Below are 60,948 nucleotides of genomic sequence, written 5' to 3' on the forward strand. Positions count from 1 at the left end.
TTTGTATGTTTGGGCCCTGGTTCTAAAGACTGAAATTTAGTATTATGTCTGTATTAGGGGACTTAATTCAGGATTTATTTCGTTGGAGATCATTAGCTTGGATTAATATCTGAATTTGACTTCGAGGTAAGTAATCTTACTACTGGAACTGCCCACGGGCCAGACACTAGATATATGCTAGAATAATAGATGAATATCAGAACAGAACGATAGCATGATAAACGGATAGTATAGTATGACCGATATATGTTCTTGTATGAGAATCTGCAAGATTTATTTGTGCATGTAGATATTTGCATGCTAGTAAGAGATGATACTTGATTCACTGAGGTTGTATTTGATATAAGGATATTGAGGTGTATATGCATGTTGTATAGCCATGATGTTGAGGTGTATATGTATATTATGAAACCATATTGTGATAATTGTGATATAAGGTTGTGATATTATCTTTATTGATTAGTTAGATGTCCATTAGGTATTGTGTTTCCTTCGGGGTTCACCAGATTGTGTTTCCTTCGGGATTCACCAGATTTTGTTTCCTTCGGGATTCACTAGATATTGTGTTTCCTTCAGGATTCACCAGATTGTGTTTCCTTTGGGATTCACCAGATATTGTGTTTCCTTCGGGATTCACCAGATCGTGTTTCCTTCGGGATTCACCAGATATTGTGTTTCCTTCAGGATTCACCAGGGGTTGTGTTTCCTTCGGGATTCACCAGGGGTTGGGTTTCCTTCGGGATTCACCAGGGGTTGTGTTTCCTTTGGGATTCACCAGAGGTAGTGGGCATACTTAACTACAGCAAGATAGAAACCAGTTTTGCATGTATGTATGTGTCGCATGACGACTATAGCAGTTTTTATGTTCCATCAGAGGTAGGCATCTAGAGGACATAGATGCCTAGCCTGACCCCAGTAGTGGGGTTACTTACTGAGTATTTTATACTCATCCTTTCTCATGTTGTTGTTTTAGGTAAAGGTAGAGATGCACCGACGATTGACAAGCGAAATTCATGACCGAGCCACTGGGACCAGTTTTATGCTTCCGCTCATGAGATTTAGATTTTTTTTCATGTTTTGTTTAACTTTTAGTTTTCATATTTGAAACTTACTATTAAGAATTGTTTTTACACTTATTTATTAACATTTATGATTTATGGGTACCCTATTGTTGTTTTTAATATTTGAATTTAATGAAGGCCTTTTGAACTTACCTTATTTATTTAGCATTTATTTCATCATAAAAAGGTGTCGTTTTAAGTTCCATGCATACATGTATTTATTAACGGCCTAGCTTGAGTCCTAGGGGGTCGGGTCGTTACAACTATCCTCCTTGGGAGACTCCTAGCCAAATGTCGTTGTCGATGTCATATCAGTCTGCCTACACAGGTATTTCTTTAGAGGATATAGTTAGGGAACTTTCTAATCGCTCTAGTGAGTTTGTGCAAAAGTGCCCCTACGATTATCAAGAACCCATTAGTTTTTAGTAGGATGACCTCTATTTCGAACATGAGGTTAGAGTTGAGCTTCAGAGTCTGAGTGACCACATCGCTTCGATCATTGAGTCAGTTAGAAAACTGGAGCAATCTTGGGAATCATCATCTTCTAAGGATGTTGAGCTGAGTATAGATACTTGCATCGAAGATTCCGTAGAGCAGCTGATTCCTCGAATTTCCGACAAAGGTAAGATGTTGGATTTCTTAATGTATGAATGTGCTAATGATTTTTCTGAGTGTGCAATAAATCATTTAGAGCCAGCTGGCGTCTGTGGCACTAAGGCCGACCTTGTTAGGGAATACGCGTGGACCGATTCAGATGACGATATATATCCACTGTAATACCAAAAACAAGTTTATGAGGTTAAGTATGAGTATGGGTTTTATTTGGAAGAATTTCAGGTAAAAGAGTCAGAGGCTCTCAAGCCTCATCCTATTCTTTGTACTGGTATTCCTCTTTTTTTTTTTTTTTTTTCTCACCTTCACCTCACGAGTCGAGTCAGTTGAGTCAGAGTCTTTATTTTCAGTTGAGTCAGTTCCAGAGTTGTTTATTTTATTTCCTTTTACAAAAATTAAAAATTAAAAATTTTTCTGGTTTTTTTCAAAACATGAGAACCCTTATGGCTTTACCTGGCCATATCGACTCATCCAAGAAAGGACCAGAGAAATATGAGAATTTTTTTGTGCCTTGATAGGGCAGGTCGCGTCACGCAACCGACGTTAAAAATTTGCGCTTCCTGGAGGCAGTCAGGTTTTAAAATTTTTTGCTTCTTTTCTTTCTTATTTTTACTCTTTCTTTTATTTTATTTTATTTAGGTTAATTTTTTTGTTTTAAAATTTTTTGCTTCTTTTCTTTCTAATTTTTATTCTTTCTTTTCTTTTATTTTATTTAGGTTATTTTTTTTTTCTTTCCTTTTCTATTATATAGGTTAGATTTTATTTTTGTAATTTTTCTTTTATTTTTATTTTTTTGTAGGCCTTTCCAGAGCCTAATCGAGCGGGAGGAGATGCCCAACCACACCATCCCATGCACAACATTGTTATCAGGGAGGTTTTCTGTTCCCTTGCTTTTATTCTTTTTTAGCTTACTTGAAATACATTGGGGACAATGTATTACTTTAAGTTGGGGGTGGAGTATCCGTTGGGTAGTTTTTTAGCTTGGGATCTTTGAGCGCTGTGCTGGACAATGCTTGTGTGCTTTGATTGTCTTTCTTGTTTTTTGCTCTGTTGTTATTATGATAGTTTATGACGCACTCTTCCTGTAATAAAATTTGCATGAAAGAATGTTAGGACAACATGATCTTGATTTTTAGCTCATTTTTTTTAGAAAAAAAAATTCTTGTCTTTCATGCATCTTTAAGTCATTGTTTTGCGAAATTAAAGCCTTGCATGCTTAGAATTGGGTTATCTGGTTTGTATTTCTGTTGTCATCCCGAAAGGTGTACCTTTGACTTAGGAGTAACTATGCTTGTTTTAGAGCAAAACTAGACAAAGTGGATAAAAAAGCACCTATGTAAACAAAAAAGAGAGAGAGAGAGAGAGAAAATAGAGAAAAAAAAAAAGGGAAAGAAAGAAAAGCAAATTAGTTGCAATTCTGAAAAAAAAAATAGAAAAAAATACATAAAAAATTAGGCATATGCTAGCATGTCTATAAAAAAAAATAGTGTGCGTGTATGCATGGATAAAGGTGAAAAGAGCTACCTCCGTCGTATCTAGTCAAGACTCATGAGAAAAGAGTGATAGGTTCCCGATGGTGGGGTGTGAAAGCTAGCCCTCTAGGTAAAATAAATGCCCTTTATTTTTTGTGTGAATGTGTTAGGCACCCTTATCTTAGTGTTGCCCTCTTTTTTTTTTTTTTTTTGCAAGTGTGGTATGTCCGAGGTTGATAACCGAACCAGAGTAGGGAAAAAACAGGATGAGGACCTTTTAAAACTCTTCCGGGCCATGCAAGTTTAACTAGCAAAACTCTAGGCTCACTCATGCATGAATAGATTAAGAACCATTCTTAAACTTGTGCTTCATTGATTGATCATAATTGAATTTTGTTCTTCATTACAAATTTAATTCAAATTGACTGTTGAGACTGGAGTAACAACCTTGCAAATTAAGCTAGCATATCATTAATTATTTGTATTCTATTTGATTGTGTGCTTCTATCTTGCTCGGGACGAGCAAGAATTAAGTTGAGGGTATTTGATAGCTCTCAAAAAGAGCTATTATTTTTAGCTTAATTCGGGCTTGTTAGTGGATATTATGTGTTTGTTTCCCCTATTTTGTAGGTATTGAGCAACCAAGAGGTAGAATTGGGGATTTGAAGCTGATCGGGGTTAATTTGAAGCAATTTGAAGTTGATTTAAGCATTCGGACTTCAAAGAAGTTGAAAAGACTAAAATACCCCTGCCAGAGCATCACAACACTCTTGATTTGCCTAAGTTTGATGCTCACCTAACGCTTGGAGGAAGTAGCTTGGAGTGCAAGGGAGTGTTGCAATGCTGCCCCTAGCATTGAAATGCTCCGAAGATTTATCAGCGCCACTACCACAATGCCACGCAACGCTCCAACCCTAACGCTTGTGGACAGAATGGGTAGCGTTGCAACGCTCCCCATCAACGTTGCAATGCTACAATCTTTGACGGATGGAGAACGAAGGTCGCGAGCGAGAGACCGTGAGGCCTAGCATTGGACTTTCAGCTTGACGCTCCCATTCAGCCGCATCAATGTTGCAACGTTATTTCTAGTGTTGCGATGTTGTCCTGATTTTTTCTATAAAAAATCCTTTTCGGTTTTAGGTCAAGATATGCTGAAAATTGTATTGTTCTTTAATGGAGGCCAAGGAGAGGCCTTGACTTCTTCCTTTTCCTTTATGTTTTCAATATCATTAGGTTAGTTCTTGTTTTATTTTCAGATTATGGATATGCATTGGAACCTATCTTGTTGGTTTGTCTATGAATCGATGAGGTAAATATTTTGTTTAGTTCTTGGATCGAGCATTCTTGTGATTTGATGAGTTTTCTGTCCAATCTTGTGCTTTAATTAGAATTATGTTTTTCTTTGAATCTCGCATGATTTAGATTTGCTTTTATGTGTTGGATTGACACCCATATCATGATCGCATATCTTAGCTAGTTAAATTCAGGCTCGCACGTTTCTTTGTAATCGTCCATGCTTTGAATTTACCCTTGTAGCACTGATTAGATGAGCATGCTTAAGTGTATAGGCTCACCTTAAATCTTTGCATCGCACGTTTAATCCAGATTTAAAGAATAATTTGATTATTTGAACATGACTTTCTTGACACTTAATCAACATAGTTGAATCCTTGTTCTTAATGCATGTGTTTCAAGTTACTTATGGCCGCTAAGGACCCAATTGCATCTAGGAGTATGTACGTTAGTTAGGGCATGGTCTTTCCAGCCTTAATTACAAATTAGGATGCTCGACTGGTTTTGAATTAATTGATTGTCGACCTTTGTAAAGATCAGTTAATTCAAATCAATTGGGTAGCTATGCATGCATAATTCGATAACATGATACTTTGACGAAAAAAATGATTTAAATTACATTGAATGGCTACTTGATCCGAGAATTAGATGAATCCATTATCATTTCATATATCCCTTGCAATTTCCTTTTTTTTTTTTTTTGCATGCTTTCAATTTTAAAACAAAAACCAAAACCCGTTTTTACTATTTTTCCATGGTAAAATCTAACCCAAAAAGAAATTAATTCTTCTCTTATCTGTGGTTCGACCCCGCACTTACCACTGTTACTACGTTTTTTTAGTAATAGGAGTAGTTCGAATTTTATATATTTTCTTTTGTTTCGGTTTGGAGTCAAACAACGACATCGATTCTAATTGAACATAGAGGAATTTCAGAACCAAGCATATGAGAATGCTAAGCTCTATAAGGAACAAACAACAAGATGGCATGATAACAAGATTTTGCCTACGACTTTTCTTCCTAGTCAACGGGTTTTGCTATTTAATTCTCATCTCCAGTTGTTTCCAGGAAAGCTTAGGTCTCAATGGTCTGGGCCATTCATAATCAAGGATGTGTCCCCATATGGTGCAGTGGAGTTGCAAGTCAAAGATGGAATGACATTCAAGGTCAATGCCCATTGAAACATTACTGTGGAGATGAGGAGCGACGTATGGAGGACTTGTACTTCAAGAGGTGATCAGTTGGTCCTGTCTAGCTAAAGACGTTAAATGGAGCACTTCTTGGGAGGCAACCCAAGTGTTTCTCATTTATTTTATTTATTTGTTTGTTTAAGATAGAGAGCTATCTTATGTTGTTTTTCTTATGATCCCTAGGATTGTGATGATACTCAAGTTTTATCAAGTACTAGTCCGCCATCCAGATTCGTGGATCCCTACTCATGCCCATGCTTGTATCACTCATCTATTGTATGGTTTGCTTTATTTCTTTCATGCATTGTGAACAATGCATCATTTTAAGTTTGGGGTGGGGGACATACTATGTACTTGGTACTTATGCTATTTGTTTAACGTATATGCATGTTAACTTGAGTTGAATGATTTATGCGTGTTAAGTTGTTGATTTTGAAGTTGATGAAAAATTTGGAATTTTTCTTGAAAACGAGTTGATTTTGATTAGGAAAAATATCTAGAGTAATTCAATTGGGATCTTTGATTTCTTGTTCTAATGATGATGGTTGATGAGTCGTTGTTGATGTAGGTCATGCTTTGAAATGGAATTTGGATAACATATTCCTATCTTGAGTTTTTTTTGTTCTAAATCCCTCTTTGTATCCTTTGTTTATTCTGAGCACAACCACTTTAATTTAGAACCGTTAACTGAACAAGAAATTAATTTAAGTCAATTTGGTTGTCACCTCGAAAGGCCCCACTAGTTAGAGAGTGTCTGGCATGATAGTTCGTAATATTATATTGAGGAAGGTAACAAAGAGAGATTGTTTTTCCTAAAAAAGAAAAAAAAAAGGAGAAAATGAGCTTAAAAGAACATTATTCTGGGAAAAAAATGGGTAATGTGTATGCATGGATGAGGGTAAAACGAGTTGTCATTCATGTGATTAGTTAGGACACCTAGGAATTGACTACGCATGAATCCCTACAGTGTTTGTGTGAAAGCTAGACCCCTAGGTAAAATGATGCAAGCACCTTAGTTGATATATTACTATCTTGAGTGTGTTGGTGCTTGAGCTAGAGTAAGGAAAAATTGATGAAACTTAATTAAATCTTAAGTCAGTTAATGAGTTTTGAATTAAAGGAAGGGTCACATACACACACAGGAAATAAAAAGTTTTGGCCTTAGAAACTCTCAATGATTAGGATGTGTATGAATTTTTATATGGATAGGTGTTGTATGTATTGAGAAGCTGATGAAATTTGAGTGAGAGCATGCATACCTAGGACCTTGGTTATTCAATATTTGTTATTCTTCTTATTTTTCATTCCTTCCTTCTTTTCTTTGCTTAAGGCTAGCAAAATTTTAAGATTGGGGTGATGAAAAGCACCTGAATAGTGCTTTAATTACTTTCAATTCTAGAATTATTATTGCTAGTTTTGTATGGTTTGATGTGGTTTGTTGAGTGATTTTAGGAAACTGAACATTAGGAGCAACTTGGGCAAAAATGATAAAAACCTAGGGAAAATTTCAAATACAAGTATCTAAGGGTCAACTATGGAATTAGGAAGGAAGTTAGAGGCCAAAATTGAAGAAAAAATAGGAAGAATTTCGATGGAAAAATCAAGGGGTCAGCGTTGAGCTTGCATTACAACGCTGCCCAATGACGCTAAAGACCCAAGAGTTGAGAACAGGGCAGTGTTGTGATGCTTCAAATGGCAGGAACTCGCGACGTCCGCTTCTAGCGTCAGCATTGCAATGCGGCGACAATTTCTTATAAAAAGAAGTAGCATCGTCAGATGAGAAAAGAACAATTTGGCGGGGAGATTTCAACCTAAGGTAGAATGGAAGTATCTAGAAAAGGACATCTCAGTTGGAAATCATATAAGAATTCATTTGCGAAGGTCGAGAAGACTAGGATTCTGATCCAGTGACGAGGAAGGAAGATTGATTTTTGCTTCCCTAACTCTTTCCTTGTCTAAGATGCCTTTTTTCTACTTAGGGTTTATGGATATTGAAAATATGCATAGCTAAACTCTAGATTCTAGGTTGTTGTCAGAGTTTTGAATTTCTTGAATGAATTGTTGATATTGCGATTGTTTAATTGTTGATGAGGTTTATAGATTATCTCTTCTTATTTCTTTGATTAACTGGTCATTAATCAATTTTTTTAGGTAAATTCTATTGCTTGAAGAAGAGTTTAATTTGTTGGAATTGATAATTTAGATTATTACCCAAGATTGCATGAAAGTGAATTGAGATTAATAAAGGGTGTAATTGAAGGGTCTTAAAGCAACACTAGTTTAAACAATAGGAAGAAATTCAAACTTAATAAACTAGAGTTAGAACGAAATGAGCTTGATGAAGGATTTCCCAAATTTAGAACTTCTAGCCTCAACCTATCTTCATTAATTAATTGCATGTTATTACCATTAGGATTTTCTTAATGAAACAACACCCTGGATTCGTTCTCCTCTGATTTTCCTCTTGTATTTATTTTTCATTCGTACTTAATGCTCATAAACCATCCTCCAGTAGCCTAAATAAAATAATAAGGAACTATAATAGCTAAGTTTAGGATAAATTGTGCATGCTAGTCTCTGAGGACGATACCCAATTTTAATTGGGATTTTATTACTTCGATACGTATGCTTGTTTTCCGGTATCAAATAATCATATGATGAAATATTCATACCCTTCTCTCTCTTTGACATTCATTGAACCACAGAGATCTGAATGCAAAAGCTCTAAGGGTTCTTTGGCTCTAAGACCTTTTCTCGTAAAAGATCTTTTAATTATTTTATCCTCAAGACAAGACTCACGAGGAGGTAAAGAGTTGTCTTCTAACTAGTTTAGATGACCACTTTTAATCAATATCTCAAACCCATTGAGATTAATGTGGCCAAGGCTTAAATGCCAAAGATATGTACTTGAAGAAACTTTTTGCCTTTTGTTTTTCATTTTAGCCGTTTTAAACATCTCAATATTTAAAAAAACTTTACTTTGATTGATTTTAACATATAAGTTGTTTTCTAGTAAAACAAATAAGAATACTTCTTTTGCTAATGAACACTTCATTTATGTCAAAAAATACTTTGTACAATTATTCTAACAAGAGTTAGATATAAGATTTCTTTTCATTTCAGAAACAAAAAATACATTATCTAATATAATGAATCTATCTCCGGATAACAACTTCAGAAACTCCCACTGATTTTTCTGAGATAACCTTTCCTGTTCAAAACCCTGAGAGTTATCTCACCTTCTACAAGAATTCTTTAGAAACTAGTTTCCTTGTTTTGGTTTTTCGGCTTTCTTCTCTTCAAGGTACTTTGCTCAGTTTCTTTTCCAGTGCCCGTCCTCGTTGCAGTAGAAAGATTTTCTTTTATCTGCAGAAAGATTTTCTTTTATCTGCAACTTTAGCCTTGTCTTTGCAATCAGTAGGAATTTTCCCTTTCCTCTTACCCTTTTTCATTGGAACAATTCTGTTCTTAGAAGATGAAGCGTAACACCCCACACATTATTTTTAGTAATAATGTAAATTCAGTAACTTTATTATTTGGAATTTCAGTAATTGTTATTAGTTGGAGGGCATTTTTGGAATTTTGGACTTCAAGTATAAGTGCGAAATTTAATTGTTGGCGTGAAATTATTCAATTTAAAATTCAAATTGGAAATTAATGGCAGAAATTAATTTTCTTTTGAAACGGAAAGGAATTTAATAGTATAAAATGAAAAGGAATTAAATTTAATTACATTTATTTCCTTTTTTGTTTTATTATTATTACTATTATTGTTTTTTTTTTTTTTATAAAAAGTTAAACCCCCCCCCCCTTTTCTTCCTCACGTTCGTGAGCCCGTCCGACGTTGCCCAAAGTCGCCGCGTCGGTTTCTTCTTCATGACCTCCGTCCACCACTGCTTAAGTGTCGTTCGCTTTTGCCGTCACTGGATCTATCGATTTGGGTAAGATTTCTGTCGTTTGGGTTTGTTTTTGGTTGATTCTTGAATACTCATTTACTTTTGGCATTAATTGGTTGATACCTATTGTGTTTCAACTTTGGATTCAAGTTTGTGAAGGTATTGAGGTGTTGTTTAGTGAAGTTGGAGTTTGTTTTAGCGAGTTTTGGTAAGTTCTATGCTTTGACTACCCTCTTGTGGATTAATTTTGATTGTTGAGAAATTTTGGTAAAGTAATTTGGAAATGATTTTGGACGAAGCTATATATGGATAATTTATTTGAGACATTGGTAGTGAAGTATGTATTTGATTCAAGCTTTAATCATGTAAGCCTAATTTCAAATTATGACTAAGGGGTTGATTCAAGAATTTCATTCAAGATGAAGAAAAGTTTGGTTTGCTAATTATTTGGGCTTAAAATTGGAGGTTTGGAAGGTGAATTTGAATTGGACCACACCTTAGGTAAGGTTATCTGGAAATATTTTGTAATATTTAGGTGTTTGGAATTTGACCTTAACTATTAATTTTAAAACTTAGTTTATGTTTAAGCTTGATTAAGGATTCAAGAATTTCACAAATATTCAATTACTTTTTGGTTTGACCTAATATCAAGGGAAGTAATCTTACTACTGGAACTGTCCACAGGCCAGATATTAGATGTATGCTCGTATGATAAATGTATGTTATGGCAGAATGACTGATAGTATAATATGATCAAAGTATGCTCTGGAACGAGATCTGAATTATTTATTTATGCACATAAACACTTGAATGCTGGTATGAGATGGTATGTGCTTCCATATGGTTGTATTTGATCTGATGATGTTGAGGTATACATGTATGTTGTAGAACCATGATGTTGAGGTATACATTTGTAGAACCATAATGTTGAGGTTTATATGTATGTCATAAATTCGTACAGTGATGATGTTGAGGTTTATATAATGTTGAGGTTTCCCCTTCGGGATTCACCAGTTTGTGTTTCCTTCGGGATTCACCAGTTTGTGTCTCCTTTGGGATTCACCAGTTTGTGTCTCCTTCGGGATTCACCAGTTTGTGTTTCCTTCGGGATTCACCAGTTTGTGTCTCCTTCGAGATTCACCAGAGGTAGTGGACATACTTAACTACAGTAGGATAGGACTCAGTCTCCTTCTTATTTCATGTGCATATGTGTCCCATGAGAACTAGAGCAATTTATATGTTTCACCAGAGGTGGGTATCTAGAGGATATAGATGCCCAGCCTGACCCCAGTATAGGGGTTGCTTACTGAGTATTTTATACTCATTCTTTCTCATGTTGTTGTTTCAGGTAAGGATAGAAATGCACCGGCGATGGACAAGTGAAATTCATGATCGAGCCACTGGGACTAGTTTTTACGCTTCCGCATCATGAGATTTAGAGTTCTTTTCATGTTTCTCTTAACTTTTAGTTTTGGTTTTTAAAACTTACTTTTAAGAATTGTTTTTCAGACTTATTTATTGATATTTATGATTTATGGGTACCCTACTATTGTTTTAGTGTTTGAATTTAATGAAAGTCTTTCGAACTTACTTTATTTAATTAGCATTTATTTCGCCATAACTGAGTGTTGTTTTGAGTTCCATGCATGCATGTATTTAGTAACGACCTAACTTAAGTCCTAGGGGGTCGGGTCGTTACATGAAGGGCCAAACTTTTTCCTAGAGGATGATCCACTGTTGACTTTATTCGTGGTGGCAAAATTTACCTCCGTTTCCTGTCCCTTAGATTTTAAGAGGGACTAATAAGTTTGAAGCTTATTGAGAAGAGTAGTTAAGTTATATTCTATCTTGTTCATCATCACATTTGTGTGGAATTGTAAGAAGCTCTTCGGAAGAGACTCTAGAATAAAAATGACTTGACTCTTCTCATCTATGACAGCTCCGTTTATTTTTGCCATGTTAAAGTAGACCATCATGTCTAGGACATGTTCTCTAATAGAGATCTCTTCTTTCATACAGCAGTTATAAACGTACTTGATGGCATCATGTTTAAGGGAAGAAGACGACTATCCAAACATCCCCCGTAGAGATTCCATAATCTCTTTATCGGTACATATACCTGAAGGATCTCATTCTGAAGGGAACCTTAAGCAGAAGCAAGATCGACCCAAATCCCATTTTTCTTTGAATATAAATTTTACAGTAAACAAAGAAACAAGATATGCATTTATATTAAATTACAACATGTTAACAAAAGGTTTTAGAAACCTTACCTTTGAAGACCTTTCTTCAAATATTCCCTCAAACAGCTATGAATCCCTTGAAGACTTTCTTCAAGAAAACTTCGAACACAACCACAAAGACTTCTTCGGTATTCTCAGGTTGAGAACCCAAGAGTGGTGGGCTTTGTCTATTTTGGATTTGAGGGAATTTTGTGGAAAGGAAGAAAAGAGATTTGGAGATTGTTCAACAACATTTTCATAACCCATAACTCTTCTATCTCTTTTTCTCTCCTTGCTCAAACGATCAACACTTTTCAATGAAGAAGAAACCTTTTCTTTTTGTACATGCTAAAAATAACAACCACCCACATAGAAAAGAAGGGGAAGGCCTCCCTTATTATTAAAATAATAATTAATATAAATATAAATATGATAACTGACTTATCATATTATATATATATATATATATATATATATATTAAATTATATGTTATATCAAATATAACATATAACCTATAGTTTTAATATTGTATCACATACAATATAAACTATAGTTTCTTTTCTCTCTTATATGACATTTAATATAAATCACATTTATATTAAATTTAACAACTATGAATCCAATTCATAGAAACTATATTTGAATCTTATTCAAATATTTATTTCCTCTCATTAAAGTTATAATGTATCAAATACATTATAATAATTATATCACATATAATTAAAACAACTTAATTATATCATATATAATTAAATCCCTCTTCTAATTTGAACAATTCAAATTAATCCAAAAACTTATTCTCAATTAATCCTATTGAGCTACCAAAGGGACCTCATGGACTTGTAGCTTGAAGCTTCAACAGTACATGAATAATTAATTAGACTCTTTAATTAAACTATTCACCATTCGTTAACTGTCGAGCACTCCACTAAAGATCGACAGTTGCACTCTTCGAACTACAGATATACTTCTGTGTCCATTGGATATAACCAATCAACAGTACAATGACCCTTCACAAAATGCTCGTAAGCACAACTAGGCCAAATTACTGTTTACCCCTATACTTACATCTAACTTCTTAAGTACCACTGATCTCTCTAATGAACAATAGATCATAGTCCAACTATGACTAAACCTCTCTCAGGCAAGGAGAGGGTGCGGTGCCACATTGTTCAAGACTCGGAATCAGCCTTTAAGGGAACAATTTATCTACTTACCCCGACCTTGGGGAAGGAGTGAATTCCTTCTTGTGTAGTTGTATTTCTAGCTCCCCAATCACACGAATCCCTAAAATGGTAGGCTTATTGAGTCAGCAATCTGGCCACTCTCACCCATACAAATCAAATGACTGCCCTCACAGGTAGGAGTTCACAACCCACTCAGGATTTAGGTCATGTTACCTATGATCATCCTGGTGAAATGTAAGTCTCTATTATGAATGGCGTTATATAATGAGACTAAACATTTCGTGGTCCGGTCTTACACAAACTCCTTTGTATAGAATATCCTCGCTCACATGTCTATACATGAATGATTAGGATCAGATCATTTGTAGCACTTTACAACAATTGTAACACCTACAAAGTGGGGCATACTCGTAGTGTCACCAGGATAAGGTACCCAGCCTTATCCATCTACTACAGACCATTTAGGTTATCACTTAAACATGATCCACCCGTATGTCTCTACATATATGTTTAAGTTACAAAGATAACATTGGATGTTAGTTTATTGGTTTGTGGTTAATGCAACTAAAATATCATATATTTTATAGACAATGAATTTGAATAAAATATCATATATTTTATTAAATACACAATGAATTTGTTCAATAATGTTTGTAAACTATAGGTCCCTACGAGATTTAGAGCATCAACCCCAACAATACAATCGTGTTTCTTAGCCAACATATCAGATGTGTAGGCAAGAATGTAGACTTTGGCGTTTTCATTTGCCCTTGTCCATTTGTCATAAGCATCCTGAATAGTTCGATTTGTATTTGAGTCAGGGTTTGGAAGACACTCCCCAGTTAAAACAAGCTTAAGATCATCGATTACCAGTATTGTGTTCAAGTTTGACTTCCACATAGCGTAATTATCCCCATTAAGCTTCTTGAAAGCAAGTAATTGTACTAAAGAGCTAGTCATGCCGAAAATATAAACAAATTCTATTAGTGAATTGCTAATATCCAATTAGATTTAGAAAAATTAATAATGTACCCATCATTATTCTTATGGCAACGATACTTCCGAGGTTTAGAGCAACATCTATTGAGGAGCAGCCTGCTACTCCTTCTTTGAATTCAGACATTCTCAACTAATCATTATTACCAGAGTAACTCATATTACAATAGAACTTTTAGCTATCGTTTCTTTGGTCTAGAATATTTTAACACTTAGTAATTCTCGTAAGTATGACCCTCCATTTTCAGATGTAGAGGTCGGCCCCAAAAATGTTATCGAATTGGAGAGTTAAAGTTGGGAATCGACCTAAGAGACCTTATCCATTTCTGGAGTTTGAGTTGTTCTGAATCCCATATTACAACCATCTGAAGGGATAATTGCTGAAAAACAACTAGCTTATGTCAGCTAAAAATGACAAGCAGGCGCAACTGAGGAATCTCACGGTCCAAACTAATAGAAGAGACTGCAGGACACGTTGGCAAGTATCCTTCACCCACTTACTATGAACTACTTCCCCTATTCACCTTGCTATTGACCCATGTAAACACTTTTCGAATAGAGCAATCGAAGTAAAATAGACACAATGCCAAGCATGGATCTCAGTATGAACCCTTAAAGACGTGAGAGCTAAGAACAAAATATCTTATATGTAACTAATCTCCAACTGACGTGTTCTAGACGATTTTGGGTAAATGTTTACTTAGGTATATTTCGGCTAATAAACATACCCTAAGTCAAGTTTGATTTTTCTGAGTATAACGTTCATACTGGAATAACCCTACGATGTCTAAGTGATAAACTAATTTTATTACCTCACATCGCTCACGCATGCTCATAAAATCGGGTTAGCCTAACTCATACACCGACTCGATCCCCAGATAGCAGGTGTACCATAAACCACCAACTTAAATTCCTTCAACCTTAGACAGGATCTCACCAGGTGAGTTATTCTTATAACCACTAGTTTTACAAGATATCGACCTATTTTAACTATTAAAACAGGATTGCTTGGATTTCGTTAACCCTAAGTGAGTATGCTTTTATCTTTGTTATAGATTTTAAAATCTATCTCCTTTTATAATACTTATAACCTAGACAATAAACCTATAACATGCATCTGACATGCTTTATATAACAATTATATAAACATTCGTTCTATGCATTAATATAACAACTTATATAAAAAACCACGAGACCCTACACATGGATACTATACATTATAACACTTATAATATACTTGCAATGCATATTACATGCTTTTCCTATGGTGGGATTTTAAATCTACAGGCATACAATGCACACAATAGATAAAGTATTTAATCCATATATTCACAATGCATAATTAAATAAACATATTAAAATGGACCGATTTTGGCATTCTAAGCTAGTTAAAAGCTAAAATAAATACAATAAAAAATAACAAACAACCTCAAACCACCTCCGAACACTTCAAACCGACTCGAACCGCTTGAAAAACACTTGAACCATCCTTCAAAACATCAAAATTGGCCAAAACTGTCCAAAAACTAGTCAGAACAAACCAAAACCAACGAACCAGACGAGTCCAGACCATCTAGACCGACTGAGTCGTCTTCAGCCGAGTGCGCGGGGGCTAACGAGTCAGAAGCCAGAGTCGGAACGTGAGTCAGGGCGTGCGCGGGTTAACAGGTCGAAAGTCGGATCGTGGGTCAAATCTGGGGCATACGCAAAAGGGAGTCTTCATAGCCGGGTCGGGCAAGCTGTCAGGTCTAGGAGCATTTTCTCGGGTCTTTGAGGCTTTTCCTTAAAAAAAATGATGTCCTTTTTACCGAAAATGAGCAATTACAACTTAAAAACGACTCTAATGACTCTCGAAAATTTACAGACCCTTCAAAACACATTAAAGCCCATAAAACACCGAGCAATTACAATAACTATTACAACCTAAGAGGGAATTTGGATGTCAAACTTGAAATTATTCATTTTAGCATACAAACACTCATCACATGAATAAATACCCACCATATGCAAAAATTAACTAAAATTGAGTACTTTAAGCATGCTTTGATATCAATTGATGGAACAAATACATGCGCAGCGGAAGAGATAAAGGATTTAAAGTACCCTAATTAGGTTAATTTCAAAGAATAAGCATGCAATTAAATTAAGAACAAAGTGATAGAAGATATACAACCTTTGTAGTCTCAAATCTTCTCCAAATCCGCTCCAATCTCCTCATGAACGGTTCGTAGACCACCACGAGAGTCTTTCCGACTATTCTCCGACCTTAGAATGGGATGGTGGGATTTGGTGAGTGACTAATTTGGAGAGGAAAAAGTTAAGGATTTTAGAGAAAATTAGGTTAAGATTTTCAAAAAATCTCCTGGAAAACCACTTGGCCAAGAGAAATAAATTTCATAGAACTCTTCTTTTTGTAGGCCATATCATGCAAAACATGTAATTTTGAGTTTGATGAGAATTTGACACTAAAAATTCCACTAACTCAAAGTGAGATTAGTAGGGCAAGTGTCTTCAATTGAAAACAACATCTGGCAATGCAATTGTTGGAATTTCCCACTTAAAATTGTTGGATCTTTCCACTAACTTGGTCAAAGGTCAAAGTTTAACTCTCAAAGTCTAAAATCAATAAATTTTGACTTTTTGACTTTCAAAGTCAAAAGTTAACATTTTGACTTTTGTTGCATTTTTTACCTAGTCAACAATTTTGACTTTTGATGCAATTTTGACCTAGTCCAAATTAATTCTAATAATTAATTTTAAAATTAAATTAATATTAAATAATTAATTAAACAATTTAATTAATTTAATTTAGTATTGAATCCAACACTAATCCCAATCAATATGAATCCCTATTCATAATCTTGATATTTAAAACTTATTTAAATATCTCCTATTTTCTCTCTCTTTATGTTTAACTCACAATTAAACATGAGGTTAAATATATCGTATATATTTAATGTTTTTCTCCAAAAACTGAATTCGAACATTTCAAATTCGTTCATCATACTGTTCTAAGGTTATATCGTATATATTTAATGTTTTTCTCCAAAAACTGAATTCGAACATTTCAAATTCGTTCATCACACTGTTCTAAGGTTTAGTCTGATATGAGCTAGTAGGGGGACCTCATGGACTTACAGATCATGGGCTCTAACAATTTGAGATTAACCGGTTGAACTTTTTAACCTAATTAACCAACATTCATTAACTACCAAGTCATTCCACTAAAGCCTAGTAGTTGCACTCCCTTCATTGTAGATATATTTTTATCCACTCGATATAACTATAATCAATAAGTTAACCTTTCACAAGTTGTTCGTAATAACGGCTAAGTCAAAAGCTATTTTACTCTCGAGATTACATCTTGCTCCTTAAATCCCACTGATCCTCTAATGAACAATTGGTTTGTGATCCAATCACTAAATCGAGTCCCTCTCGGGCCAGTGAGAGGATGGGGCCCTTTGTTCAAGACCCAAAGTTAGCACTTCAGGGAACAACCTCTCTATTATCCCTAAAAGCGAGTAGGAGTGAATTCTGTCTTGCACTCTATATCCTCAGCTATCTACCCGGTCTTACCCTTGAAATGGGAGGCTTACTGAGCCGGTGTTGTTGAGCCAACCCTCACTCATACAAATCTAAAGATAATCCTGAATAAACAAGAGTTCATAATTAGCTCAAGATTAAGGTTAAGTTACCTAGGTTATCACTTTGAAATAGTCAGTCTTAAATAGTAAACAGCGTAATAAAGTAAGAGTGACTTATTTCCTAGTTTAGTCTTATACCAACTCTTTGCACAAGACACCTCCACACGCATGTCTCTACATGAACGATTTAGGATCACATTGTTTTAACTAAATACAAAGTGGACTGCAACCGATAGTATCCCCAAGATAAAGTAACCAGCCTTATCCATATACTATAGACTGTTTAGACTATTTACTCGAACTTGATCCACTTTTATGTCACTACATAAAGTCCAAGTATCAATGTAATAGTCATGGATCTTAGTTTATTGGATTTAAGTTCTTTCTAAAACGAAATGAGCAATTGATACATTCAATAAAAACTTCATTGAATAAGCCTCAATAACATCTTTATTGATAACAGAATAAGTTAATTGTTTACAAACCACGAGTTTTAGGACATAAAACCCAACATATCCAAGGGTCAGTGTCGATTTTACCTTCCATATGTATCCTTTACGAAGAAAGATCTTTCCTCCAAACAATGCTCCTCCAAGTAAAGATGAGTTATGCCTAACCTTGGCATTAATGAAATCCCCATCTTCGAAATAAAAACCTCTATGAACTTTTCTAAGGAGCCTGTCTGGGTTTTGAATAATCCTATTAAAGGGAATCGAATTCCATGGAAGCATGTGATCGTGGTGCAATCTCAAAGTTGGTATTATAGCAAATAAAATTGGAAGACAATTTACAAAAAAATAGAGGATAAACATTAAATTTAAGCATATTAAAGAAGAAGTATAGGGAAAAAGGATCTACCTTTGTCAAATCCCGATCTTCATGTATTTCTTCTCACTTTTCTCACAAACTCCTCTTTAACGAACAAGGACACCACCGTAAGAGTAACCTTGTTATTCTATAGGATTTCAAGGGTTAGATGCGTTGTCTCTAACACTTGGAAGAGGAAGAGGTAGAGAGAATTTGTTGAGAGAGTAGAGATGATTTTGGAGTGGAGGCTAGGTTTCTTTTTACCAAATGAAAATCCTTGCCCTAATTGGACTATAAAGATGTATTTATATGGTGAAGGATTAACCCCTTCTCCAAGTTTTTCTTTTTCACCTTTAAAGCTAATTAATTAAATAATCATTACCTAATTAATTGGTATAAATCCAATTTAATATATAGTTAATTAATTAACATATAACATGACATATTTATATGCATACACCTCTCTAACATTATAATTTTACATGAATCTAATTCACAAAATTTAATATTGGAATCTCATTAAAATATTTCTCTCTTACATAATTTAGATTATAGATCACATCTATAATTAACCACATTATATATTAATCACATCAATATAAAATTCCTTCAAGTGATTTGAATAATTCAAATTATTTCTCATTACTATCCTTTAGCGAGCTAACAAGGGTACCTTGTGGACCTATATATTAGAAGCTCCAATGATATGAGATTAATTAATTAAACTCTTTAATTAAATTGATCAATGTTCATTAACTACTAGTCACTCCAATGAAGACTAATATCTGCATTCTTCGCACTGTAGATATATTTTTGTGTTCACGAATATAACCAATCACCAATGTTCACAAATCGCTCATAACTACAGTTATGTTAAATTATCGTTTTACCCCTATAGTTACATCTAACTCTTTAAATACCATTGATTCCTCTAATGAACAAACAGTTCATAGTCTAACTATAAACTAACACCTCTCGAACCAGTGAGAGATTGAGGTCTCATTGTTCAAGACCCGGAATCAACTTTTAAGCGAGCAATTTATCTACTTTCCCTAAGGTCGGGCAGAAGTGAATTTCATCTTATGTAGTTGTGTTCTTAGCTTTCTACTCGGACAAATCTCTAGAATGGTAGGCATGTTGAGTCGACTAACATAGCCACTCTTACCCATACAGATCAAAGGTTTGCTCTCATAAACATGAGTTCACAACTCACTCAGGATTAAGGTCAAGTCACCTATGGTCATCCTTGTGAAAATCTCTTCAAGTAACAGTGTTATATAGAGAGACTATTCATTTTGTGGTCTGATCTTATACAAACTCTTTGTATAGAATACATTCGTTCACATGTCTCCACATGAATTATTAGGATCAGATCATTTGTAGCACTTTACAACAATCGTAACAACTATAAAGCAGGTCATATTCATAGTGTCACAAGGATAAGGTACCCAACCTTATCTATATTACAGACCATTTAGGTTATTACTTAAATATGATCCACTTGCATGTCAATCACATACATGTTTTAAGTTACATAAAATAACCTTGAATATTAGTTTATTGGATTGAATTAATGTAGTCTAAATATTAATAAAATACCTCTTATTTTATTAAATATATGATTTGTTTTTACAAATTATAAGATATATGAGATCTAGGACACCAAATCCAACACCTATAACTCTGTTTAGCTAGAAGAACTTGCTTAAAAAAGGCTAGGTCTCTAAAACCCAATCCTCCAAGCTCCTTTGTAATGCATAAGTAGTTGCACTTCTTTCCTATTATGATCCATTAAGCCCACCAAATCTCACTCAAATGTTATCATCTTTGATGTCTTTAGGAAGCTTGAGACTACTCATAGTATAACTCGGAATAGCTTGAGCAACCACTTTTATTAGGACCTCCTTACCACCAGAATGAAAAACGTATCTTTCTAGCTTTGCAAAGTTTTCGAAACCCTTTCCTTCACCCTCCGGAATAACACACGAAATTGAGAAATTAAGTTACACTCTTTAAGGAACATATCAATATTAATACTTTGAAATAATTTAGGGATTAAGTGGCATTCTAGGGTTCTTTTAATTAATTAATTTTTTTTAGAAATAAGGTATTTTGAAAACTATTCGCAAAATAAGGTTGTTTTTTTGTCTTATTTACATAATCAGGAATTCAAAGTAGTTTCCATATTCCTCAAAAAGATGACACTCTCTAATATATAAAAAAAATAATAATAATAATAATAATAATGAGTCTCATGGCATTTATTGATCTTTTTATTCATCTCGTGAGTTGATCTTTCGATCTCCATACTTAACCAAATAATTCACTCGTCTTGGAATGACCTATCTCTGGAATCTAAATATTTAGCCATATTTTTTATCTATAACAATTTGTTGAATGAGAAATTTTGAACCAATCACAAATTGTCACGTCATTTACTAAATTAATGATGAAATTTCAAATCGTTAAATTTGGGACCAATTAGGATTTGACATGTGTCCCAAATTAAAGTTGAAGACAAATTTCAATGACACCACGTGTTTCCATCATGACTATTGAATCGGATAAAATTAGTTTGGCCTAATTTGATATTATTATTTGGGGTTAAATTCTAACTAAGCCCAAAAATAGGCTGAATTGGACCCAAATATCAAATTAGGCACAAGAGCCAGATCCCACAAACCAACCAAGCCCAAGTCCAACTAATTGGGCCCAAGGGCTAGACCCATGGACCAACTAAGTCCAAGCTCACGAACCTCATCTGAGAACCCTATAAATAGAGAAGTTCTCTTCATTTGTGGGGGTCAGCAATTATACAATCCATGGAGCCTAGAGAGAATTGTCCTAACAATCAGGAGACTTCTAGACTCCTAAAGTTGCACATTCCTTGAAGACATGCGTTCCGCTTCTTCAAGTCAAGCATACGCATTCAACTGAGAGAGAATCAAAGAATCAAGTATTAGAGATTGAACCACATCGTATCAACATCAACACAAGTTCAACTCTACGAAGTAAGTTTCTATAGAAGCCTCGTGCGAACACTAGTCATCCAATAAGATCATCAAGCCCAAAGGTCAATCATCCAAGAAGATCAACAAGCCCAAAAGTCGATCATCCAAGAAGAACATAAACCCAAAAGTCGACCGATCATCCAAGAAAGATCAACAAGTCCAAAGGTCGGTCATCCAAGAAGATAAACCAACTTAAAAATTAAAGTTTATTTTAAACGCATCAAAGAATTATGGGACAGTTGCAAATATAGACATTAGACCCAAAGTATTAGCAAATATAACATAATGTAAAATTTTTTTACAAATATGGCCAAATTTAAATAGTCTATCCGTGATAGACCATATATTGGTAGGAGTCTATCAGTGATGGACCAACACTAGTCTAGCTGATAGACTTGGCTATATTTGCAATTTTTTTAAATGATGTTATACACTTGGTTATTATTCCTAAAAATATTATCAATTGCAATTACCCAAGAATTATGTATTAGAGATTGTACTTACTATACTAAAATCAATACAAATACAAAAGTTCAAATTCTACAAGCAAGTTTCTCCGAAAACCTCATACGAACACAATTATTTTTACATTTATTATTTAAGATATTATTAATTATTATTATTCTATTTCCTTTACCATGTTTGACTGTTTTTGAAATTATAAGTCAACTATTATGGCTAAGATATAAATCTAATTATTAAACTAATATTTGAAAATTCTAATCCATATTCTTCTTCTTCTTCTTTTTTTTCCATTTTTTACTCGAAAATTGTTCATTGGAAGAGACGTTTTCAGCAATAAATTGCACGTACTACTTACGTACATTTTATAAATTCTAGTTAAAAATATTGATTATTTTTCCCACAAATTTCGCAGGCCGGCCCGCAGCCAATCAGTTGACTGAACTTTTTTTTTTCATTTTTTCAATAAGTTATTACTTTTATTTAATTTAGAATAAATAAATCCTTGACAACTTTTACAACAAAGTCTTCAAATTTAATACGTCTGAATTTATTTTAAATGTTACTTGATCCTATATTTTCAAAATATTCATTTAATAAAAAATAATAATAATTTGATCCTATAAAATAAATTAGAAATAAAAATGAAGGGACCAAAATTGTCATTTTTTAAAGTACAAGTATTAAAATGAACATTTTGAAAATACATCAAAATGAACTAAAGTTAAAAATATAAAGATTAAAATAAACATTTTAAAAATATAAGAACCAAAGTAGACTAAACAAAAGTATAGAGGCCAAATAATATTAATCTTCTGTTCTTTCCAACAAAGTTCAAATTATTTGATTAAGAACATCAACCATGGAAGTCATATTTTTTAATTTTAATATTTAAAGCGTAGATGGGAAAAACTTGGACCAATTTTTTTATTAAGAAAACTTTGATAAAATAATAAATTTAAGGCAAATTCCAAATTTAATCAAGTTATAATTTAATTCCTATGGTTTAATGTAATTTATAGACTATTAATGAGAATTTTGTCAAATTATAGAGAATATATTTATAATGTTTTATCAAATCATAAAGATTAATTTTAATTTTTAAAATTATAGAGATTAAATCTAATTTCTATAGTAGGTAAAGTTATACTTTAACATTAAATTTATTTTAATATATCAATTTAACTTTCAAAGTTGGGTGGTAGGTCAACATTGTAGTAAAATAGATAATTCTATGTTGGAACCACTTTAAATTAGCTTATTTTTTCCCCTTGCTCTTGTTTTTTCTATCGTACTGTCATTTCTAAAATATTTATTCAATTTTCAATTTTGAATCTAGTTGTTTGAATTTTAAAGTATTTTAAAAGATGATTATTTTAAATGATATAATTATTGAAAATATTTTCAAGTATAGCAAAATAATATTTTCTATCAGTGATAGATAATGACATTTTGCGATATTTATAAATAAGTTAACTCATTTTTCTTTATTGAAAATAATTTTATTTTAAAATACAATTAAGTTTCCATGTACTACATTCACAACTTTTCCTATTTGATACAAAAACTGAAAATTTAGAATTCCATTAGACATGAAATTTATATACAGGTATGATAAATCAATTAATTTTGAAAATTGTCAAATATGTCAATGACTTAATTACTCACAAAATTGAAGTTTAAGATTTATTTAACAACTTTAAAAGTTTAGAAATCAAAGAGATACGAACCTCAAAATTTAATGACTAAACTTGTAATTTAACGTTTTTTTTTCTAATTTGTCTATCGTGTTTTTTTTTCCTACTTTTTTCCTTTAAAAAAATCAATAATATTTAAAGTAGAAAATTCAAACAATTTCAATTAATTTTTTAATTTAGTTCCGTAGATAATCAATACGAACAACCATTTGTTTTGCAAGAATCGTTACTCTGAAAAAGAATATTCAAGGAAAAAAATTCAATTTATGTTTGGAAATTACTTAAATATAAGTTTAATGTTTATACTGAAATTTTTGTTGATCTCAAAGTTATTAAAAAAAAACACTTCTTAAAACAACTTGTCTTTCCTTTGAGTACGGTTCTTAAACAACTTACATTATTCAAAATAATAAAATTTGGAATTAAATGCACCATAAATTATATATTTCCACTTTGGATTTAACATTTCTTGGGTTTATAAAGAATAATAATAATCCACGTATAGAATATGTGTAATGATCTTGTCTTTTAATTAAGACTCTAATTAGATAAAAATGACCAATCATAATTTGTCATTAATTAAGTACATAACAAGGCAGATTTTTTTAGAATAAGTACATAGCTAGGCATTAAATATAAAATTAATTATAGAAGTATAATATATGGTTACATAAAATATTTATTATAATATAAAGTTTTGGATTTGCTTGGCGGTCGGTCCATGTGAACATTATTTGTAACAACAGTGAGATAAGGGAAGCAGATTCCTCTGTCACATGCTCTTAATGAGTGCTTTGTTGCATCCTTTCACGTATCAAGATTCTTAAAACATAAATATTAACATTAAAATTTTAATAATACATAGTATGTTTATCATTAATTTTATATTGTTTAATTGTTGGCAAGTTTCGCACTCGTTGGTCGTCATCGCAAACTCTCCTTCGACTTATCTGTGGGCCCCTTATCTAGTCCAATCTCACCTCCTAAACTGACTTGTGTGAAAATTTATCTTACCAGTGTAGTGTCAAGTCTACAACATTCTAATGCCTAGATTAGTACATGGAGTATACACTTAGATAAGCATAAAAGTAATGTCAGAACTCATCTTTAGAGATTACTTATTCGGGTTGTCAAATGAGGTTATTTATAATATCATTCCTTTGACATGTGTATGTGGTTACGTGTAATTTCGATGATGTCAGGATAATTGTAGCCCTCGAGGTTACAAGGCTTCAGACTGAGCATAGATTGGTTATTTCCCAATTGGTATATATCCACTAGCTCGGTTGGTCGGCCCATAACTCAAGGCTCTAACTTTTTTTTGTGGCACATGTTTTTCCATGTCACAACTATGATACATAAGGTCCCTAGACCCTGTATTATAATAATTTATGTCTAGTTTTGTAACCATTTCATTTTTTGACTTTTTGGTTTTTGAATATTAAGCATATTTCCTCCACATTTCTTACAATAATCTATGTCTTTCTGAAGTACAATTGTAGAATTCTAAGTCAAATTCAAAAAACAAAACAATTTTTTAAAAGTTACTTTTTTTGTTTTCAAATTTTGGCTTAGCTTTTTAAACTATTGGTAAAAAGTAGATAACAAATGAAGAAATTTAGAGGTGGAAGTAGTGTCTATAAGCTTAATTTTCAAAAACAAAAACTCAAAGACGAAATGGTTACCAAATGGGCCTTAGTTTTTTATTTTTGAAATTTGAGTTTGCAAACACTATTGTTTCTACTCACAAGATTCTATGTTTTGTTATTCCCTTTCTACTTATATTTTCAAAAATTAATTCAAGTAAAAAAATAATTTTATAAAGAAAAAAACGTTGACTAGGAATTCAAGTATTTCTCTAAAATAGGTGAAACTCGTAATAGAAAAATTAGGAAGAAACAAGCATAAATTTTAAAAATGAAAAAATATACGCCAAATTATTATTGAGCTATGCTTACTTTATTTCCACGCAACAAAATATTTTGAGTGAAAACATTTCTAGATAAATGTATTTTTTAATTCCTATACATAGTTATTTTTTAATTTTTTAAAAATATATTATATAAAAAAAATTAGGAATCTATCCATGATAATCAGAAAATTAACATTACAAAAGCTCTAACATAAAAGCTAGACCATATATACAAGAAACAACTTCCCATATGAAAGAATTTTAAATTCAAACAACATATATCTCTTCAACAAATTAGACCAAACCTTATTAAATATAATTAACTTAATTAAATGCTATATATAATAATGTTGAATCAACAATTTTCTTTTTTCACATAAAATAAGATTTGGGAATGTAAAGGTATAAAAGTAGTGTTACAAGTAGGGGAGCCAATTATGGCCTAGATTATGGGTTGATATATACTTTGACTAAAACAAAACTTTTATATATATATATATTGAGGCTAAACTCTTTTATAGTAATTGCACCTTTAGTGAACTTTGTCCCTTTCATTTTGGCCATTTTCATTTTCAAACACTTCCAAAAAAAGTCTTAGCTACTTTAATAACTTTAAAAGACCCCCCTCAACTAATTCTTAATTACCCATATCAAATTTTATATATTCTATATTATTTCCATAATATAATTTTAAATGGATACATTTTCATCACATTAATTCCTTTTATTTAATAAAGCCTTCAAAGTTGGAGAATACCTTTTTTTTCTATAAATAGATAATGTTATTTTGATTATTTATGTGGTACAAATTAAATTAATTCTTAAATTTGAGATTATATGTAATTATTAGGTAGTATAAGAATTTTGTTGATAGTGGAAGTTGGAGCCAATTCTCCCATTGGTCAATTGTTAATGGGATTTTAGGTGCATGTATGTTTGTTTAGTATGAATATTAGACTTTTCTTTGAATTTAACTTGTCAAAGTCAAAATTTAAAAAAAAAAAAAACATTTTTTATGATAACATTAATATTAATATTGGCATTCTTTCTTAGGTTGATTTGGTCTTTTACAAAGCACAATTTATGCCTTTGATATTGATTTTTTTTTTTTTAATTGTAACCTTATTCTTCTTCTATATCTTTTTTTAATGAATTTAGAATAAATTGATTTCCATCTTATTTACCCATCAATTATTGTATAAACTTTTTTTTTATTTACTTGGAACTCCAAAAAATATTTATAAAGTATTAAAATGTATTTGATAGGATAAGACAAACATTTTGGATGGAGAACTTGAGAATCTCTCGCCTAGAGTAGATTTCGCATATATTCAATTTTTTTTTTTTTTTTTTTTTTTTTTTGGGAAAAGGGTATATATTTATTATTTTTATTTTCTATTATTTATTGAAAAAATTATATGAAAAAAAGGAAAAATGTCTTCTTGGTCCTTAGGTTGTGGTTCAGTTTCCATTTCATCTTTAGGTTTCAAAATGTTAATACTTTTAATCCTTTAAGTTTTGAATTTGATTTTTATTTAGTCCTTTAAGTTTTGAATTTGGTTTTTGTTTAGTCCTTATATTTTAAAATATTACAATTTTATACTTGAGATTTGAATTTGGTTTGAATTTGATCTCTAGGTTTCAAACGCTTTTAAAAGAATTATGAAATGAAAATTTTATTCTAATTCTTATAGTGATGAAAAGAATAGTGAAACTTAATTAATCATAATTTTTTTTATTCTTTTAAATTAAGTTATTGATATTAGCACTAAAGACAAAAAAAAAATATTATTTAATGAAAAATCACAGTTGAAAATGTAAATTTTGAAACCAAGGAACTAAATTGAAACAAAACTCAAATCTTAAGAAAAAAAAACTTTGAGACGAAATTGAAATCAAATTCAAAATTCAATCAATAAAATATAATATTTTGAAAATTAAAGGTTAAATGAAAATTAAATCCAAAATGTTAGGACCAAAAATGTTTATTTCCTTCAATACCAAGACTTTATAATGAGTTCAATGAGTATTAAGATAACTATCTTTATATTATAAAAAAATTAGTGAAATTCAATATCTCTTCTCTATTATTTTGAGAAGACAAAATGAAGTTGACCCATGCATTATCTTATAGAGATTGGAGACATCACATTTTGAGTTTGGCACTATGTACAATTGTGGATCCAATCATACATAAATCTTTGAATATGATAGACAAGGCTACCACACCTCTATTAATTTCCAACTATGTATCAACCCCTAGCTTCCATATAATTATCATCCCATTTTTTTCATTTTTCTTTTCTTTTCTTTTAATGAATATCATATTATAAAAATAAATATTCTCTATTATTTGGGATCAATTTTGTTATATATATATATATTAAAGTAGTATAATTTCAAAGAATAGAACATTGCTTTTTGTGTAAGTAACCATTTTTAAATAACATGACAAACTCTATAAAAAAAAGTGTGTGAATTTACTTTTGGTCCTACAACATGCTTTATATATCCCATTGTAATTATTTAATGTCATTAAAATTTGCAACTTTTATTTATTGATGATTTATAATAAAACTATTGTCATAAATTTCTTTATGTCATATATTTTCAAACTTGGCTTATTAATCATGATTTTTTTAAAAGAAAATATAGTGCCAAAATTAGTTAATTAATAAATAGTCCATAATATCTTTACTTAGCAATGAGCAATGACTTGGGAGATTTTGGGATAGACTAAGTATAGGTTAAATGACTACTTTAGTCCATAAGATTCATATTTGTTTTAGTTGAATAATTTTATTTTATTTTTATTTTTTATTTCAATAATTTTTCGAAAATTTCTAGTCCATATCTTATAAATTTGAGATTTCGACATTTTTACTAATATTATTACTTTTTACATAAACATTTTAAAACATTGAACTAAATCATAAATTTTATATTAGAAATTTATGGACTAAATTTCATTTCAATTTGAAATCTTATTCTAATATTAGACTTAGATTAAAATAATATTTTAGTTTTTATATTATGATGTTTATATAACTTTTTTAGTACTTTAAAATGTCCAATTTTAATTTTTTTATGCTCAATAAATCTTAATTTAGTACCTACTGCATGTGTTTATTGTTGGATTTTACCAAAAATATTTGTTATCTATTAACATTTTTCACTATACAATTTATAAATATGATTATATATTATATTCCTAATATGAAATTTATTATTATTATTATTTAATCAATTTCGATAAAAATTAACTTTAAGAGATTTATTAAAATTTTTAATAAAAAATTATAAAATTGAGCATAGTTCAATTAACATCCGAGTGTACTTGAAACCACGAGGTTCGTAGTCCAAATATCCATATCCTTAATTATATTTACAAATTTTATTAAAAATTTATGGACAAAAATTGAAAATTATCTTAAAAAGTATGCTCTATGTACCAAATTGTATTTTGACTTTGAAGCTTATAATTGATTCTTTTAAAAAAAAAAAAAAAAATTCGAGTAAAACGTGGTCGCGCTGGCAAGTGAAAACCGGCAAGGCAAAACGACGCTGTATGTTAAAAGTAAAAATTCCATTAATTTTTTTATTTATTCCGGGGCATGTGGTGTACGGATACGGTCTGAAAACCCGAATAAACCGGGTTGAACCGTACTCGGTTTGGGGACACTTGTCTGTGAAGAACCGCCAGATCTTGATACGGACAGTTCGGTGAATTTCACCAGAAATTCGGTTACTTTTCAACATCGGTCACGTGAACACGTGGCAAAAATATACGGCGAGTGACTTAACGTTTCAAATTATGCGCGTTGATTGTTGACAGTTTGGAATAAGAATTTAATATTCTGACGTGGCAGAGCGGTGGTCCCAGAGGGGATGTGGTGGTCAAGCGCTTTAAAAGTTGGCCGAGGTGTCAGACAAGAAAGAGGTAGGCCACGTGATTGACCGACAGATGGAACACGTAAGCAAGGTAAAAAGAAAAAGAGCAGTAGTTAATAAGTTAGTTAGCGACGGTTACCATGGGGATTCGTTGAGTTTATTACTACCATTAACTGAAGTTAAGCGCGGTGAAAATATGAAAAATTTTCACCATTCCTTCTAATTAAATTTTGGGTTTTGTTTTCATTTGATACCTAGTTTTTGAAAATCACGTAATTTTAAAATTTTGAATTTTTTTTTTTTTTTTACTCTCCAGGTCTCAAATTGTATTTATAGTTTGAGCGTCGTTCTGCTTTAATTTTTAGGATTTATGATTTATATTTTTATCTTCGATTTTTTTATTAAATATTTATTTTCAGTCTTTAGTATTAATGTTTATTAATTAACTTAAAAGATTGAAAAAAGTTATAATAAATTAAGTTTCATTAATTTTTTTTATCTTGATTAAAATTAATTTTAAAGTTTAACTTAGTAATTATTTTAAATTAATTAAAAAATATTAACACTATGTATTTCAGAGTAGATAAATGTATGATGTTAAATTTTTTTGACATGTAAATATTTTTATCAATTTATTTACACTTTCATGGATTACTTCTTACATGAGAGGTGTATTGACATTTCTATTGTAACATAAAAAAAATCGCGAAACACAGAAAATAAGTAATACAATGTCACCAATCTAAATACAATATAAATAATAAATATGTTAAACATTTTAAAAAAGCATAAAATCTTTATTTATTAATTAATTTTTTAAAAATTATCTATCCATATCGATATTTTGAGGGAATAAAATTGATTTCCCACCTGAACCTTTGAAAATAATTAGGTCTCGTTTGATAACTATTTTTTTTTTTTTTTTTATGAAAATTAAGCCTATAGACACTATCGATTAGTTAAAAAATCAAGCCAAATTTTGAGAATTAAAAAAAGTAGCTTTCAAAAAATTGTTTTTATTTTTGGAGTTTGGCTAAGAATTCAATCTTTGTACTTAATAAATATGCACATTATTGTAACAAATATAGATGAAATAAGCTTAATTTTAAAAAAAAATCAAATATTTATAAAATGGGATCTTAATAATTTAAAATGGGCCTTTTTTTTCTTTTATAAATTAACTTATAGAGCAATAATTTTAGATGGTTAAAAGTGGTTTTAAAAAATATTAATAAATAAGTAGTTAAAAATGTTGGATTAACTTACTTTATTTTTTATTTTTTTAAGGAATACATGGGAGGGGTCAAAAAATGACTTTTAAGGTATTTAACCCAAAATTCTCAAATATTTAGTAAGAAAAAAAAAACATATTTAAAATAGATAGAATCACCTGAAATATAGAACAAGTAAAGAAATTTGTTGTTTGAAATATCTTTGGAAAATTTTAAGATATAATTAAAAACATTTTTTTTTAATGGTGTTTAAATTAGAAGGTGTTCCAACCGACCTTTCATTTGTTGGTTGAAGGATGCCAATTTAAAATAGCAACAAATATATGTGCATTCAATTATAACGATTTTTTTTTTTTTTTTTTTGGGTTATTGCTATAGACTTTTTTAGAAGATTATTGCTATAGATTTAATTATATAAGCATTTATTACATTTGAATGATGGTATAGAAAATTTTAATAAAATTTAATACTTTGAGATTTACTACGCAAACTAAATTAAACACATGGTCAAAGAAATACGCAAACATATATTCATGTTTGGGAAGTATTTTATGCCACAATTATTTTATTTATTTATTTTTCATGTTTTATGGGTTATTTGATTAATTACTCACTCTTTTTTTTTTTTTTTTTTTCATTTCTAATTACCTAATTTTCGAGGAAGAAAAACAAAAACGCACCTAAACTTATGTTATTAAAAGGACTACCAAAGAAAAAAAAATGGCTAAATACTATCTAATGGGCTATTTTCAAATAAAAAAAATGAGTTAACTAATTTATAAATATAGCTTATTAGTGATAGACCGCGATAGATCGTAATAAACATCGCGGTCTATTGACATCTATCAATATCAATGATAGATGTCCATGCGGTCTATCATTAATAGATGGTGACATTTTATTATACTTAAAAATATTTTCAACAATTTTACTATTTAAAACAACTACCCTTATCTAATAGTAAGTTGTACAAAACTTTAAACATTAAATTTATGCTATAGAAACAAATATGGTTAAATTACTAGTTAAGCTTGTAAACAAGTTAGAGACATAATAGACATAAAATTTAAAGTTTGAGGACCTTTTGAACTAAACTTGTAATTTAACTCTATAAAATTTCTATAAATATATAATATATTTATAAAACTACCATGCCATTAAAAATTGAGAAAAAAAATAAATTTATACCAACTTTAATTTAAATCGTGAACTTTCATATGTTAAGTTACATTTTTCTTTAGATTTCATATGAAAAATAGCGTGTGAGACATATAATTAAAGTTATCATTGAAAATCTTCAATGCATCAATTCTTACATATATGTAGACTTCTTTAAATGTTAAATCAACAAAACAGATGGTTAAAACTAATACAAGGATGATTACCAAAGGAAGTACTTAATTAGAGTTTAAGCTGATTTACTTGTGAAAATTTAAGGATTCAATTGATGAAATTATAAATGTCACATAATATTTATTTAAATGTAATATAAAGGAAGATATAAATTAATATACTTACAAAAATTTTGCTATGTAGTATGTGAGAGAATATATTTAGGTTAAATTACATAACCTTTCTTTGAATTTGATCCCCACATTTTTAAAAACTTCAATTTGGTCAATGTAGTCTTAAAAAGTTTAAATTTGATGCCTAAAATTTAGTCAACTTCACAAATAGTCCCTAACACTACTCTATTGACATGTAGTTAAGATGATAATATTTGATGATTTTTATTGGACCAACTGTGTTAAATGACTGTACTATAGTTGTAAAAAAAATAGAAGAATATTTCTTAACTTTTAGAATCGATAAAAAACAATTAAAAAAGGTTCCTAAGACTCGACCTAAATTACAGTACTAAATGAAAACTTTTTAAACCATAGAAAATCAAATTGAAATAAATCTAAATGCATAGAAACTAAATTACAATTTTTTAAAAAGGAAAATCTAAATTGAAACTATAATCTACAATTTAAAGGTAAAATTTACTATTGGTCCCTATAAGATTTGAACTTAGTTAATGTATTGTAATTGAATTTTCAAAAAATCACACTTTGTCATTTTCCAAACAGATACTTTAGTTAAAATGACTATTTCCAAACTTAGATTCTACAAATATAGTTAGTTTTTGTTAACATTGTCTAAAAAATTTAATCATAGTTAACATTAACTTTAATTTGCAAATTGTGAAAATATATTTATATAGTATATTTCTTTCTATTAAATTATTATCCTTTTTATTTAATCAACTTTGGGTAATCATACTCTAAAATACTGAATTCAAAGTTTGAATTATGTTTCAATTTGGTCCTTACGTTTCAAGATTTATACTCTCAACTTTGATTTTTCAATAAATACTAGATCTATAATTAATTAAGTTTCTTTATTTTTTTCATCTGTGTTGAAATTAATTTCAAATTTTCACTTTATAATTATTTCAAATTAATTAATAGATATTAACGACAAATTAAAGGTGAATATTTAATAAAAAAATCGAGATTAAAAGTATAAATATTGAAATAAATGGAACAAACTGAAATGAAACTAAAAAGTGTAACATTTTGAAATTTAAAACTAAAATTGAAATCAAACTTAGCTAAAACTATAATGTTTTGAAATTTAGAAACCAAATAGAAACTAGATCGAAAACCTAGGGACTAAAAATGTCTTTGTCTATTATTATTATTATTATTTAACTACTTTCGATAAAAATTAACTCAGACGAATAAAATTTAGGGTAATTTTTTTAAATGGTAAAATTATTGAAAATATTTGTAGGTTTTACAAAATGTCACTATCGGTTAGTAATAGATTGTGACTGGAATAAATATCTATCTTTGATACGAATAGAAATCTATCGCGATCTATCACTCATTGATAGTAGAATTTTATTAAAATACATGGAATAAAATGGAATAATTTTTAAAGTTGAGCTAATGAAATGGAATGAAATAAATACTAAAATGATATTTTAATTAAAAAAAGGGAAAAAAAATTAGAAAAAAGTTGAGGGGGCCTATAAAAAGAGATTCTCCATCTCAATTTTGCTTCCCATTCAATTCTTTCTCTTTGGTTTCACAACTACTCACATTTATCTCTCCCACAAATCTCATAGATCAAGAGAGAGAATTCAATTCAGAGAGATAAATACAGAATAACACTACTGAGAAGCAAAAACAAAAACAAAAAAAGCTTCAGAAACATCAATAATGGCGGTTTCCACCGCTTCTTCAATCCTCTTCCTTCTTCTTCTCATCATCTTCTTCGTTCAATCCAGGTAATTAATTAATTGCTTCCTCAATCTCATTTCATCAAATCTCGCCTCCTTCCTCTGCTATTTTCCGGAATTAATAATGTCGTCGCCTTCCGCCGGCGACGACGGCGTTACTATCGGAAACATGATCTTCATTGTTCTTATTTTCTGTATTTCTCTTCACATTGCTGATAGTTTTGCTGGAGATGAGAGATTGCAGAGCTTCAATTCTTCGTCAATGGCGGACCAGTAAGTTTCACTAACTACACATTCTCTCTGTTTTTTCAGATTTTTTACGGATAACTCAAATTTTATGGCCCGTTGGATCAAGTTTTGAAAATGAGAATATGTAATTTTTTGTTCGGTATTAATTTTGAAAACGAGGGTGTATAACATTTTATTCTGGTATTCGTGACAACAACCAAATGTTATTCTTTATTCTTTTTAAAATTTGGGCCAAACGTGATTTGGAAAGGTAAATTTTGGGTCTTTTATACAAGATCTTAGTATTGAAATGCAAATAGCTCAACTCGTATAGTGTTATATTATCGACCTCCAGATTTGAAAAAAAGTTGTCACGTGACAAACTTTCTTTAATAAAAAATATATTTTTATATACTTTTCTTAAAGGAATGTACGGAGATGATTATTTTAAGTTTTTCTTTGACAATATGCGGATTTGAGAGATCGAGATCTCGAAATTGATAATATATATTTGATGTCAGTTGAACTATATTTATTTGGGGAGCTATTCAAGTATTACTATTTTGAAAAAAAATGTAGATTTAAATTAATAAATAAATATTTTTCTTAAATGGTTAATTCTTGATATTATATTCACATGAATAATATTTTCAAGCTTATTTCTGTGTTTCATGAATAAAATGTTGATACATTTTCTTACATTAAATTTGATATGTAGGCCTAAAGCGTAATTTAGGCCGTTGGATATATCAAACGGTTCAGAGAATGCAATTTTAAGATCGGATCGGGAAAATCTGGGCCGTTCATTTATTTTACCGTGGATTAAAAACAAAAAAGGGGTCACACACAGTGTCGCACTCCGTATTAATTACCGTCTTTGACTCTTTTTTAATGACCATTTTGCCCTTGAACATTCCATTTCAACTCTCGCCTAATTTTGGACCTTTTGGTCAATGGCCATTTTCTCTTCCACGCGTAAAACTTGCCTTTTTTCACATTTTCTGAATTAAATTACTAAACAAATATAAAGTAAAGTTTTGAATCTAACTTTTAATAAAATAAAATAATTCATTAATGGGAAAATCAGCTCAAAATTTGAGAAATAACAAAATATTAAAAACATATGGAACACCCTTCCACCGACCAAGAGCTTAATATTATTGTTAAATTTTTTTTAATAAGTATATTGATATATTTTAATTATGTAATTAAATGTTTTAATTTTTAACAAACGTTTGTTTAATTGAAAATTTTCAGGTATATTAAGAATGAGCATGCTGTTGATAATCCAGAGGAAATTGCATCAATGGTTGATTCGTAAGATTCCTGTCTCTTTCTTTGATATTTATTAATAGGGCGAAATGAAGAATTAAAAATGATTAATAATAATAAAAATAGAATTTGCTTTTGATTAGCATGTGCCTTTTTTCACTCCAAATATGTTAAGTTTTTGATGGAAATGTAATGAATATTAGAATAAGGAAACATCATTTTTTTAAGTATTGAAGAAGACTTCGAATTGACGTTTCTTTTACTAGTAATAAATGGAGTCGAAGAGAGTGGAAATTTAAATTATTAATTAATATATCCACGAATTTAATGAAGAGTACACTTAAAATTCTTTATTATTAAACTGATTATTAGTTACTAGAAAAATACTCTTTGTTATAATATTATCTTTGATCTTTCTAGTACGTTTTTAATTGCCATTAGATTTTCATATGTAATTGAGATTTGAAGGTAAATTTGTGATTTTTGTTGAGTATATGTATAATAATCACGATTGAGATGAGAGATTGCATCTCAAGGGAGAGAGTGTATGTCAATTACTACTATCCTAATTTAGTTTTTTTTAAAAAAATTTAATAGCACATCCTTTTATTTTGAAACTAAACTAGAGAAAACACCTCTAGATTTTACTCTTTAAAATATATATTTGTGAACTTTCATAAATGTTCCAAAATTACAATTGAAATAAAAATCCAATAGAATTCAAAATAGAAATCGAGACTTGAAACGATAAAGCAACTAGCGATAACCTAAAATAGTTTGATGCTGCAATTTTTCATTTTAGGTTACTGTGACATCATTTTAGTGCTAAATTATATAAAAAAATATAAAAATATTTTTTAAACAAACGACAAAGTTGAGAATATTTACTATAGTATGGAACTTTTTTTTTTCTTTCTAATAACGTAGTGTGGAGGAGGAAATTAGTGTTATAAAATTTTATATTAGAATATGATTGGGAGGGACCCAAGCAACACGTTCTTTGCTACTGCAATTTCAATCTCTTTCACACATGCCCATGTGGCGAGATCCACCTGTCACGCTCATAATTTAATTCTTGTCTCTTCCCTTATCCAAAATATGGAAAAATAAGCATAAAAATCCTTTTTTTTTTAAGAGAGAAAGAAAGAACAAGCCAGATTTTGTATTACCCCTCATCCCTCTGTCTAAGATGCATCACTTTATATCTCCATTGCCCAAAAGCATCTCCTTATTTCATTCCTCAAAAAAGGCCATTCCCTTTTCTCCCTTTCCAATCGGTTCGGTTCGATTAGGGATGTGACTAAAGTCTTATATCGACTAAAAGAAAAAGAGAGATTCTTTGAGTGGAAAATAAAGGAAACAAAATCACGAACTTGTGTCCAAAGTAGACAATATTATGTCAATCTTTCATCGAGGATTCCAATCCCTCTCTTTCCATTGTTGTCAATTACTTCTAAAAGGCTAATCAATCAATGTCGTGATATTTGCTTTGAAGTCAAATATGTGTATTGCCAACAAGAGCGTAGCTCAACTGGCATAGTACTCATACTATCGATCTCGATATTTGAGGTTTGATTCTCTCACCTCACACTTTAATTACAATACTTTTTTTTTAAAAAAAGAAATCAAATGTATTTATATTGGCAATGTAATGTCATTTCATTGCGTGAGTCCCACACTAGACATTTATTAAAGAAATCACTATAGTTGAAGAAGAATAATGACCTATAAATATTCATGTCGTTTGCCTTTCAAAATCATGTTCTCAGATCTGGTTTCCTCACTAGATATCTCATTTTTCTTTTTAATTAAATTATAAGTCTAGTCTCTTAACTTAAAGAATTGTGTTAAATAGGCCCTCAAACTTCAAAAAATTTGTTATAGAATTCTAAATCTTCACTTTTATATCTTATAGGTTTCTAAACTTGAAATATACTTAATAATTTTCATTTTTCTATCTAATAAGTCTTTAAAAAATTTCTATTTCGTTAATTTAAAAATGTTTAACATGTATAAGATTATTTGTTAGATACAAAATTGTAAGTTTAGAGACTTATTAGACACTCTTAATTTTGACAATGTATTAAATACGAAAGTCGTGAAAAACTTGTAATTTATTCTATTTCTTTTTCTGTTGTATTTATTGGGGAAATCATGCAGGCGGCAGCTGCCTAGCTTGCAGAAACCATATACTAATCAATAAATGAGGCTACCTCTGCATTTAAAGACACCTTCACCAACACATCAAATTCTAGTCAAATAAGGGAAAAAAGAATGAAATTGCTCTCTGTTTCATCTGTAGCATTAAATTTCCCCAGCGAATTTTACAACTTTTAATAATCGACCCTTTTCCGTATGATCCGTATCCACCTAACTCATTAAATGTGGGATAAATAAGCTTTAAAAATATGTCTTAACCCGTTGAGCTATGATATGTGTAGTAATTGATTAGTAACGTTTGGTAATATCTCACAGGAGAATTCGCAATAGCACAGAAAGGAGGAATTTGGGGTTCTTCTCTTGTGGAACAGGAAATCCAATTGATGATTGTTGGCGTTGTGATCCACGTTGGCAACTGCGACGAAAGCACCTGGCCAACTGCGGGATCGGGTTTGGTCGTAATGCAGTTGGTGGCCGTGATGGGCGATACTACGTCGTCTCCGATCCTGGTGATGACGATCCCGTCAATCCCAGACCAGGAACTCTTCGCCATGCTGTGATTCAAGACAGGCCATTGTGGATTGTATTCAAAAGAGATATGGTTATCACTCTAAAGCAAGAACTCATCATGAACAGTTTTAAGACAATTGATGGCCGTGGTGCTAATGTCCATATTGCTTATGGAGCTTGTATTACAATCCAATTCATAACCAATGTCATTATTCACGGTTTGCATATTCACGACTGCAAGCCAACGGGGAACGCCATGGTTCGAAGCTCCCCAAGTCATTATGGATGGAGGACAATGGCTGATGGTGATGGCATTTCCATTTTTGGATCAAGTCATATTTGGATTGACCATAATTCTCTTTCCACCTGTGCTGATGGGCTCATTGATGCTGTCATGGGATCAACTGCCATCACAATTTCTAACAACTACTTCACCCACCACAATGAGGTAAAAGCTTACTACACTTTTGTCCAATGATCCAACAAATGCATGTGAATCACAAATTGGAATTTAGTCTGAAATTGGCTGAGAATCATAATAGGTGATGCTCTTGGGTCATAGTGACTCTTATGTAAGAGACAAGCAAATGCAAGTCACCATTGCTTATAACCATTTTGGTGAAGGTCTCATCCAAAGAATGCCAAGGTACTCCTCTTCTCTTCCCTTCCCTTCTCTTCTTCTCTCTCTTTCCTAATTGATTTTACATGCTCAAACTTGTAAAAAAAGTATCTAGTCCATTACTTCTATTTGGTTCCTAAACTCTCAAAAATCTTACATAGATCCTTCAACTTTCAATTTTGTGTCAAATAGTTCATTGAAAGTTTAAAGTTCCCTTAGACATTGAATTTAAGAAGTTTCAAACATATCCGAAACCTATTAGAGACTCATTAGTTCTTTTTAAAGTTCAGAGACCTAGTAGATACAAAATTGATAGTTCTGAACCAATTAAACACAAACTTAAAAGTTCAAGACTAAACTTATAATTCACCAAAAATTAACCGTTGGGACCCAATCATTTAATGTTGCAGGTGTAGACATGGGTATTTCCATGTAGTAAACAATGACTATACTCACTGGGTAATGTATGCCATCGGTGGAAGTGCTGATCCCACCATTAATAGCCAAGGCAACAGATATCTTGCCCCTGCCAACCCTTTTGCCAAAGAGGTATCTTTCCTCTCTCTCTAGATCTCAATCCTGTTTGGAACAGTAGAAAAATATGATTAATATAATGGTTATAACTCATAAACAATGATTACAATCCAAGTATAGCTCAATTAATAAGACACAAAGAATTACCATACTAATGGTCAATGATTTGATCTTCCGCTCCTGCAAACTTATAAGAAATAATGGCTCATTAGTTCTAATTGTAAATGTGTTGTGAAGGTCACAAAGAGAGTTGACACGTATAATGGTGTATGGAAGCACTGGAATTGGAGATCAGAGGGAGATCTTATGCTAAATGGAGCCTATTTCACTCCATCAGGAGCTGGTGCAGCAGCCAGTTATGCAAGAGCCTCAAGCTTAGGAGCTAAATCCTCTTCCTTGGTGGGTTCCATTACTTCAAATGCAGGTGCCCTTTCTTGTCGTAGGGGATTCCGTTGTTAATTTCAAGTCACAGTTAAAATAAGATATATAAAAAGGAAAAAGGAATGAAGAAGGAAAAAAAATCTGAACATTTAAAGGAAGAAGAAAACTATTTACTCATTTTCTTCTTCCCTATGATTGTTATAGTTATAGCATTATTCCCAATGAGTTTGAGCCATCCATTCTATTTACAACCCCCCCAACTTTGTACTTGTCCCAATCAAGAATTGGAAACTGTACATTTTTCTTCAGTTACATGTTAATGCCAAATGTTGTAATATTCATATCATTCTATCTTTTGACAACACTACTTGGAAATTCAGCTTATGGCAAATGGGAAGGATTATGATAATTAAACAATGAACGTAAAGCTAAAGTGAAAGACTCGTCCTTACTCTACATCAAGATTCTTTCTCAGTTCAAAGCTATTTTTTCATAAGCTTCACAAAGGGATAAAAAAATAAAAAAGCAGTTTTGAAACCATTTCTAGAACACTTCTAGTCTAAGATGATTCACAATAACCCACAAGAGACATTTGAAATTGTCATATTGTTATGAAATCAACAATCAAAGAAAAACAAAAAACATAAACAGTAGAGAAATTGACATAGATGTTCGTGGAGTGTGTTAGCTACATCCACAAATAGAGGGAGAGATCATATTTTATTAGAAAGAAATATCTGATAATCCAAATTCAAAGGTGTCAGTATAGTTAGAGAGTTTATATAGTGTACCTTTTTAAATCCTTGAACTAAAATTGTAAACAACATAAATACGAATACAAATTAGGTTTCGGAGGTGTTGCCCCCGAAGCCCCACTAGGGCACGTCGCCTCTGGGCTCCGACTCACTGACCAATTAGCGAGATTCTGTACTTAGTAGTTCGGAGTGTCGAATAATAGATTCAAGACCGTCAAACACATATCATCGTCTTGAAACTAAAACTCAATCTGAGGCTGAGCAATTAGTAACAAGAAATGTAATCCTAACGAGGTAACCTTGTCTAATATCTTTTCTTAATTGGGTACCTCTAGTGAAATACTAAGCTATTTTCTACTGTCTCCAATTTCATCCCTTTACATTTGTGTAAAAAGTGATCATTAGAGGCATTCATGAACTTCAAATCATAAATGAACAGAATAAGCCTGAGGTAAAGATTTTCCCTCAATAATTAATGAACAGAATGAGCCTGAAATAAAGATTTTCCCACAATAATTCATGAATAAATGACATGCTACAACCTGCACTGTGGACACGTGGTGTTTAGAGGGCCTGTAGTCATGTGTCCATTTCTTATACCTATTAAAACAATGTCGTTTTTCCTTGCCAACTAGTTTGTTTAAACCACCCATGTTGCAATTATGAGCTTCACTTGAGTTGTCATCTTTTGCCCATGTGAACTTAGAAGAGGCACTGCGCTATAGCTGTACCATGCCCTCATGGTCTTCATTCTGTATAATGAATGAAAAGAAAGGAATCAGGAAGACAAGATATTTTGCAACTTAATAAGTTCTCTAAGTTATCTAATCATCACCATCAAAATTAATTAAAAAACTGATTAGCTAGGCAATAATATTATATGAGTAGGCATCAAGGTTAATGCAAGTTTACATTAAGTATATGTATGAAGTCTACGATTGAGAGCTTCAAACTACAGCTTCATATGAGTTTCAAAGTCAAACCCACTTGTTAAAGCTTTATTATAAGTGGGATTTTGTCTTCAAAATATGATTGAGGCTTTGCTAAAAAATGCGATATTGATAGGGAAAGGAAAACTTACAAGCTCACAAGCCTTCAAGAGGCCTTCTCTCCTCACCAAACTGAGCAACCCTAACTCGTTTCGTATACCTATTTTTTCTTAATACTAGCAGTATACAAAAGAGGTCCCTACCTCATTCAAAACCTCATACTTTTGCATATGGGCATGGTTACGACACCCAACTAACTTGTAACCTCTATTACAAATTTATAAAAAGGGATTGTTACATCATGAATCAGAGTCACATAGGAAAACAATAAATTTAGACTTCAGCAACTAAATTGAAGATAAATCTAAATCTTCACCAAGCATATCAATGGATAGAGTTCAAACATCAAAATAATTACAAAAATGTAATATACGGAACATTGCCTCAGCAGATAAAATGGGTCATGGTGTATGGCCCAGAAAAATATAGCTTTGCATCTTAATTACAAAGAGAGCAGTGTGTTCGTTATGCTTGTGCTCCTCAAATTCATGGTATTTACAACTTCCAATTGGATAAGATACGAGCACATATAGCAATTCTTGAACGGTCAAGTGACCCCAAAAAATCATAAAGCAGTCAGCTTAGATTGTATGGATTTTGAAGCAACATTAATCATGTTGACTAATATTAACTTCATATCCAGGTGGGGAGCAGGACTAGGGTGATGATATTTGACAATTTATGGGGAATGATTATACCAAATTCCTTAGTATTTGACACTGGCTTTCAGCAGGTGTTGCTACTTGTACTTCTCCATTATTCTTCTAGCTTCTTCAAGAGTCTCTTCTGTAGAGGTTGGGGAGGAGGAGGAGGAGGAGCCTCCATCTCCTCTTGGGCCTTCATCTTTATTCAACGCTATAAATATGAAATAAATTGCTCCCATCATAGCCTGCATTCACAATCCTTTTTTCAGTAAGTTTGCACAATTTAATTGATTGCAAGATTGACAACTTCGATGAGAAACAGTTCCATGATCAGGCAATTGAAAAACAATTAAAGATATTCATTTTGCAACTGGATTTAAAGACTACCTGACAAAAAATAAAATGAATCAATGGCTATAATGTTCATTAACGACCACAAGCTGCAAATGATTGATCATCCTATACTTGATATGAAACTAAAAATCAAGTGCAGAAGACCTTCTACAGATAAATGTTAAGAGATGCAATATACCATTTTTCTTTGTTCATTCCATCACTTGATAGAGACCCAAAATACAGTCTTAATCAAGAAGAACATGCTGATTGTCAAATTCGTATGTAAAACCGAAGGTTCTAGTTGGGTGGTGAAGCATTGTGCTATAAGGGTGTAAGAATTATTAGCATGGTATTGCTGAATGATAACACAACTAGGAACCCTTTGATAACCATTTGATTTTTGTTTTTGTTCTTTTTAGAAATGAAGCTTATCAACACTTCTCCCACATATGGTTTGTCTTTTTTCTTTTTTTTTTTTTGGTCTTGTCTTGTATCTACATTTTAGGGGTGTTTTCAAAATCTATGCTAACTTCTGAAAACTAAAAAGAATAGTTTTTAAAAGGTTGTTTTCAAAATCTATAGAGAAGTATTAATATATATATATAGAAAATGTATTTTCAACGTGTCCATGTCCTACTTTTTTAGAACTTGATGTGTCGACGTGTCCATATCGTGTTGTTTCCATGTTTGTGCTTCATCTGTATACCTAAAAGAAAACTTTCACCCAGTTACGTCCTAATAGATGTCATGTCTTTTTGCATGTTCATCTATTTTTTTTTTTTTTGAGATTTTGTTCAATTTGTGTAAGTCAACCCATAGGTATTCACATGATCCCAATTACAAACAGTTTAAGTTTCCAGGAACATCATGGATAACATTTACCAAACTGCAATTGGTCTCTTTTCCAAGAATAAGGGAACATATTCTGGTAGTACAGTAGCATGATAAATTTCTATGTAACATTATTTGTTAACCCTGCCAGTAATATTTAAAAACAGAGCAAGGTCCATGAATAAAAAAATAATAATAATTAATTAATTATGCATCTGGCGTGATTTGGAAGAAAAGGAATAGGCGGTTTTGTATAGGTAGAAAGAACGTTGACAGAAAAAATTAGTTTTTCACCACTTTTCCAGTTATGTCAAGTTGATGAAGCAGGGAAAAGATTAGATTACAACTACAGACAATTGGAGTTACAACAAAAACAACTAAGAGGATGTTTGGGCCCCCAATTTCAAGTGGGTGGAGTGGGGTGGGCTATTATATCCCACTCAATGTATGCCCTCTAATTATAACATAGAATTAACTACAATATTGATATTTCAAACCCCTCTTTGTTATAGTATTTACTATTTCCTACTCATCCTCTCTTTCCCTCTTTGTGAAAGTGTTTATTATTTCCTACCCAAACTAACATAGTTTGCACCCCAAACACATACTATTATAACCCAGATTAAAATAATATGTATCCCAAACACAGACTATTATAACCTACAAATTATAATAACTACTTACTATAACCAATTCAGTGCCCCAAACACTCCCTAAATCTTTTTTATAAAACTGAAGATACTTGAAGAAATTAGAACAAACTTCCAAGTAGACTGAGATACTCAGAATCTAGTAAACAAACATATATACAGTGGCCGGAAAAAAAAAAAAAAACTGTAGTCCATAAGTAAGTGATAGTAAGAGTAAGTAATACCAGCACAAATAAGGCTGTAGACAAGATTGACTTGAACAAAAAGAGTCCAATTGTTAATGCAACCATTCCAACAGATATCCTTGCAATTGGTCTTGGTACAGAGTCCTACAAATAAGGCCACAAAACAGACAATTAGTTTTTCTGTGCCTTGTTCTCCAATACCTTTTTCTTGCTCCTGAAAAACTATCAACATTTGAAAACATATTTGGGATTGATTTAAATCACTTATGTCAAGTTCAAAATCACTAAGCTATCTTATAACCATTCGAAATCGATGTAAAAACCGCATTTAAAAATGTAAAATCAAGTATATTTGAATCATTAAACACGGCAAATGTAATTTTCACCCTTTCAAAATCACTCCTAAGCATGCCATAATAAGATTCAAAAGAGGAAGCCATCGATATCGAAGAGTAAAACCTACCGGTAATAGGTCTGTCCCTGCCTCAATTCCATCCTTCCCGACCTTCCAAACTGTCTGAAATACTGTTTCACAGCATTTGTCAACAGAATTAAAACTTCACAATGTCATTATTAAACATAATAATGGAGTACAAAAATAACAAATGTACAATAACATGGAAACTTTAACAAATTCTAAAGAAAACCCTTTAGTTAAAGCAACTCAACCACTTCAATTCCAACTCACTTAACCATTTCCCCAAGAACGAATTGAAATTCTAAACAACCCATTGGAAACAAGAAAAGAAAGAAAGCCAACCTCTCAAGAAATTGTTCTGAGCAGCATACACAAGAGTGAAAGAAGGAGACCCTCGAGTTCTTAGCTTCCCAATTTTTGGATTTAAGAGGAAAGATTGTTTTTTGAGTTTTAAGGAATTCGAAGGGAGGAACTGGGAATGGAGGGAAATGGGTGTATTTCTATGGCGAGTTAAAGGGTGTGCAGAAATTGAAGGAAAATTGTGAAATAAACATGAAGAAGCCATTAAAATGGATGATTATGAAACGATGGTGGAATTGAATAGAGGAAGAAGGTGAGGCTTCCTTCGATAGAAGCTCACGGAACACAAATTCTCAGCCTCAGGAAGAAAGGGACCACCCAAATGCCAAGTTTGGGCTTTTCAAGCCATTTTATTTGGGCCCATCCTTAAGAAAGCCAAGCCCAAATCTACCACTTTTTAGAGGGGAAAATTTTATATTAAATGGCAAAATATACCTAAGATCGGATCATTAAGGCTCCGTTTGGTAAATATTTTATTTTTTATTTTTTATTTTTAAAAATAGTCCATTTTCTCCCATTTTCTATAATGACTTGCATCTCTCTAAGTAAAATGGTTGATTACTTAATCAAATTTAAAAAACAAAAACAAAAACAAATTTTTAAAAACTACTTTTTAGTTTTTAAATTTTGACTTGTTTTTTAAACTAATGGTACAAGTAGATAATAAATGACGAAATTTAGAGGTGGACATAATGTCGATAGACTTATTTTAAGAAAAACAAAAACAAAAAACGAAATGGTTACTAAAAGTGGCCTAAATTATTGTTTTGTTAACATATTTAGACATGCAATTATGTCACTCAACAAGGATAATCAAAATTACTATGGCTTCTTTCAACAAAAGACGTAAGATTTTAAAGGTTCCAAAAAAAAAAAAAAAAAGAAAAAAAGACGTAAGATTTTAATATTTTAGGTAGGCGATCATCATATCGTTTGAAGTCATTATTTCAAAAGTCTATTTTTTACCTTTTCACATGGCCTAATAATACTAAGTCATTTAAGGTTTAAATACTATTTTGGTCATTTTAATTTCAACTTTGGTTCTTTTTTACTTCTAAAAAGTGATATTTTTAGTCCTTTTAGTTCCATATTTATTTAAAATTTTAAGGGACCAAAATGACAATTTCTTAAAAGTATATAAACCAAAATGAACCAAAGTTGAAAGTGTAAGAGCCAAAATGAAGTTTTTGAAAGTATATATACCAAAATTAACTAAATTGAAAGTTTAGAACCAACAAGAACTAAATTAACTAAAATCAAAAGTACAAGGAAGGTAGTATTTAAACCAATTGTTATTGATTTTGACACTCAATTGAAATATCAAGAGTAAGCAAAAAAATATCAACAAAAATCCTTTTATTTCAATATTAAACCATTCAATTCATCGAAATAAGACGTACAAGTCTAAGATATTTTATTTCAAAGGGATATTGTGAATGTAGTAAAGAACAAGGAATTCATGAAGGAAATAAAAATGGCAACAACAACTAAAATAAGAGTTAAGATATTCATGAGGTTCATGTTACTCAAAACCTGAATTCACAATGGATCTAATGCCATAGCATTAACTAAATTGGGTTGCCTATTCAATTTCCCCCAACAGTCCACCGTCATCTTTGCCCTTTAAAAAGGCACACAAATTTGATATCATTTCACCACACAAAGAGGCCTTGAAATGGCAAATTATAAGCTTAATTTGATGTTGGTTATGGCTATGGCTGCATTTGCGGTCCATGTTGCTGCAAGAACTGCCCCCAATGAGGCTGGAAAAGGCCTCAATGACCAAAAGAACTTCCTCAACTATGGTGGGATCGGTGGTATTGGTGGCATTGGTGATAGTGGACTCCCCTTCGGAGGCGGTGGCGGTATCGGCGGGGGAGGACTCGGAGGGGGCGGTGGCTTAGGCGGGCTTGGCGGCGGCATTGGTGGCGTTGGTGGGGTTGGTATCGGTGGCATTGGTGGCGGAATTGGCGGTGGCGTGATCGGCGGGATTGGCGGTGGTGGTGGATTTGTTAAACTTCCTTGAACTAAACTTAGAGGGGTTCTATAAATTTGGTGCGTTTTGATGTATTTTGTAATGTTTGGGACCTCTAGCTAGGATTATAATTAAAGGTAAGTAATGCATGTTTGTTTGTTTCATGAATTTAGTTAACTATATCTTGTTGGCAAGGATGTTTGTGTGAAGAAGATTTCGGTGCTACTCGTTTTAAGTGTAGGAATAATATCTATTTTTGTTCCCTCCGAATAAGAATAATATAGACCAAATGCACCTATTTATCCGTTTTAAGTATAGGAATAATATTCTCTCTTTATCATTTTGCCCTTTCAATTGTCAATGGAATAAAAAACTAAAATAATAAGTTGAAAAAATAAAGTATAAAATATGCCTTCTTTTAATTGTATCTTTTACAAAAAAAAAAAAAAAAAAAAAAGCACTTAAGTAAATTAAAAATATTTTTTAATACAACGAACACACAAAAAAAAAAAAAAAATTAGACTATATTCACATGCATGAGATCTCTCAACAGAGAAATTTAATACGTTAAGAGAGAACTTGAATATTTGGTTGTTTTACAATTAATATTTATCATCTAATTTGTTCTACTTTATGCAAGACTTCAAAGAAAATTTTTGTATTCAAAGCCTTTCGATCTTCAAAGTCTTTTAAGTCTTTAAGTCTTTGGACCTCCAAAGCGTATTTGGTCTTCGAAGAGTCTTCAATCCTCAAGAGTTTATACATGGTCTTCAAGAGCTTCAAAACGTTTATGATCCTCTAGAAATTGTGCTTTAAATTATCAATTTTCTAAACCCCTCTCAAATGAAGAGAAGCTTCTTCATTTATAGGGTTTCCATGGATCATGACTTGGACTTGAATGACCCTTGGGTCTAATCAATTGGAATTTGGGCTTGATTAGCTTTTGGGCCAAAATAGCCTATTTTTTAGCTCATTTTATCTGAGATTAAAATATCATGACTCAATTAAACAAAAAGTTTGCTCATTCGATTGAATGATCAAGATGAAGATATGTGATATTATCGAAATTCACCAATTTTTATTTTCAATTCCAATTTAGAACAAATTTCAGCTTGTAAATACATAGTTTCAAATTCAAAATATGTGAGTTTGTTATTATGATGAGAAATGACATGACGATTTGTTATTGGTAAAATTTTCATTCAACAACGTGGTTATTGGTAGTATTTTAATTATAAACTTAATATTTTAAAATAAAAAATAAAAAGGTTATGTAATGAGTCTTTAATTAGTCATCTTAGTCCCTAGATTTTTACAAATAGGTGCATTTGATCCATATTTCAATTTAGCCAATTTAGTTTTTGAATTTTAAAAAATAGGTTTAAAAGATCCTATTCTCATTTATTATATTAATTGAGTAATTTTTTTAAAAGAAAATATTCAAATTAAAAATAAATAAAATATTTTCTCTCTCCTCTCCTCTCTCTCCCACAGTCCTTTCCCCTTCATCTTCTTCATGCTCAAGTAGACTTTCAAAGATTAATTACAACCCAGTTGCAGAAAAAAAGAAGTTGATCGAAAATGATTAAAATCAAGACTCAAAACCATGGAGATTTTGACTCAGCATCAGAAAAAATTTCAGTATCAGTAAATTTATCAGAAGCTTGTGAATCTTAACCCAGCCTAATGTAGAAAAATTGCAAAAAAAACAGAGAGGAAAATAAAGCAGAGTCATTCAAGAGAGAATTTATGAAAACTTGTAGGATTAATTGAGAACTAAACCCAAGAGGATTTCAACTTTAAATCCATTAAGTTTTTCAATATTTTTTTCACCAAAATTACAGAAAAGTGAGAAAATATGGCTAAACTTCTCAAACTCATACCAATTTCGACTCAGTCATCCCGTCTTTCTTCATTAAATGTAGTGAGAGAAAATAAGGAAAATTAAGAAGGGGAGAAGCTTCATATAAATTTTACATGCACCTCTTTGATGACTATGAAAAGTTGTAATATCTTGTTTGCTGCCTGAACTTGAAGAAAAGAGTGAATGGACGGTGGTGGAGGGGAGGGAGAGGATGAGAAGTGATAGGAGAGAGACAATATTTTTTATTTTTCAATCTAAATATGTTATTTGAAATAATTAAAATAATAAGGATCTTTTAAATCTATTTTTCAAAATTCAGTGACTAAATTGACCAAAATAATAATTCAGGGACCAAATGCTCCTATCTTGAAAACTCAAGAACTAAAAAGATAATTTTTCCATAAATATATAAGAAGTCTTCGAATAATAATCTTTAGATTGAAAAAAAAAGATTGAATGATCCAACTAGTTATTCAATGCATCTATTTTTAAATTTCAAAAAATAGTTTTTTTAATATATGGAAATATTTTATAAAGATTTATTATTTGTCCACGGTGTGTTAGAGACTTGGTGTTTTCTATATTTTTTAAGATTGTCGTGGCAGTTGTCTTTAAGGTGAGTCTTACACTGTCCCATGGTTTTGTCCTTCAGCATGTCTTTGCTATTTCTAACAGAATGTATTTCACTTATATGGAAAACTATGGGTAAATATTCCTCATAGCTCGACTGACTTGTTTTCGGTTCATTCATCCTTTTATTTCTTGGATATATATCGTGGCTTTAGGGAGGTTTAGGGTTACATTTTTGAAGAGAAGGGATTCTCAAACTTTAGGGTGTGTAAGTGTTACAAGTGGAGTGGTCTTCATTTGAAAGTAGAAAGATAAAAGTTCTCGATGAGAGGGAGTCTCATTCTTAGTGGGTGTTGGAAATGTCTTAGAACTCGCAATTCATAAAATTCATGTTAAACATTCTATTTATCAATAACATATTATTGAGTATCTTATTCAGTAAAGTTGTTGATATTGCATTCTATTATGAAAATCCAATAAACATATTCATGGTTATAGTATGAATACTTTAACTTTATGTAGTGACATAAACAAGATCAAGTTAATAGTAATATAGCCTAAATGGTCTATAAGTATCCATCCTGGTAACACTATTGGATGCAGCCCATTTTGTATAGATAATACAAATGATGTGATCCATAGATCATTCATGTAGAGACATGTGAATGGAAGCATCTTATGCAATGAGTTTGCATAAAGACTGGACCACGGAATAGTCACTTTTCTTTATAATGATCGTTTACCATTAAAACTGACTATTTCATACTAAAGTAACCAAGGATAATTCGATCTTAATCCTGAGCTAGCTATGAACTCCTGTTTATTCGGGATTGTCCTTTGATCTACATGGGTGAGAGTAGTCCAACAACACTGCTCAATAAGCCTTCCATTTTGGGATAAGACCATATAGATAGCTAAGAACATAGCCCTACAAGATGAAATTCACTCTTACCCGGTCCAGGGTTAACAGATAGGTTGTTCTCTTAAGTGCTGATTGTAGGTCTTGAACAATTGGGGTCCCACCTTCTCATGATAGAGAGGGACATGATTCATAAGTGGTATTATAAATCAATTGTTCATTAGAGGGTCAGTGCAAACTTAAGGAACAAGATATATTTACAGGGGTAAACGATAATTTTGACTCAATTGTAAATACGAACAACCTGTGAAGGATCGACTTACTGATTATGGTTTACATGGATAGAAATACATCTACACTGAGGAGGGTGCAACTATTAAGCTATAGTGGTATGTCTTGATGGTTTACGAAAAGTAATTAATTCTGTTTAAAGAGTTTAACCAATTGATTACAAATCGTTGGAGCTCATATCTATAGGTTCAATAGGTCCCTCTACTAGATCATAAATTGGAATAATGAATTGAGTAATTGAATGGATGAATTTTGAATTTAGGGTTATGAATTTGAAATGTTCAAATTCAGTTTAGGTTTTTTCTATTGATTGTATACGATACAATTAAAACGTTTAATTTAATCGAAATTAAAACGAGATTGGAGAATCAATTAATATTTAAATTATGATTTAAATATTGATTATATGAATTTAATTCATATTGATGGAATTGATGTTTTATTAATTTAATATTAAGATATTAAATTAATTAAATTAATTTTATTTAAATTAATTTTGAATTAATTATATAAAACTAAATTTTAAATAAAATAGTTTATATAAGTGAAAAATCAATTTTTTGAAATTGTTTTTGAGTTAGTGGATTTTTCCCAAAAATTGGAAAAATCCACTAACTTCACATATGGTGTTTTATCACCAAATTCCACCATGAACTCTTCAATTAACACTAAGTAGGAGCTGCTCTACATGCAACCATGTTCTAATGCATGAAAAAGGTCTATATAATGAAGCTTCATGCATGGAAATTAAGAAGAAGACTGAGTTCTTTATCCTTACTGCTGCAAAATCGAAACCCTACTCCACACTCACTAGTTCATCTTCAATTCAGCTTGATTAGAGTGTTTCACCACACATTCCTTCTTGAGCATAGTTGAGAAGATCTTGTTGGTGGTCTATTTGAAGAATCCAGCTCAACATTGTGGAGATTCTGTTGAAATCGTGAAGAGAACTACAAAGGTATTGTCATGTTCAAACCCTCTTTTGAAAACTTCATGAGTAGCATGTTTAAAACTCAAATTAAATGTAGTTTAAGTGCTTATTGATTTTGAATTCTTTTGTTGCATGTTATGTTACTCTTTCAGAGGGAATGTATGTTTTAGAGAGTCTCACGCTTAGGGGAGCCTAAGTAATCATTCACTAATTTAGGTTATTCATGTATCATTGTAATCATTGTATTGTCATTTATTTACAGATAAATATAACAATTGTAATCACTTGGCTTTATATTGAAGGAATCGAATTCCCACGGAAGCATGTGAATACCTTGCATTTAGATATTCGTTTCTTATGGAAACAAAAATAGTAAAATAAAGCATGCATTTGTAGGATAAACATTCAAACAAAACCATATGCATGCTAGAAAAGAGGAAAAGGAGAATAAATCAAAACTTACCTTTGTTGATTCCTCTAGCTTTCCTCTTCCACCGTTATCGGCGATCTCGATCTTCTCCAAGAACAAGGACACCACCAACAAAGTTACCTTTGAAGGAAATCGGAAACGAGATTTCCATGAGTAGCGGAAGCAAGGCCATTCCAAATTACAATCATGAATCAACAAATCATTTACAGTCGACTTCAATACAAGCAGTTATACAATTTACAGAGAAATTACAGCATGAAACAACAAATGTACAGAGGGAAAAACTGTATTAACAATGGTAGAGGCGTCTCCATGCTCCGATGCACACTCTGATCGAACAATAGCAACCACGAACATTCGATCTACACGACCGCAACACTGTACGAACACAGCACGAACACTTCACGCTCGTCCTCAACGATCTCCTCGGTCATGAACTCCTCCCCAACAGTGAACGGCCTTTACAGCACCATGAACGGCCTTCGAAAAATCTCAACGGTGTCGAGTTGAGTCTGACACCACCAACAAGGCGACCTTAGTATTCTCGGTATGAGATTTCAGAGGGTGGGCTCTGTTCAGACTTGGTGTGAGGAAGACGAGCGGAGGAACAATGATCGTGTACATGACTGGGCAAGTGGGAGAAGTCAGAGACCTATCGTATAGGTCAATGTCCAATCGTATAAATAAAACTATGCGATCGTCTAGCAAAAGCTATGCGATCGTTTAGCTCGGTCGATTCTACACGATCGTTTACCTTGGGCCAGCGATTGTTTAGTAAACACTGTACGATTGTTTAGCTAGCACCTGCACGATCGTTTAGCTCGCCTAGCCGTCGTTTAGTAAATCTGTATTTACTTGACAACTTCTGTGAGTTTCTTTTCCCTGGAGAGAAAACTCAAAATTCTTTTCAAAATTTTATGAAAAACTTATTTTTCTTAAAAATGTAGGAAACCACTTTTCTTTATACTCACGGTTACCATGATGCAATAACTACCCACTACATTTGGTTATTTAAAAGAAAAAGTATTAATTATCTAATAATTAATATTATTATAAATTAAATGATAACCAACTTATCATACTATATTTATAAGCTATAGTTTTAATATTTCATCTCATGAAACATATAAACCATAGTTCTGTTTCTATTCCATGGTACTTAATGTAAATCTCATTTACATCAATCCTCCACTAGATGTATCTTATACATCATACCGATTATATCATATATAATCAAAATACCTCTTGTCAATTTGAACATTTCAAATCAACACCAAGAACTGATCCTTCAACATGAATCCAAGCTACCAAGGGATCTCATGGACCTGTAAATTCGAAGCTCCGAAGGTACGTGAATAACTGACTAAACTCTTTAGTCACGGGATCCACCATCCGTTAACTGCCAGACACTCCACTAAAGACTGACGGCTGAACTCTCCTCACTACAAATATATTATTTGTCCATCTTAACCAATCAGCAGTGCGACAACCCTTCACAGATCGAGTGTAAGTACAGTTGGGCCAATAACCGTTATGCCCCTGTAGTTACATCTGTCTTCTTAAGTCCCATTGATCCTTCCAATGAACATAAATCATAATCCTACTATGACTGAGTCTTCTCTTTCAAAGAGAAGCTGTGGCCACTATGTTCAAGCTTCAGAATCAGCCCTTAAGGGAGCAATCTCTCTATTTATCCCTGCTTCGGGAAAGGAGGGAATTCTATATTATGGATTGAGTTCCTAGCTCCCAGACCAGACAAGTCCCCAAAAAGGTAAGCATGTTGAGTTGACAATCTGGCCACTCTCACCCATACTAATCAAAGGACCGCCCTCAAAGGCAGAAGTACACAAAACACTCAGGATTGAAGTCGTGTCACCTATGGTCATTTAGGTGAGATGCAAGTCTCTAATATCAGCGGCGTTATATACAGAGTCTTGTCATCTCGTGGTCCGGGTCTTATAAAAACTCTTTGTATAGAACACCCTCGCTCCACATCTCCACACAAATGGTCAGGATCTACCATTTGTAGTAGTTTATAACAATTGCAAACCTCTACAAAGCGGGGCGCATCTGTAGTGTCACTAGGATCAGGTATCCCACCTTAATCTTTATACTATAGACCGATTTAGGTTATCACTTAAGGCATGATCTACTTGTATATCACATATACATGCTTAAGTTCACATAAGATAACCAATGAGCTTTGTTTATTGGATATGAATAAATGCTAGAATTAAATAACACTTATTTTATTCATTGAACAATGTGTATCTTTATAAAACAACGAGACTCTAGGAGAATTAGGACACCAATCCTAACAATCTCCCACTTATCCTAATGACTCGGGAAACTAATGTACAATACAATATAAAAAATGTACAATATACAATAAACTAAGGCATACCCTAGTATCATCTCCCACTTGCCCTAGACAAGATGTCACATGTCCCGCAGACCCAAACTCTCCAGGTGACCCTTGAACACTTTAGCCGTGAGGGCCTTTGTAAAGGGATCAGCAACGTTGTGCTCCAATGCGATCTGCTCGACTATCACATCACCGCGACGCACAATCTCCCTGATCAGGTGATATTTCCATTCTATGTGCTTACCTCGATGATGACTCCGAGGCTCCTTTAAAATTGCCACAGCCCTGCTGTTACACAATAAAGAGTGATAGGCAAATCCATATTTGGAACAACTTTCAAATCTGTAATTAACTTCCTCAGCCAAACAACCTCTTTAGCTGCTTCACAAGCCGCTATGTATTCGGCTTCCATAGTGAAGTCCACGATACATCCTTGCTTGATGCTTCACCAAACTATACCCTTCCATTCAGAGTAAACACAGACCCCGATGTCGATTTGCTAGAATCTCGATCGGTCTAAAAGTCAGAGTCCGTGTATCCTGTAAAGATCAGATCCTTATCTCCATACATAAGCATGTAGTCCCTCGTTCTCTGAAGATACTTGAGGATCGTATTGACCGCCGTCCAGTGATCAAATCCTGGATTGGACTGATACCAATTGACAATCCCTACTGCATAGCAAATATCGGGTCTGGTACACAACATTGCATACATCAAGCTTTCTACAGCAGAAGTATAGGGAATCTGTCTCATCTCTTCAACCTCTTGAGGTGTCTTAGGACATTGATCCTTAGACAGAACGATTCCATGCCTGAAAGGTAACAAACCCCTCTTGGAATCTTGCATCCTGTACCTGATCAACATTTGATCAATGTATGATGCCTAAGACAGGGCTAACCGTTTGTTCTTGTGATCCCGAATGATCTGGATCCATAGAACATACTGTGCCTCACCCAAATCTTTCATTTGGTACTGGGCAGCTAGCCAACTCTTAATGTCAGTCAGATATCCTACATCATTCCCAATGAGTAGGATATCATCCACATATAGTACTAGAAAAGCTACTGAGCTATTGATGATCTTCTTGTAAACACAAGGCTCATCAACGTTCTGGTCAAAGCCAAATGACTTGACAACAATGTCAAATCTGATGTTCCAAGATCGAGATGCTTGTTTCAGTCCATAAATAGATCTATTAAGCTTGCAAACTCTTTGCTCTTGATCTAGAACTACAAACCCCTCTGGTTGAGTCATATAGATGGTCTTCTTGAGATTACCATTCAGAAAGGCAGTCTTGACATCCATTTGCCATATTTCATAATCATAAAATGTGGCTATGGACAAGAGAATTTAGATAGACTTAATCATGACAACAGGTGAGAAAGTTTCCTCATAGTCAACTCCCTCAATCTGGGTATAACCATTTGCCACGAGCCTAGCCTTAAAGGTTTGCACCTTTCCATCTACACCTCTCTTTTGCTTATAGATCCACTTACACTCAATAGGTCTTACCCCATCAGGTGGATCAACAAGCTCCCAGACGTTGTCGAAGTACATAGACTCCATTTTCTGGTTCATGGCTTTAACCCATTAATCTTTGTCAATATCCTCCATTGCTTTCTTAAAAGATAACGGATCCTCGACCCCATCATTCATAATGACGTTTTGGGCTTCAGTCAAACCCATGTAGTGATCCGATGGGTTCATAACCCTCCCACTACATCGAGGCAGTCTCAACTCTTGAGCTGGTTGACTAGACGTCCCGACCTCAACAACTCTTGTTGATCCGTCGGCCTATTCAACAACTCTTGTTGAACCCTCAGTAGTCTCAGTCTCACTTGAGATCTCATGTAAAACGAGCTTACTTCGTGGTTTATGATCCCTTATGTGATCTTCTTCCAAGAAGATAGTATTAGTAGAAACAAACACTTTGTTCTCATTTGGATCATAGAAGTATCCTCCTCTCGTTTCCTTAGGGTAGTCCACAAAGAGGAAAACCTTCGAATGCGGTTCCAACTTCTTTGGGTTAGTCACTAGCATATGTGCCAGACAGCCTCAAATCCTGAAGTGGCGTAAACTATCTTTACGGCCTCTCCATAACTCAAAAGGTGTTTCAGAAACACTTTTCGAGGGAACGTTATTCAGGATATAACATGCAGTCTACACTGCATAACCCCAAAACGAGTCTGAAAGATGAACATAACTCATCATAGATTGAACCATGTCCAACAAGGTTCTGTTTCTCCTTTCTGATACACCATTTTGCTGAGGTGTACCAGGGGCTGAGAGTTAGGACGTAATCCCATGTTCTATCATATAGTTCTGGAATTGGAGGTCCATATACTCTCCACTACGATTTGATCGTAGTGTTTTTATCTTCTTACCTAACAAGTTTTCAACTTTAGCCTTATACTCCTTGAGCTTGTCAAGAGCTTCAGACTTACGTTGCATTAGGAAGAGATACCCAAACCTTGAATAATCATCTATGAAAAGAGATGAAATATTCATACCTACCTCGAGCTCTAACATTCATCAGACCACAGAGGTCTGAATGTACAAGCTCCAAGGCTTCCTTGGCTCTGTAACCTTTTCCACTAAAAGGTCGTTTGATCATCTTACCTTCGAGATACTGGTAAGGAGTTTTCTTCTAAACTCTTTAGAAGTCCACTTTTCACCAACTTTTCAATTCTATTGAAGTTGATGTGACCTAACCTTAGATGCTAAAGATAGGCGTTTTCCTTTGGAGAAACCTTTGGTCTTTTAGCTGTTGTTGTCGTACTAAACATTTCAGTGTTAAACAAGGCTTTTATGACTAACGACCTTAGTACATATAAGTTATTTTCCATTGAACCATAACCAATCTCCATTCCATTCTTGAAAATAAACACTTTATTCTTAGAAAAGAAGATGGTATAACCTTGTTCCACGAGACAAGAAACCGAGATTAAGTTCCTCTTAATATGGGAACTACAAAAATATTATCCAGTAACAGATAACGTTTCTTGTCAACAAATAACTTCAACCTACCTACAGTAACAGCTGAAATAACCTCACCATTACCGACTCGAAAAGTCATCTCTCCCTGTGGCAACGTTTGCTAGGAACTAAATCCTTGGTAAGAGGAACTGACATGATTAGTAGCACCTGAATCTAGGATCCAGGCAGAATCATCATTCTCTACCAGACATGTCTCCAAGACCAATAAATCATATTTACTGTCTTGTCTCTTCTTTTGGAGAGTAGTGGGATGGAGGTCGTTTGCCACGAAATTCGTTTCACACGATTCTTTCTACTGTAATAAATCGGTCATTTTTAAAAGCTTTAAACGGAAATACTAACGAGTTGCTGAAAAGAAAAACACATTGACCTATGTTAGGTTCTATGTAAATACCCATTGTAAAACAAAACAACATCCAATAAAGCTTTAGCAAAACTAACATGAACCCCGTGTGATATCTAGTTTCGCAATGACACTTTTAGGACAAAAGCCGCCGAAGGGAGGTCAGTTATCCCTCCTCTGAATTGAGAAGTTCTCAACCAATCATTAATACCAGAACAAATCTTGCTCCTATTACGACTAGCCATCATTGATTTGGCCAAGAGATCATTAACTTACTTAACAATCTCCTATAAGTGTAACCTGCCATTTTAATCCATAGAGGTCGATCCCAAAAGGCCAATCCGAAGGGAAAAAATCCGATTGGGACAAAACCTAAAGCAGCCCTATCTATTTCTAAAATTCACCTTGATATTGACCAACTGCATAAAACCCATCCGAAGGGGGCCGCATTGAAGTCGACATGAGGGCGTACAGAATGATCTCACAGTGTGAACCAATGACAGAGACCATAGGACGTGTTGGCACACACCCTTCACCCATTTACTTTAAATACTCTCTCCTTCCACCTTGATATTGACTCATGCAAACACCATCCAAAGGGGGATGCATCCTGGGGGATCTCAAGGCCAAGCATGAATCTCACGGTGTGAACATACAGGGAGAAACGTGAGTGGAATCATAGACATATCTGATACGCCTCCTTCTCCTACTGAGTATTTTATAACCTAGGGTTTAGTTTACTTAGAAAAAACACAACTAAGGATTTTAACTAAGTGACTTTTAGGTTTTCCCAAGATAACTTTTACTTTGGATAGTTGAATAACTTTTGATCATCATCCATTAAACTCTTTAACGGAGTCTTTAACCAAATCGTCGCATGCCTATTGAAAATCTATCTAATTCACCTTTCCAGGTAGGTTCCCAGGTAGGGGTGTTCCGTTTCCGTCAACTTAAGAACCCCAGCCTAGCCAGAACCCACCTTAGACAAAAAGTCCCTTATAGATAGGTTTACAACAAATTTAATCTTTTATTCCAACCAATTTAATCCCATTAAACCGATTTTAAAAGATTAATCTAGGTTACTAAACTCTTTAGAACCGTTTGAACTTAGGTCTATCTCAATCCAATTTTAAAACTCTTTTAAAAAAACTTGAGTTTACCCTAAGTCCGCATGTAACTCTGAATTATTGATTTTAGGTCTAATTTCCTTTATAAAACTTATAAACGGAAACAACCACAACGCGAAGCTAACACATGCAAGGCATTCATAGTGCTTATAAACGGCCTAAATGTCATGCTCAATGCATTGTCCATTCATTGCTACTTCTTTTATATAACACTTATACAAAAACCGCAATGAAATAAACAAGACATGCTTCCATTCACCCTTAGACTATAACATTTATAATAAAGGGATGATGCATGATAATTCTCAATGCATGCAAAATATAACTCTTATATTTCATGATGCATGCGCATGCTTTCAAGTAATTTCTTCATGCTTGATTATAACATTTATAATACATGATGCATGAGTAATTGCACAACCTAAGGTGGGTTTTTAACTATATGACAAACACTTTGACATATAAGAACCATACATCACATGTATAAGAAATAAAAGTTGATGAACCAGGTAAAATTGCCTTAAAACACAAAAGGGAAAGCTAACTATTACAAAGACAAGGAGTATCCGGTTCAAACAGGCGAACCGGGTCTTGAACCGCTCGGCAAAGCATCGCTTCTTCAACCATCCATCGTGTACAAAGCACCCCGCGATCGTCTACACAATAAAACAAACCCTTCGTTTTATCGCTTACCAGCGCTCCCAGAGTTAAACGATCGTTTAGCATTACTATACAATCGTCTAGAAAAATCCAAATGATTGTTTATCCATTACAACACGATCGTGTACCTTTACTAAGCGATGAAGCCTGGAGTACACGATCGCTTAGCACGCTTCGCACGACGCCTGCCTTCCGCGATCGTCTAAGTGTCTACGATGCCGCGAAGCACTGTCGCCTAAGCGATCGCTTAGCTATCGTCTCCATATCGCATATGTGCGATTGCATAGGTAGTATCTAAACGATAAATCTTGCTAACTACGCGATCGTCTAACACGCACCTTCAACTAAACGACGAGCATCGGATGCTCCCACTATGATTGCCTACTCCAGCGCCTACGCGATCGCGCAACCAACACCACGCGATATGGTAAACGATTTACCCCATTGGTGACTAAAATTTATAATAATGTTCTTTAAAGCATATAGACAATGATGAATTATCTATCTATTGCCCTGATGAATGAATGAATGATGCTCTGTATGCGCTCAAGTGCTTGCGATAAAGACATTTTGTGCGATACTATGTTTTAAATGTATGCATTGATAGTAATATGTTCGTAGTATGCGATGAAGTAGTACGTGTCACTAGTTTCCTTATGCTGAAACCAAGTATAATTCCAACGCAAGTTTCTCAGAATGATTCGAGATCGAACACGTGGATTGTTGTTGGTAAATGCGATACTTATGTGGTATATGCGACCGGTTTTTGTAAAGAATAAAGAATTTGATTTGACAGAAATATAAACTGCGCTGAAGTAACATTGCATTGAAAGTAAAATGCGTTGTAAATAAAATGCGTTGATAAAATAAATTCCTAAACTACTAAGATACATGATACAGGATACAGGGGTCGAGGATTGGCTGTGAAGTTGTACAAAAGAATCTAAAAATGTGATGGTAAGTCTTATGAATGAAGCAGAAAGAGAAAGAGTAAAGATTAAAAACATCGCAAGTTCGTCAATCGCGTTAAGGGCACAACTAAGGTTCCACTTTCCCTTGGCGTACACCTTTTAGTGATCGGTCGTGTTCCCATACGTCTATGGTGAAACAGAGATGAACGTGATAAATGCAAGGTTATTTCCATCTTTGGAAATACTTCTCACTTTAGTTAACACATTCCTCCAACCTTCTCTCAATAGGCGGAATAACATCTTCACTTCTGCTCTCATAGGTGAAGATGCCGTCGAGCATGCTTTAGCTAAACTTAATTGATTCCTTGACACAGATTGACTCACTCGCTTAATTCTCGCTATTTACTTCGGGGATTAAGAACACATCATGGAGAAATTGGATGATAAATGTATGGAAAGAGACAGGGAGATGATAACGATGACGATGATAACATTTAATTCTAAAATTAAGCATTTGATACATGTTTGTGAATGAGGTATTAAAGAAGATAAACACAGAAGATGAATTAGAGAATAGAAACAAATATGGAAAGAGTGACGTCTTGACACAGATCCCGATCGGAGACTTGTGCTTACCAGCGTATGGATGTGGTGGAGAGGAAAGCTTCCTTCTCAGGCTTGCTTTCCTGGTAGAATTGACCTTTCGCATAGAGTTTCAGCTTCGGGAATTAGAAGAATTCTTTGCTCGGAGACTCACCTTTCAGCCTTGTCTCGTAGTTCTCCTGGATTTACTCTGTAAAGTCTCTTCAGACCAGCCTCTCTGCAGTATCAGTATCAGTATCCACGAATTTGAGGAAGCTATTTATAGGCAAGACCTT

At 32.6% G+C, this 60,948-nt stretch overlaps 3 protein-coding genes and 1 long non-coding RNA gene across 5 annotated transcripts; 2 read left to right on the forward strand and 2 right to left on the reverse strand.

Annotated features, from left to right (window-relative positions):
- The first annotated feature begins 33,632 nt into the window (after window positions 1-33,632).
- On the forward strand, window positions 33,633-39,865 carry LOC120077926 (putative pectate lyase 8). The gene is made up of 7 exons (XM_039032036.2): window positions 33,633-33,863; window positions 34,035-34,088; window positions 35,301-35,360; window positions 37,791-38,433; window positions 38,528-38,631; window positions 39,015-39,153; window positions 39,376-39,865. Exons 1-7 carry the CDS (start codon window positions 33,796-33,798, stop codon window positions 39,595-39,597), a joined length of 1,290 nt encoding a protein of 429 aa, XP_038887964.1. The 5' UTR covers window positions 33,633-33,795; the 3' UTR covers window positions 39,598-39,865.
- Window positions 38,765-39,424, reverse strand: LOC150035839 (uncharacterized). The gene is made up of 2 exons (XR_016529797.1): window positions 39,286-39,424; window positions 38,765-39,183 (listed from the first exon to the last, which is right to left on the reverse strand). It is a non-coding gene; the product is annotated as an uncharacterized LOC150035839 (long non-coding RNA).
- Window positions 39,866-40,721: 856 nt separating the features above from the next.
- Window positions 40,722-45,115, reverse strand: LOC120077928 (uncharacterized). 2 transcript variants are annotated; one of them, XM_039032038.2, is made up of 5 exons: window positions 44,730-45,071; window positions 44,433-44,494; window positions 44,009-44,113; window positions 42,022-42,212; window positions 40,722-41,026 (listed from the first exon to the last, which is right to left on the reverse strand). In XM_039032038.2, the coding sequence occupies exons 1-4, from the start codon at window positions 44,950-44,952 to the stop codon at window positions 42,063-42,065; spliced, it is 540 nt and encodes a 179-aa protein (XP_038887966.1). In that variant the 5' UTR covers window positions 44,953-45,071; the 3' UTR covers window positions 40,722-41,026; window positions 42,022-42,062. The 2 variants fall into 2 exon arrangements, with proteins under 2 accessions (XP_038887966.1, XP_038887965.1); XM_039032037.2 differs by lacking the exon at window positions 40,722-41,026 and having other exon boundaries at window positions 41,616-42,212; window positions 44,730-45,115.
- Window positions 45,116-46,355: 1,240 nt separating this feature from the next.
- LOC120077929 (uncharacterized) lies at window positions 46,356-47,034 on the forward strand. The gene has a single exon (XM_039032039.2). The coding sequence runs from the start codon at window positions 46,423-46,425 to the stop codon at window positions 46,771-46,773; it is 351 nt and encodes a 116-aa protein (XP_038887967.1). The 5' UTR covers window positions 46,356-46,422; the 3' UTR covers window positions 46,774-47,034.
- Window positions 47,035-60,948: the final 13,914 nt, after the last annotated feature.

This window comes from Benincasa hispida, chromosome 5, assembly GCF_027475165.1.
Source record: "Benincasa hispida cultivar pf3 chromosome 5, pf3_genome.v1.1, whole genome shotgun sequence".
Classification (NCBI taxonomy): Eukaryota; Viridiplantae; Streptophyta; class Magnoliopsida; order Cucurbitales; family Cucurbitaceae; genus Benincasa; species Benincasa hispida.

What these genes read in the sequence shown, in the direction of transcription:
- LOC120077926 (XM_039032036.2), top strand. Translation starts at nt 33,796, where the DNA reads ATGGCGGTTTCCACCGCTTCTTCAATCCTCTTCCTTCTTCTTCTCATC. An exon ending in ATCTTCTTCGTTCAATCCAG is followed by an intron (nt 33,864 to 34,034) that starts GTAATTAATTAA and finishes CATTGCTGATAG; the next exon opens with TTTTGCTGGAGATGAGAGAT. An exon ending in TCTTCGTCAATGGCGGACCA is followed by an intron (nt 34,089 to 35,300) that starts GTAAGTTTCACT and finishes GAAAATTTTCAG; the next exon opens with GTATATTAAGAATGAGCATG.
- LOC120077928 (XM_039032038.2), bottom strand. Translation starts at nt 44,952, where the DNA reads ATGGCTTCTTCATGTTTATTTCACAATTTTCCTTCAATTTCTGCACAC. An exon ending in TCAGAACAATTTCTTGAGAG is followed by an intron (nt 44,495 to 44,729) that starts GTTGGCTTTCTT and finishes GCTGTGAAACAG; the next exon opens with TATTTCAGACAGTTTGGAAG. An exon ending in CTACAGCCTTATTTGTGCTG is followed by an intron (nt 42,213 to 44,008) that starts GTATTACTTACT and finishes TTGTGAATGCAG; the next exon opens with GCTATGATGGGAGCAATTTA.
- LOC120077929 (XM_039032039.2), top strand. Translation starts at nt 46,423, where the DNA reads ATGGCAAATTATAAGCTTAATTTGATGTTGGTTATGGCTATGGCTGCA.